The sequence below is a fragment of the Thermobia domestica genome, chromosome 4 (assembly GCF_964235325.1).
Source record: "Thermobia domestica chromosome 4, izTheDome1.hap1.1, whole genome shotgun sequence".
NCBI classification, from domain to species: domain Eukaryota; kingdom Metazoa; phylum Arthropoda; class Insecta; order Zygentoma; family Lepismatidae; genus Thermobia; species Thermobia domestica.
Genome location: NC_137457.1, coordinates 66,330,696 through 66,402,784, shown reverse-complemented (window position 1 = coordinate 66,402,784; position 72,089 = coordinate 66,330,696).

Sequence of the window (72,089 nt, the reverse complement as noted above, 5' to 3'; positions counted from 1 at the left end):
CTCTTCTCTATCACACACGCAAACACATTCCGTGTTTATGTTCTTGAATAATACGTAGCAGAAGCAGATCAACCTGGTTTGAAAAATTTAACTGACTGAAAATTCCGCGAAATTAAACAATTTTTCGTGCTTTGGTCATAAAATCTGTAGTCCTAGTCTACTCTGAAAGAAATATTGTTTAATCGCAAGGAAATGAATTGGTTTTACCCTCTTGCTTACTGAGTCTCAATACAATAACGTGCTCACTACGGATTAGAATCCTTAAGGAAGTAGTGATTAAAAAGCTAATCAGTATCACAAGAAGTACGCGATTACGGTGTTTCAGCTTTAACGTTTATTACGGTGTTTCAGCTTTAACGTTTATTACATTTACGGTGCTGATTTAACGTTTTGTGGGGGACGGAGTCGATTCCAGGCGGGATTACATGAGGTTCCGATTCATTAATCAGTAAGTTCCCGTCTCTTACAGTCTTGCTCCTCAAAGAGACGCTAAATTAAAAAAAAATCAACTCATCTTCAATCTATGGGTTCTTTGTGTGCGTAACACAACGGTATATCCTGAAAAAACGAAAACGAGAATAGTATTCGGGACAGATAAATCTTCGGAGATGACTTGAAAATGCCTTTTGTTTCTTTTCGTGTTTCCAAGAAAGCAATTTATGTACATTTCTTACTGCCTGAATTTGTTTAGGCTGTATGACTGACAGTTGGACAACCAACAAGATATCATATACAAGCCCGAAAACATAACATATCAAGATATTCCTCCATTTGAAGCATAAAAGTTGTTAGTATCTGAGAGCATCACTTAGAGAAACAATCACGACATAAATATGTAGAAATTTTATTCACGTAGTTTCTTTGAGTTATGAATGAAGTCAAAGAAAAGGAAAATAATTCTAAGTATCATGCAAAACCTATTAAATAGAAAATATGGAAAGGGAAACAAAGTGAGAAACAAAGGAAAGAGGAAAAGCAAGAAGCGAAAGACTTAGAAATAAATAGAATTTTATCGTTTAAGCATAACCAACCTTCGACTCAATCCTCCTTCTGTCTGTGTTTTTATTTTCACTTGCTTTGATGGATAATCAATCTCTTTCATTATCAATGTTGAACGTCATTTACAATGTTTAATTATTTGGAAAATTTAACCCAGGTTGGGATTAGAACACAAAACGTTTATAACGACACTCACCCGCGCTGCCAACTTAGCTACTCAACCTAAAACAAGTGTGTTCTCAAATCAGCCATTACATCCGCTGTTATCAAAAAATTTGTGAAGTCAGCTATTGTCGGCGACTAACTAAAGTTCCTTGTATAGTTTGAATTGTATTTACTGCCTTTAACGATAAGATTGAAGAAGATTCGGAAAAAATATTTTTCCTCAGATTGAAATCAAGAATGAAGTGATATATATTTTCAGGAAAATTACTGCTGCACCAATACACATGTATACCCAAGAACTGTTTTGTAGATTTATGATATCACTCTTTTAATCTTCGATCAATCTACAAACCGGGTCTTCAAGAAGGTGGGCGCACAAATAATAACATCTCGTAGCGTTGAAACGTAACGCATACAGTATAAGTAAAGTTTCGAAACTAAATTGGAAATTCTGCCCTGGATAAGCTTTTAAGGCGTCTGCTTGTTGAGTTGGCAACCTAGGTTCATACCACGTCTATTACGTCAATTTCAAAATAATGTTCTATTTGTTTATATTTCTTCTTAGTAATAGCTTTCTTGCATTTTTGTAGATTAACTTAACATAGTGGAGGCTAAGTAAAATCAGGAATGTTAAAATACATGTATGAGTACTTCATTTGTCATATGTGTATCTTTACTCCTTTGGTTCCTTCTTTCGACCATATATACGACCATTTACAACATATGGATTACTGCCCCGACCTAGGATATGTTCTAGAATGGTAGAGTGGATTTGTTATGCGTAACACACAGGTTTATTAGAACTAATTGACCGACTACGATGCCATAATGTATTCCCATGCGCAAAAAAATTGCGCATATACTGTAACTCAAGATTTTTCGCATTTATTCCATTTTCCGTACGTTTATGGGTAAAATTCAGTTATTAGTATGTGGAGATAATAGAAAGCAATCCATCTAAGGAGATATTTCCAAAAAATATAATAAAATAATAAAAATATAAGCAAAAAACAAAATTATGCTTGGTTTTCTGTATACTGGCAACGATGATTTCTAGGGATTTTTTCGGTAGCAGATCACAATTGCGGAGGGAATTCAGTAGGGGAGTCGAGAAGTTGGACCAAGGAACTGGATAGTGGAATAAAATGTTGCATTTATTGGTTAAAACCCAGTGTGTAGATTGCCTGCCAAATATAAAATAGCTTCTGTAACTAAGATCTCGTACGAAAATATAAAATTAAACAGAAAAAACTCTTATCTTAAGGTTCGAAGCGATACGGACCATGGTTATGAAGATTATTTCTTTAAAAAAAAGCCAACTTAACGTACCCTCCGTGGCTAGGTGGATAGAGTGGCGGAGTCGTAATTTTTTTATTATTTTGACACCACATCGAATCCCATCCCATCCTTTTTTTACAAAACATTATAGTAAGTGTATAATTTTGATGTTAATAAGAACCGAAACAATATAATAAGGAAATAATTTATTGGTAGTATCCTTTAATCGACGTATTTATTCACTATTTGAATACGTGTACTATTGGAAACAGTTATTGTTTTCAGTTTATAGTCTTGTATGTTGCTTCCCGTTCTTGAACAGCAGACAACTCACTTCGGGTTTGTGTGTCAGGAAGAACATACGCGACCTTGAAGTCTGTCCAGTCTTACCCCTTGTTACATCGACCTGATGTTAAATGATCATTTATTTGTGTGTGTGTGGTTGTTTTTTGCTTTTTAGAGTATTGACTTTCTCTGTCTTTTTTTCATATCCACAAGTTCAAGAATGCTTTCGTTGAACGTAACTAAATTATACAGATCTATGTATGCGAAACACGAATATTTCCAAATATTGAATGAATATGAGCGATAATCATACCATATTTCTACATTAAATAGTAGCGTGAAAAACTGATATTAAAATGATATAACAAACAGACATAAGCTTTTTTTCTAACATGGCAACACATTATACGTAACTCATTAAATTTTGGGAATTACAAATTATCACCTTACGTGTCGTTGTATTCCTATTCTTTTTCACATTCAAGCGACGAAAGAACAAATTGTAGTAACAGTGATAAAAATCGAATTCGAGATTTCAATGAATTCAAGTTTCACGCCCCCACATATCGAAAAAGTGATTTTGATGTCTGTCCATCTGTTCGTTTGTGGGTTCGTCACGCTTTTACATGCATTCAAATAGAGGCCATACTGTTCGACGTATCTGGACCTAAGTCTAGACATGAAGTTTTTATAACTTTATCGTTTCGAATTCTATATTCTCCGACACCAAAAAATAAGGGTAGTTTACTGAAGGATGAAAATTTAAAATAACTAAATTGTTTCAAAAATAGCTGTAAAGATTTTGCTTTTTTTTCACAAACATAGTTTGAATCATTGCTCTGAAAAAAATACGTAAGGTGTAATTTACTGTATGGGATGCGTTTTTTCGAGCAATTTTCTCAATCACATTTCATAAATAATTGTATCATTAATAACCTAACAATATGACACAACTCGTTCGTCCTGTAAACATTCAGAAGAGGTAGTTTACTCTTCTCCGACGATTTTCCAATTAACGCGTGACGCAATTTTGTTCATATTTCATAAATGATTGTCACATAAATAACCTAACTATATGGTATAATTCCATCATCCTAAAAAGCTAGATGTAACATATTACTTTTCGGGGCAATTTTTACGATTTTGTCGAGAATGACTCTGGCAGTTTTGTTCGTATTTCATAAATAACATAACTCGTTTGTCCTGAAAAGATACACAAGGGATATTTTATTCTTGGGGATGACTTTTTGACGATTTCTCAGAAACTACTCAAACGCTTTTGCTCATAGTTCACATACAATTATTTCCTTAATAATTCTAATATATGGCATAAGTTATTTCTAACAGAAATATGACCAATGGGTACTTTACTTTTGGACATAAGTTGCTTCGAACAAAATTTTCCAAAAACACATTATTTTATTTGCATTTCCCAAATAAATGTTTCAATAATAGCTGCAACCTAACACGAGTCAGTTTAAGAAATTCGAGCGAGAAAATTCAGTGCGTTTCATCCGTACCCATTCTTAAAAATATTTTTAAATGTTTCACCTAATCACAATTTTCCTAACAAAATCGAAACTTCTATTTAAATGTGCCTTGTTGTTGCAAGTTCCGATGCTTCAAGTCCATTGGTTCTGGATTTGATTCCCGGTGAGAGCTAGTGTATTTTTATCCAACATTAAGGTATAGGTAATAAGTAGGTGCAAAGAGAAAAGTGTTGAAACAAGCCTAACCAACCTAATAAACAATACAAAGAAATAATACAATATTACGAAATTATAGAAGGAACGTTGTTAATATTACAACGAGATAATTTGTATAAATTGATAATTACTTGTATTTTTGGGCAGAAAGTGCTTCTACATAAGCACTATACCAGATATAATGTTAATTTAAAAATAACAAAAGAAGAATGTTTTTAATATATGTAAGAAACATTATATTATTATATAATTCGTTGCTATGTAGTTGTTGATAGTTACCTAACAAACATGTACGATTGGAAGACAGTCTATGTGCATATTCGTTCATAGAGAATCAACGAATAAAAGTGTTTAATACGTATCACCGTTTTGTAATTTCAGTATAAAAGGTGAGAATACAAGTAAATATACTCACAGAAGATATTTTGAGGTGTGAATAATTACTACCACAAAAACTTGACTTATATTATTAGCCGAACCAGGGTTAACGATTACCTTGAGTGAATCGTTGTAATATTAGATATTTGCGTGTGATATTGTCCAACCGATGACTGTCAACTCCAAAGGTAAGAAAGTGAAACATCCAATACCAGGTTAATCAGTGGTCTCTAGGTAAAGCTATTCTACTAGGAAGTGATTGAGATACCAAAAAATGTTGTAATCGCTGGGAGACATGTTAGGAGAATACATTGGGTGAGAGACTTTAATTCATGAATAGTCTGCACCTTCATTGGTGTATTGAAGTGCGTAGGTAGTGTGTGTTTAGCACATCGGGTTACTTTGTTGTTAGTCCCAGCTTTCTAGACCGGATGCAGGTATTCCCGGTAGAAAATACAAGAAAATATACATTTCTATTACTATTAAAGTAAATAATTACACTCATTCCCTCAATGTGATACTTGTTTGTTTAACTGTATACAGAGAGCTGATCCGTGGAAAAATCGTTCATAATAATAAATAAAATAAACTCGACAAATATTCTTGTAAATAATAGGTAAAAGTTAGCGTCACACTGTTCATTTTGCTGGGCACGTCAGTGTGCCACGTTATCCGGTTGTGGCACACTGGAATATAGGGTATGGCTTTCTAATTTTTCCCAACTATTTTAACTGCTTCAATTGAAATGAATTTATAATGATAAGAGAGTGAATTTAGTCTTCTTATCCTTTGATTTAGAAATAAGGTGCAATAGAATTGTATATATAAAAAATAATAATACTCAGAATTTTATAGAGTAGTTTGTTTTATTCGAAATGACATACTTCCTGCAACTGTTTGGGTTGGAATTATTTGAAATCAAATCTTTAAGTTTTACGACCCACGGTTATACCGGCTAGGCTAAAGGACACGGTGATGATGAGAAATGAATGCAATAGTGGAATGAAAAATGTTGGGGAAACGGGAGAACCCCAAGAAAACCCATGCGTATGGTGTTTCTCCACCAAAAAATTCACTTGGTGCGAGCTGGGGTCGAACCAAGGATCCCATGCACCAAAGGTGAACGCTTTATCACTGAGCCACCGCGGCCCCTCTGAAATTATTTATAGGAGAGAGTGACTACTTTTATGAAAACTTGATATCGAACACATTTGTTTAAAAATACCAGCTTTTTGTGAAATATTGCTTAATATTCAGGAAAACCTAAGTCAATAATAAAATAATAATAATAAAATAATAATCATAATAACTATTATTATTATTATTATTATTATTATTATTATTATTATTATTATTATTATTATTATTATTATTATTATTAATTAGCATAAATTGAAAACTCTCTGGACCTAGTGCATTGGCACAATTCCACGAATTAAAAAGAATGTGTTTACTTCTCATATAATTGCAGAAGAACTTAATCCCTGTTGCTTTCAATATAAAAAGAAGGTGTCCAACTGTCAAATAATATGCTACATAAAATGCCATATGCAACATAATGTAGTATAGAGTCATCATTCCAGGTTGTCTAAAGAACACTTTCGTTTTAGCAAGAAAGGAAGAAAATAGAAAATACTCAGTTTTAACCTAGTAGAAAGTTTGCAGATTTAAGGGAAAATGCACTGAGTTCTTGGATATAAATGTAGTTGGGATAAATGGAGTATGACACAGTAAATATTTTATTGTTTGAAATATACTGGGAGTGACCAAGCCATTACATATGGAAATATCGAAAGAGATACGTTAATGGTGTTAGTTGCAAACTTTTTTAGAAATGAAAAAATTAAGGAAATCTCTAAAACTCTGATATCACAGATCCAAATTGACTGACTGTTAAGTAAAACTGCTAAATCTGAGTAAAGTAAAAAGGATTAATGACCTGTGTTACAGTTTCAGACATATCATTCTCATATCAAAACTACGATAGAAGTAAATTATTAATAAAGGTGAATTCACAGTTCTGGAATACCAACAAATGATTTTGTTAGATGTAACTTTTCGGAAAACTTTTTTATAAGGCTTTAGATTTTTTTGTTTGTTTGTTTATTAGCTTCCCCGTGCCGTAAACGTTGCCAACTCCTAGTGGCCCACTTGCCGGTAAATGGCGATCGTCGATATAGCGACACGTCGAAGGATTGCCGCTAGCGTGCCACTAGTGGCAGGGATTCGTCGAGTCGAAGCAGATATTTAGAATCGGGGGTGTTGAAGTTACCACAACGTAAGAACGAGGACTTCATTTTGGTCCGCGCTCGTTTGATTTGTCACGGAGAATCGTAAAGGGACCAACATGAACTATCGCCAGTCATTTGCATGCGGTTATTATTATATATTATTTTTTCCTGACGAATTGTTATTATAAGGACAATACTTGAGCTCCGGGGGTCAAGAGTAACTCCTGCCTTTTCATCATGAAGTGAAAAATCTTGAGGTGGGTGCGTATAATTGTATGAATTTAGTTGGCAACTGTTGCCGATCACTAGCAAGTGAATATGGGAGAACTATGAAAAAAGTAAATAGACGCTTGCCATTTTGTTATAAAATTACATGACGAGTGCATTTGATTTGACTCCGAACAGTTGTCTTCAAATATACACGGTTAAAGAAGCACTCTGATTAGAAATATTAAAAAGACTTCAACGATTTATCACTCTACAAGCTGTGTCTTCATAATCGCCTCCGTGACGAATTCAGAAGAACACGCAATTAGTAACCCTAAGGTTGATGGTTTACGCCCAGCTCAGGGCACTTTCGTTTTATTTTTTAAAAAATGTTTTTAGACTCATCCTGATGCAAAGAAATTACGTATATAGGTGATTTAACGTATTTTAGGGGAATAATTTTGTGGTTCGTTGGCGTTCCGTCGCTTCTCTGCCGGTGGTGATATAATTTTCAAAACGGAAGTGGGACCAATTTTTGGCTGCGGGGCCGCCAATTTTTGGGGACATGTCACTAGTTGGCTATCGGTGGTCCACCGACGCTTACGGCATGTGATAGTCCCTTCACGAGTGAGGCAGATTGTAATCGACCAAGAGTGTTTTGGAAAAATGGGAAACATCTTCCGACTTCGACTTCTGAATAATCCGTTTAGGATCAGGTCGAATCAAAGCTGCGCCACGGGAAAGTAGAACAAGTGAGGCAATCGTTCCAAGCACTACGCTCGACAGCTTCCGTAACATTCAAGACTTAGACTCTTCAGGAAAAGTAACAAGTTTATCACTTGTAATTTATTCTTTCAGTCAAAGTATTTTGCAATAAACCATCGTTTTGTAAGATATTTTTACGATTGTATACTATTAATTTCGAAAATTGTACTCATAATATAATTTTCCATCATGGATTTGAAAAAATTAAAGTTGGAACAAAGAAAGATCTCCGATCCACATGTCTCTTCATGTTTGATATGGAAGTCTCATCTTCATTATTTACCCTTAATTTATTTTACTCCTAGGCAACGCGAATCGAAAGGATGGCTCTAAGTGAAAACATTCATTTAGATGGTTAAGTAATCAGGAAATTCCTGCTGTTATTTCACGAAACACAACAGATCTTGAGGAGAAAAAAAAATTTGCTTACCAGGGGGAGGGAGTAAATCATCTGCTTACGTTTGCTTAACTAGGAAGAAGGCAGGGGCGCCGAACCTGGGGGGCCGGGCCCGCTCAAAGCTCATGTAGGCCTCCTTTGTATTTATGAATATACAATATTAAGCATTTCAAAGATTCTCGTAATTTAGTAGCCTTCCGGATTTGCATTTTTGAAGTACGGAAACTTCATCTATACCTTAACGTGGGAATCGGTTTCGGACCATGCACTTAAGCCGCTTTGCCATAAGAGGCACATAGGAGCTTTTCTTTCGATTTCCTTAGGAATATTGCGAATGGTATAACTTTTAAAACTATGTATAAAAAAGAATATACATCGACATAATAAGATGATAATTTGATACTTAGGAAATATATTGAATTGTTTTTAATTTGTTCTCACGTTTCCAAAACAGTACTTATGCTTTTTTATTCCAGCCTTTTAATATAAACATTTCAGACTATTGTCTGTTCTAGGACGATACAATTCTAGCTCATGTATATGCTAGCTTTGGAAATACAGAAGAGTTTCGCTTATCCGACATAAACAGGCAGGCAGAACGCTGGATAATATGGATGTGTTAAGAAAAGACCTATTAAAAGTACAACTTATGATATAATTTTACATATTACGCATCTAATAATAATGTATTATAACTAATATCTGCACTGCACTGAATCAGGGACGTATCCAGCGTGAGGGCCTGAGAGCTGTCTCTCTCCGAAACTCAAGCACTTTTTAATAAACTCGCCTTTACCCTTTTGAGGTTCTTTTATATCAGTTTACTAGTATTTAGTGTCCAAACTTTGGGCAATGTGCTTTTGTCTTGTTATAATTTTAAGAACATGCCATAATGACATTATACCAGGTGCAGTGGCGTATTTAGGGGTGTGGCTTCCAGGCTTAAGGCCCCCACGAAATCTTACTTAGTATAGTAAAGTAAATGAAATATCTAGCAGAATTTTCACATTTCCAGGCAAAGCCCCCCCCGAAAGTTAGCAAAGCCCCTCCTGAAACAAAATCGTAAATACGCCACTGACCAGGTGGAATTAAAAAACTGTTTTAAATAGGATTAACATTTCGTTTCCGATCTGTTTTAACTTTAATATATTAGAACGATACACTCCATGTCTTCTTGGTATTGTTGTTATGTGATATACGTAGCAGACAGTTTTCTTTAGTTACATTTCTCTCGAAAATATGTTTCATTTTGTTTGTGCTATAATGCAGTTTCCAAAATAAACCGGTTTATAAATGAAAAGTAGGAAAAAGTTTAAGACAAGTACAGGACTGTTGCATTATTATTATTATTATTATTATTATTATTATTATTATTATTATTATTATTAATAATAATAATAATAATAATAATAATAATAATAATAATAATAATAATAATAATATTTAAAAACATTAGAAGTAGGGGACACATGTATGTTCTGCCCCACTTACCCCCTTCCTCCCCTGACTACCAAAAATTTATGAAGCCACCCCTGACTATTGTACTTTAACACAGAAGGATACCCCAAAAGTGAGATTGGATATGCTTTTATGACATTTATATCATAAAAACTTACATCTAAAAACTTATAACTAACTTATATCTACTTCTTTTCTATCTTATAATGACCACAAGCTAATGTATTTACCCCATCTCGTAATATATATCTCTTATCATCTGAAAAATCTAATGCCAGCTTACGAACGGTTATACTATATATATCGTGCTTATAACTTCCAATGAGGTTTATGTCTTTATACGTTTTAACATTTTTAACCCGAGATTACTAACCCTATTTTTTACCTCTTATTACTAACTATGCGTAAAACTGACGCATATATCCAAAATGTGTTAAATATAAGGCAAAATGGAATAATAAAAAGATATTAATATTGAATGTATTTTCTTGCATTACAATACTAACGTAAACAACTTACTGTGAGATATGCATAAGCATTTTCTTTGATTTATGGTTTACACTATGTTGCCATACAAAATTGGGTGTTGAGTTTAGAAGCGAATTTAATTTTATGCTGATATCACGTACACAAAATTTTCTACGAAAACAGAAATATTTGTCTTACATTAAAATGAAGATTTTCAGAGTGCCCATACATTGTTATGAGTTTCACTCACTCTTCACGGTCATTCTAACAGCTTGGACATTTCCTTTGTTGCTCACCACATATTGGCTTCTTGCATTTTGTGTATGTTGTAGTGAATCGCCGTTTCGAGTAATGACACAGAAAGCAGTATTTAAGGTTTCCTTTTCCAGTGACTGGCTCGGCTTGTTGTTCTTCTGTTATCTCCAAGAGCTTAGTTATTGTAACTTTAAGTTCTCTGCTTATAGACGGTGTAGCAAATCTTTGCTCTTGCCAAGGTGCAACCAATTGCTTGTGTAATTCTATCATGAAATGCAGTCTTGAAAGAGGACTTGTAATTTCTTCTTTGGGTCTTCGAAAGAACTGATGACAATGTATAACATAAGTATTAATTCCTGCAATATTTGGCATACCATAAAACATTCAAAGTGGTCAACGTCTTGTTTTCCTGCTGCTATTCATGTCTCCACACATATGGTCAAATGTGTCTACTGACCATTTTGTTTGGTTATATATCAGTATTATTTCAGGTTTGTTTGATGTCTTATCTACGGACGGTCAGTTGTGCATAGTTGACAGTTACCTATTGATTCCTCTTCCTGAAGGCACAGAACCGTTGAAGGACTAACTCTATCCAATTGTGTTGAACTAGAAGACTCGTCTTTAGAAATTTTCTTATTCTTTACATTGCCACGAGTTTCTAAACTTTGCTTCATGGATCGCTCTGCCTCACGAATATTCTCCACAGTTATGTTTTCAGTTTCTTATTCACTCGGTACATAAGTCGGATCCACATCACTATCGTCAGACCAAAATTGTTCTTCAAGACAATCTTCCTCGCTTCCATCACCGTCATCTATTTCATCAAGCATACGACTTATTCGTTCTTCCTCACTCATAGTCATTCGGTAATCTAAAAATTGAAAAATGGAAAGGCCTCATAATTATAGCATTCTTTTCAACTCATGTGAGAATGCTGTGCCTTTTATTACGCAGAAAAAATCACTGTTAATCATATACTTGCATAAACATTACATATTATTTATAACCCCTTAATACTAACCATGAGTAAACCATACGTACAACATTTTTCTATAAATACTAACCATGCGTAAAATCGAGGCACTAACTTATAAATAAGCACCTGTTGCTAGCTGTCCCGCTGCAAAAATGAACAATCACTGCACGAACAGACAGCCAAATGAACGGAGGTAGCACTGCTAAGAGGTTAGTAAATTGAGACATCAGGGTGGGAAACAACACTAAAATTTTAGTGACTATGCGTAAAATTTACGCAGTGTTAGTAATCTCGGGTTAAATAAACTTTCTTTATAATCATCAAACTGCAACTCCTTGGCAACTACACATTTAGTTACTCCTTTAGCCTTTTTTTCTTCTTTATTTTCTACTCTATAAGCATACATCTTTGATCTCAATTCAATAAACTCGGTCATTATTTTACCCTTATTCTCATCTTTCGTCTTACCTATTACTTTTTTGTTTATTAGTGGCAGTCCATATATGTTATTTTCCCCGTATTCACTCGTATCAAACTGGTCAACTATTTCTGCTATATCTTTATAAAAGTCATCAGTTTCAAATACGTAAGAAACTTAGGTTGCGTTGCTTCGGCTACCCCAGTTTCGGCTACCTTTTTACAAACACACTTACACATACCAGTTTTTACATTTGCACATAGTTACATAAAGTTTACAGTTACACAAGTCTTACATTTTACATTTGCACATAGTTACATACTGTTTACAGTTACACAAGTCTTACATTTTTACATTTGGACATTGTTACATACAGTTTATAGTTGTACAAAGTTATACACAGTTTACAGTTACAGATTTTTTACGATCATGTCTTACATTCTACAGGTGGCTTGTAAACGAAATTATTTGTTCTATTTTTGCTTCCCACTTTGTCTTTACATTTGTACCTATATTTAGACTTGTTATTGCTCCGAAAATGATTATTTTTTTCCTTCTTGTAATAAATATGGAGGTGAATAATATGGTTTCGACTACCAATTATACTATTACAGAGCTACCAGGGAACGTTTCTAAGCCTACAAACGAGCGTTTTAGTTTATGGCTTTTAACAGAGAATTTACATAAAAACAATTTACTAACAAATATTGGAGATTTAAACTACACAGAAGGACAAGACACATTCGATCACTTAAGAGAGATAACAGAACCATTTTGCGATAACATTATGGTTGTTAAGATTACAGATTTCCAACATTGTGAAGGAAAGTTAAATGGCAAGTTTTTATTAAAGAAAGAGGCATTTGGTTCCTTTAATTACTTTCTCCGTTCTATAATTTCGAATTGGGTTGTAGCAAAGCATGGTGTTAAGGCCGAATTACCTTTCCTTTTGAATTCTAACACAAAGAGTGCTAAAGGTGTACAGCAGATAATACAGAAGCACAAGAAAGATATTGCTAGGAGATACAAAACACCTGTAGTTGTCCCATACAAGATAGAGCTTGCTGATCTTCCCATTACTACCCTACTTGAGCATTTACCAGACATTTTAACAGAACTAGAGAAAGAACATTACTTTTTGTTAGATTTTGATATCACACAAGACTTCGCAGGAATTTTTAATAAACAAGAAGTAATCCAACACTTATTAGACAATTTTAACTTTTGTATGGAAGGCAACGTGAGAGAATATTTAAGAGATTTAGAAGAAGAAGACAGAAACAAACATTTGTCTAGTTTAAAGGTAATATGTGAGAACGATAACACAGTTGGTAAGGACTGCCTACGTTACAATTCTAAAAACTCCTCTGTAAAGGTCTACAACAAATTTATTTGCCAAATTACAAGTCCTGGAGTTACTAAGCAGTTAGGTAATCACGTAATAGACTACTTGTTATGTCCCGATAAGAGACTTAGAGAAACATTTTCTTCTACATTAGCCAAGGAGTATGGTATAACGAGATTAGAAGCTACAATTTATAATTATTACGACGAACAGTACTCTTGTGATAAAACCTTTGATCCTGTAGCAGATTGTTTAAAGTTTTTAAAGAGAAGTAAGAAGTATTTCCAAGATGCACCCTTCTATAAACTACCTATTCGAGACATGTGGACCAGACTATGTAATTCTTTGCTAAATAGTTGTTGCGTTGTTAATAGAGAAGAAAGACTTTTGCATTTTGCGTTTTGGGGGAATATACATACAACCAAGCTAACAGGGTTACGTGTAAAGTTACCAGAAGACAAACAGAAGCAGGACAAATTGATTTCTTACGCTCTTTCTGCATTTTCTTTTAATCTCTTACCCGTTAACTATATAGAAGTAATTCCAGATCCAGAAAATACAACAGAAGTTTCTACAGTACAAAAAAGTTACTTAAAGCAAGGGAAGACATACTTTTCCAACACTAACACACCTTTCTCTATTATTCCTGCCGACATCGATATCGAAGAAGCAGGTTTAGTAGCAACAGAAAATTTAATTCCAGAAGTAAGCCGAAAGAGAATTAATATTACCAACGCTCTTAATCAATATCCTCTTCGTCCGATTGAACCGATTAGTAATGTTTACTTAAAGTCCCGTTCCAAGAGAGAATTAAAGTTATTAATATTACAAGATAGAAGAAATGCACTGGATTATGCCGCTAAGTTACATCATGTAAGACAAGAATACCTCGATACATTGGAGAAGAATACCTTACGAGAAGAGAGAGAACAAGAATTAATATCTTTATTTAGTTCTCGTTGGCAGAATTTGAATTTAGAAGCTACTTACAACCTACATGCATTTCTAGTTAACGATAGGAGTAAATTTACTTTTGTTGATGTTCTTGTGGAGTTGGATGGCTTTAAGTCCGTTCGATACATTAAGGGATTGTTTAAAATGCATCTAGTCAATCTTTACAAGTACAATAAGAACGAATTGCGAGGCGATGGTTTTTGCTTGTTGCCTTATAACGGGATGGAGATTGTGTATTTCCCAAGTGAGAATCCTTTTGCGGTTCTTAAGACAGATGGTGTAGAAAGTTATAATGGCCATACGTTTCCAAAAGTTGTTAGCTTACGTGTAGACGAGAATGTTTTAAAGAATAAGGAAAATTACATTGATTACACGCAAGAGATTTTAGAACAAGCGGAGGCAGTTAGAATGGAAGATATTCTAGGATCTGTAAAAGTTTTGGAGTGCAAGAGATTAGAAGAGTTGGCTCCTGGAACAGAACTGCTTATAACTGCTCTAAAGATTGTACAATATAGAAATACGGAAATATACATTCTAAGATTCGAGAACATCCAGGATTTTGTTTGTTTCTAATTATTGGTTGAAGAAGGAAATTAAGGACAGGAGTTTAGACTTATCCATTAAATTTAGAATTAAGTTAGATAGAATTAAGCACACTCCAACCAAGAAGAAAGAGAGATTAGTGTTTTGTATGTAATTCTTAGCTTGCATATTCTTAGTTTGTTAGTTAGACTTGTTGTATTTGTTTAGTGTTAATGCTTTTATGGATAATGTTTATAAAAACCCCCTGTGTGTGGGGGGGTGTAAGTGTGTACCTATCGAAAAGAACTTCTGTTAAGCGCATTGGTTTGTGATAGAATGGGTAACAAACAAAGAACAAAAATGAACAAACAAACAAAAATAATATAGTATACAACAAATATGGATGATCTTGTTAACGAATTAAATTCTTGTTCCGTGTCTACCTATAACTTTATTCCTTTAAAACAGGTTGAGTTAGGCGTTAGACATCGAGTTAAGTCTTTCGATCTAGTTAAAACAAAGTACGGAGACAAGGCTGTGTTGCATACGTCTAGGTTTTCTGTTTTCCTTCCTGATCGTTACTCCAAACTACTCCAACCACAAACTTTAGAACGATTTAAGAACTCTACTGGCAAACTATATTTTTCTTATAATGGCAAGGAATCAATATATGGTGGTAAGTCTAGGCACAAGTTGCTTCTCCATTCTAGTTTACCAGAAGAATAAGAAAAAGAAGACTTAAGCAATTGCGATGCGTATAGTGTGGAGGACTTGTTAGTAGAAGAAACCCAGAACAAAGCTTTAAGGAAGAGACACTCTAGGAAGTAATTTTAGTTTTTCTTAGTTCTTTATGGAAAAGTGTATAAAGGACATTTGGGAACTATTTCTATACAATAAATGAGCTCCAATGCAAAGCTAAGAACAAAACGTGTAGTACCCTTCTCCTATTTAACTCCAAACAAACCACTCTTAATACACGACGATGAAGATTGTATGTTGTTGCGGATTAACGCGGGTCCCCGTTTCCAGGAGTCGTATTTGTCGAAGATGTGGTATTAGAGATTTTACACGATGAACGATACAGATGTTATTTAACTTCTTCTGCTTCTTCCCAATCTCTATCTCTCTCCGTGGAGGTCTCGCAAGTTAGCCCAAAATAAGTTTTGTTTAAGGCTTTATGTGTTTTTCACCTAAAGCCAATTTTAATAACAACCAGAGCACAAGAGTAAAAGATCATTAGGGTGTGCGAGATGCTAAACCTTCGTATGGATTCGTCTATAAAGGAGAAGTAATGCAATATATTTTCGTTTTTGTTTGTATGTGTGTGTGTTCTTAAGTTGTTGTAAAAAGGAAAAACATAATTCGTACTTTCTTTATGGATGATTCTATAAAGGAAAAAAACACAAGTAAAAAGAAGTAACATTGGAAGTATATCTAATGCACAACCCAACGCAAGAAGTTGCAACCAAAACGAACTTTAACATTGGAAGTATAGCTATTGCGCAACCTAACGTAAGAGAAACTATTCTTGTATTTGCAGGGGGAAACCTAACATGGTGCAATCTTGTGTAACTTAACTGCAATAGCTGTCGTTTTTAAAGAGCTAATCGGAAAAAGAGAAAATTACGTTATGTTCTAAAAATAGTTGTGGTTGTAATTACTAGCCAATAGCAGAGCAGAAGTTAAGGTGGTACAGCAAGCAAGAATTCTTTTTAAACAGTTACAGAGAAGCGAAATCCTCACTCGCCTTCCCAGCACGCTAGACAGAACAAACAGCAGAAGAAATAAGGCGAAAGTATTTTGTTATTGTGTTTGTCCCTCTGGCCTTAAGCAACTAGGGTTGGAGAGGGACTTTGCAGAAAGAACTTATAAGCGAGAAGACTTAGAAGAAACTTAAAACACCACAACAAACCAAAGTTTGAACTGGTAAATCGACGCCAATAAATTTCGGTAGTTGTGGTGTAGTTGTTTAGTTGTGTTGCTACGAGAAACTGTGTTTTGTGTTTGTGTGTGTGTGTTACCTAATAACTAATGGAGTGCTACGATTTCGAACATCCAGAGCTAATACAACCTAGCGAAATTATTTCAACAAACTGGGAATTGGACTACAAACTTAAACGTATTGGGCAGCATTTATTTGGAGAAGTGTTTAGAATTAATAACCCAGAAGAAGCTTACCGCACATTTTTAACTATACTACAACGAGAAAAGCTTATTAGAAGACCTGCACCAAAATTACGAGTTTCACATTTAAAGCCATGGATCACCAAAGGTATTCGAACATCTATCCAGATACGTAATAAGCTAAGAAGAAAGGGAAATTTAGAACTAGCACGAAAATACGCTTCCAAAATTCGACACTACATAAATATCCTAAGAGAGAAGTACTATCGAGAAGAAATTCTAAAGTCGAACACAAATAGAATGTGGAAGCTAGTCAACGAATATCTAAAGCGTGATCAATCTGTCTTAGCTTCTAACGAACTTTGCTTAAGGAAAACACCAATTAGAAACAACAGTAAACCATTTAAAGGAGACGTGGAATCGCTAAACACCTTCTTTACCTCAGTTGGACAGCAAATACAGGAGACAATACCTACAGGAAAACAGACCAAAGAAAACCATCTACAAGGCAGCTTAACATGGAATCCCATAACGGACGAAGAAATAGAAGATTGCATAAAGAAGATGGAGTGGGGGAAGACAACAGCAGAAGACGGTGTTAGTGTGTCTTTCTTAAAAAATTATAAATGTTTAGTGTCCAGTGTTTTGGCTTATATTTTTAATTTGTGTTTGCAAGAAGGTTACTTCCCCAAAGTGCTAAAGAAAGCTACGATTACCCCAATCTACAAAGGACAAGGCGACACCACAGAACCAGGAAACTTTAGACCAATAAGCATACTATCTAATGTGGCCAAATTATTCGAAAAGTGCATCTATGTTAGGCTAGTGGAGTATTTAAACAAGGAAAACTTCTTCTACAAGTACCAATTTGGATTTAGAGAGAACATATGTACCGAAGACGCTGTTTTACAATTGGTTAAAGAGATACAAAAAACAATAACCCAAAATTAGCTATCTATTTAGACATTAAAAAAGCATTCGATACAGTGTCCCATAAACTATTAATTAGTAAGCTAAGAAACCTAGGTATCAAAGGTAACGTCTTAAAACTATTTGGGGGCCGCGGTGGCTCAGTGGTAGAGCGTTCACCTCTGGTGCTAGGGGTCTCGGGTTCAAACCCTGCTCCCGCCAAGTGAACTTTGTGGTGGACAAACACCGTGTGCGTGGGTTTTCTCGGGGTTCTCCCGTTTCCTCCCACTTTCTTCATTCCACCATTTCATTCATTACTCATTATCACCGTCTCCTTTAGCCTAACCGGCATAACCGTGGGACGTAAAACTCAAAATTTCATTTCTTTTTTTTAAACTATTTGGATCGTTTTTGGCTAACAGAATTTACAAAACAAGAGTAGGAAACAAACTTTCTGATTATTCTAAGGTAACGTGCGGAGTCCCACAAGGTTCTTGCTTGTCTCCACTATTATTCCTTATCTATGTAAACAGTATTGGCTCTCTAAAATTGCACGGTAAGCTTTTATTATTTGCAGGCGACATGGCTCTTGTTGTAGAATGTAATCAAGTAGGTGGTTTGTATACAAAAGCAATGGACGATTTAGACAAAATTAGAAACTGGTTAATCTCTAACAAACTATGTGTAAATGTTAGCAAGACAGAGTATATGTGTTTCTATATTGGCAAGGAAGCAGCAACAAACAAGAGATTATATATACACGATTACAATTGTCCTGGTAAAAATTGTGCATGCTCGCCACTTAAACATGTTAGAAAATTTAAGTACCTCGGAATTTTTATAGACCCAAACCTTAGTTGGAACAGGCACATCGAACACCTTAAAAAGCAAATTAGAAAGCACAAAAAAGCGTTTAATGTTGTAAGAAAGAAATCACACAGATCTGCAGTATACCATGCTTTTGTTAATTCCTACATACAATACTGTTTGCCTATATATTACATGGGAAATTCTTCTGGTTTATTCGCACTACAAAAACACTTGGTTAAGAAGCACAAAATAATCGCGGCAATGCCAATTGGAACACAGATACTGCTTAGAAAATTGTTACTTGCAAATCGAACCCAGGACACTAGCATACTAACAGAGGCACAGAACAGCTTGTTTCGAGATTTAACAGAACCACGAGAAGAAAGCATAAAAGTTAGGTTGGACAAACGGTATTTGGAAAAGGTAGAGAAGGGAAAGGAAGCATCCATAGAGAACGCAAAAATTAACTTCCAAATAAAAGCTCAAAAGGTATCTCCAGGGTTAAATAAATATGGCAAGAAAAATCCATCAACTTAGAACAAAATTATCGTCCTTCTTTTAATATTTAAAGGCAAGCAAAGCCAACTCGTTCTTACTTTCCCCGTTACTAAAAGCATGCATAAATTTTCCTTTTCTTTCTTTCTGTATACGTATTGCATAACAGTACTGTAAGAGTGAACTCGCTCAAGGTTAACAGCTGCTATAGAAGACGAACGAACTCTAGTTGGCAGTTCTCCAAAGTCGCTCTAAAAACAGGTTCTTGCTCGTCTTCTTGGTATGCATTAGGAATAGAGCACAGCAGACAAGGCAATCGAAGCAGGAAGTTGCAAAGCAGTTTTGTGTTATTCTTCTAAACTTATTTTCTCTCTTTATTCCCTGCTAATTGACATTATCTAACATATATACAAACATACCTACAGAAAGCTTTAAGTAACAGGTTATCTGCAAATTAGAACGTAAACACAGAGTGTCCGAGAATTAACGTAATACAGGGTGTTTGGAAGTAAACGTTACTTACAGGGTGTTCGCAAATTAACTGGTAAGAACTTAAAAAACGTGGAAACGTGGGAAAACGTACTAAAATATTACGCTCTTGCACGTTTTGGGAACGTTTTATGTTCGTGTTATGCTTTGTTTACGTTCTACTTTTATGTTCTGCGTTTTACCATCTACGTTTACGTTTACGTTTTGTGTGTAGGTTATATATTTACGTACGTGTTATGTTTTGTTTACGTTCTACGTTTATGTTCTGTTTTACGATCTACGTTTACGTTCTGTGTATAGGTTATATGTTTACGTTTTATGTTTCTTTATAGTTTCTGCGTTAGTATTTAGCTGGGGCCAGAGGGACAAACACAACAACAAAACATTTTCGCCTTGTTCTTCTGCTGTTTGTTCTGTCTAGCGTGCTGGGAAGGCGAGTGAGGATTTCGCTTCTCTGTAACTGTTTAAAAAGAATTCTTGCTTGCTGTACTACCTTAACTTCTGCTCTGCTATTGGCTAGTAATTACAACCACAACTATTTTTAGAACATAACGTAATTTTCTCTTTTTCCGATTAGCTCTTTAAAAACGACAGCTATTGCAGTTAAGTTACACAAGATTGCACCATGTTAGGTTTCCCCCTGCAAATACAAGAATCGTTTCTCTTACGTTAGGTTGCGCAATAGCTATACTTCCAATGTTAAAGTTCGTTTTGGTTGCAACTTCTTGCGTTGGGTTGTGCATTAGATATACTTCCAATGTTACTTCTTTTTACTTGTGTTTTTTTCCTTTATAGAATCATCCATAAAGAAACGACGAATTATGTTTTTCCTTTTTACAACAACTTAAGAACACACACACATACAAACAAAAACGAAAATATATTGCATTACTTCTCCTTTATAGACAAATCCATACGAAAGTTTAGCATCTCGCACACCCTAATGATCTTTTACTCTTGTGCTCTGGTTGTTATTAAAATTGGCTTTAGGTGAAAAACACATAAAGCCTTAAACAAAACTTATTTTGGGCTAACTTGCAAGACCTCCACGGAGAGAGATAGGGATTGGGAAGAAGAAGAAGAAGTTAAATAACATCTGTATCGTTCATCGTGTAAAATCTCTAATACCACATCTTCGACAAATACGACTCCTGGAAACGGGGACCCGCGTTAATCCGCAACAACATACAATCTTCATCGTCGTGTATTAAGAGTGGTTTGCTCGGAGTTAAATAGGAGAAGGGTACTACACGTTTTGTTCTTAGCTTTGCATTGGAGCTCATTTATTGTATAGAAATAGTTCGCAAATATCCTTTATAGACTTTTCCATGAAGAACTAAGAAAAACTAAAATTACTTCCTAGAGTGTCTCTTCCTTAAAGCTTTGTTCTGGGTTTCTTCTACTAACAAGTCCTCCACACTATACGCATCGCAATTGCTTAAGTCTTCTTTTTCTTATTCTTCTGCTAAACTAGAATGGAAAAGCAACTTGTGCCTAGACTTAAAACCATATATTGATTCCTTGCCATTATAAGAATAATACAGTTTGCCAGTAGAGTTCTTAAATCGTTCTAAAGTTTGTGGTTGGAGTAGTTTGGAGTAACGATCAGGAAGGAAAACAGAAAACCTAGACGTATGCAACACAGCCTTGTCTCCGTACTTTGTTTTAACTAGATCGAAAGACTTAACTCGATGTCTAACGCCTAACTCAACCTGTTTTAAAGGAATAAAGTTATAGGTAGACACGGAACAAGAATTTAATTCGTTAACAAGATCATCCATATTTGTTGTATACTATATTATTTTTGTTTGTTTGTTCATTTTTGTTCTTTGTTTGTTACCCATTCTATCACAAACCAATGCGCTTAACAGAAGTTCTTTTCGATAGGTACACACTTACACCCCCCCATACACAGGGGGTTTTTATAAACATTATCCATAAAAGCATTAACACTAAACAAATACAACAAGTCTAACTAACAAACTAAGAATATGCAAGCTAAGAATTACATACAAAACACTAATCTCTCTTTCTTCTTGGTTGGAGTGTGCTTAATTCTATCTAACTTAATTCTAAATTTAATGGATAAGTCTAAACTCCTGTCCTTAATTTCCTTCTTCAACCAATAATTAGAAACAAACAAATCCTGGATGTTCTCGAATCTTAGAATGTATCTTTCCGTATTTCTATATTGTACAATCTTTAAAGCAGTTATAAGCAGTTCTGTTCCAGGAGCCAACTCTTCTAATCTCTTGCACTCCAAAACTTTTACAGATCCTAGAATATCTTCCATTCTAACTGCCTCCGCATGTTCTAAAATCTCTTGCGTGTAATCAATGTAATTTTCTTTATTCTTTAAAACATTCTCGTCTACACGTAAGCTAACAACTTTTGGAAACGTATGGCCATTATAACTTTCTACACCATCTGTCTTAAGAACCGCAAAAGGATTCTCACTTGGGAAATACACAATCTCCATCCCGTTATAAGGCAACAAGCAAAAACCATCGCCTCGCAATTCGTTCTTATTGTACTTGTAAAGATTGACTAGATGCATTTTAAACAATCCCTTAATGTATCGAACGGACTTAAAGCCATCCAACTCCACAAGAACACCAACAAAAGTAAATTTACTCCTATCGTTAACTAGAAATGCATGTAGGTTGTAAGTAGTTTCTAAATTCAAATCCTGCCAACGAGAACTAAACAAAGATATTAATTCTTGTTCTCTCTCTTCTCGTAAGGTATTCTTCTCCAATGTATCGGGGTATTCTTGTCTTACATGATGTAACTTAGCGGCATAATCCAGTGCATTTCTTCTACCTTGTAATTTTAATAACTCTGCTTCTCTCTTGGAACGGGACTTTAAGTAAACAGTACTAATCGGTTCAATCGGACGAAGAGGATATGGATTAAGAGCGTTAGTAATATTAATTCTTTTTCGGCTTACTTCTGGAATTAAATTCTCTGTTGCTACTAAACCTGCTTCTTCGATATCGATGTCGGCAGGAATAATAGAGAAAGGTGTGTTAGTGTTGGAAAAGTATGTCTTCCCTTGCTTTAAGTAACTTTTTTGTACTATAGAAACTTCTGTTGTATTTTCTGGATCTGGAATTACTTCTATATAGTTAACGGGTAAGAGATTAAAAGAAAATGCAGAAAGAGCGTAGGAAATCAATTTGTCCTGCTTCTGTTTGTCTTCTGGTAACTTTACACGTATCCCTGTTAGCTTGGTTGTATGTATATTCCCCCAAAACGCAAAATGCAAAAGTCTTCCTTCTCTATTAACAACGCAACATCTTGGAAATACTTCTTACTTCTCTTTAACAACTTTAAACAATCTGCTACAGGATCAAAGGTTTTATCACAAGAGCACTGTTCGTCGTAATAATTATAAATTGTAGCTTCTAATCTCGTTATACCATACTCCTTGGCTAATGTAGATAAAATGTTTCTCTAAGTCTCTTATCGGGACATAACAAGTAGTCTATTACGTGATTACCTAACTGCTTAGTAACTCCAGGACTTGTAATTTGGCAAATAAATTTGTTGTAGACCTTTACAGAGGAGTTTTTAGAATTGTAACGTAGGCAGTCCTTACCAACTGTGTTATCGTTCTCACATATTACCTTTAAACTAGACAAATGTTTGTTTCTGTCTTCTTCTTCTAAATCTCTTAAATATTCTCTCACGTTGCCTTCCATACAAAAGTTAAAATTGTCTAATAAGTGTTGGATTACTTCTTGTTTATTAAAAATTCCTGCGAAGTCTTGTGTGATATCAAAATCTAACAAAAAGTAATGTTCTTTCTCTAGTTCTGTTAAAATGTCTGGTAAATGCTCAAGTAGGGTAGTAATGGGAAGATCAGCAAGCTCTATCTTGTATGGGACAACTACAGGTGTTTTGTATCTCCTAGCAATATCTTTCTTGTGCTTCTGTATTATCTGCTGTACACCTTTAGCACTCTTTGTGTTAGAATTCAAAAGGAAAGGTAATTCGGCCTTAACACCATGCTTTGCTACAACCCAATTCGAAAATATAGAACGGAGAAAGTAATTAAAGGAACCAAATGCCTCTTTCTTTAATAAGAACTTGCCATTTAACTTTCCTTCACAATGTTGGAAATCTGTAATCTTAACAACCATAATGTTATCGCAAAATGGTTCTGTTATCTCTCTTAAGTGATCTAATATGTCTTGTCCTTCTGTGTAGTTTAAATCTCCAATATTTGTTAGTAAATTGTTTTTATGTAAATTCTCTGTTAAAAGCCATGAACTAAAACGCTCGTTTGTAGGCTTAGAAACATTCCCTAGTAGCTCTGTAATAGTATAATTGGTAGTCGAAACCATATTATTCACCTCCATATTTATTACAAGAAGGAAAAAAATAATCATTTTCGGAGCAATAACAAGTCTAAATATAGGTACAAATGTAAAGACAAAGTGGGAAGCAAAAATAGAACAAATAATTTCGTTTACAAGACACCTGTAGAATGTAAGACATGATCGTAAAAAATCTGTAACTGTAAACTGTGTATAACTTTGTACAACTATAAACTGTATGTAACAATGTGCAAATGTAAAATGTAAGACTTGTGTAACTGTAAACTTTATGTAACTATGTGCAAATGTAAAAACTGGTATGTGTAAGTGTGTTTGTAAAAAGGTAGCCGAAACTGGGGTAGCCGAAGCAACGCAACCTAAGTTTCTTACCTATTTGAAACTGATGACTTTTATAAAGATATAGCAGAAATAGTTGACCAGTTTGATACGAGTGAATACGGGGAAAATAACATATATGGACTGCCACTAATAAACAAAAAAGTAATAGGTAAGACGAAAGATGAGAATAAGGGTAAAATAATGACCGAGTTTATTGAATTGAGATCAAAGATGTATGCTTATAGAGTAGAAAATAAAGAAGAAAAAAAGGCTAAAGGAGTAACTAAATGTGTAGTTGCCAAGGAGTTGCAGTTTGATGATTATAAAGAAAGTTTATTTAAAAATGTTAAAACGTATAAAGACATAAACCTCATTAGAAGTTATAAGCACGATATATATAATATAACCGTTCAAAAGCTAGCATTAGATTCTTCAGATGATAAGAGATATATATTACGAGATGGGGTAAATACATTAGCTTGGGATCATTATAAGATAGAAATGAAGTAGATGTAAGTTAGTTATAAGTTTTTAGATGTAACTTTTTATGATATAAATGTCATAAAAGCATATCCAATCTCACTTTGGGGTATCCTTCTGTGTTAAAGGACAATAGTCAGGGGTGGCTTCATAAATTTTTGGTAGTCATGGGTGGAAGGGGGAAAGTGGGGCAGAACATACATGTGTCCCCTACTATTAGAATTACGTGCTTAAGAGGATTCGTGTTGGGCCCCGAATAGAAAACCTGGATACGTGTCTGCACTGAATGATAGACGTATGAGTCAAGGTGTAGACGGGCGCGCTAGGCGATAGACTCCACAGCATGCAAAATAGATTAAGACCACAACTTGCAGATCTTCTTGCTGATTGGTGCTATTCGCAATGATATATCGGATCATACGGTATGTGGAACAAATAATGGTCGGATAAGCGAGACCATGGTGTATTGGTGTTTCACGCACCTAAACCTGTAAAATGTTTGTATAAACAATTATCTTTCACTCCCTAGCTAAAGTTTTGGGTATGATCACACACCTTGCCTCATAAAGTATAGTCTTATAAACAAAAATATATTTTTTTAGCTAAAACCTAAAGAAAAGCCAACTTCATTCTTTTTAAATAATGGGAAACTAGTCCACTTCATCACGATAAAACAGATTTGGTATTAAGATGTCTTTTTCTGTCCGTATATATCCTTCACACTTCGTTGGAGACAAAATTGTTTTTTCCCCAAGAAAACAGGATGACAGAAACTATACAACAGGATGAACAGAAAACAATAACTATTAACATAGTTCTCTAATCCTGGATAAATACGTCATTACAGCAAAATATCAGTAAGATGTTCTTATTATATTGCTTCGGTTCTTATTAACATGAAAATTATAATGTTTTGTAAAAAAAAGAAAAGAAAAAGAAAAAAGGATGGGATGGGATTCGATGTGGTGTCAAAATAATAAAATAACTACGACTCCGCCACTCTATCCACCTAGCCACGGAGGCTACGTTAAGTTGGCTTTTTTTTTAAGAAATAATCTTCATAACCATGGTCCGTATCGCTTCGAACCTTAAGATAAGAGTTTTTCTGTTTAATTTTATATTTTCGTACGACATCTTAGTTACAGAAGCTAATTTATATTTGGCAGGCAATCTACACACTAGGTTTTAACCAATAAATGCAACATTTTATTCCACTATCCAGTTCCTTGGTCCAATCCTCGACTCCCCTACTGAATTACCTCCGCAATTGTGATCTGCTACTGAAAAAATCCCTAGAAATCATCGTTGCCAGTATACACAAAACCAAGCATAATTTTGTTTTTTGCTTATATTTTTATTATTTTATTATATCTTTTGGAGATATCTCCTTAGATGGATTGCTTTCTATTATCTCCACATACTAATAACTGAATTTTACCCATAAACGTAAGGAAAATGGAATAAATGCGAAAAATCTTGAGTTACAGTATACGCGCATTTTTTTTTTGCGCATTGGAGTACCAAATTCGGCTGTTGGCAATGTAAGTACTATGAACAATCCAACAGTTATAAGGTTACGTAAAAGCGGTCGCGTTGTCGTTTCTCGGTTCGGGCATATGGCCGAGAAACTGTAAAACGCTTTTTTCAGGTCCGCCGTTGTGAAAGAGATTTTCCTGGGTTTCACACATTCACCAGGCAAATGACAGGTTCACCACATTCACTTTCGTCTCAGGCCGCTTCCTCCCATCCCCAATCCTTTCTTCCTTCCCGTTCCCCGAATAGTCTGCTCGAGTGGAAATGTCATCCCTTTAATATGACATTCTAAATGGCCTTAGATGACGAAACCCCAGAAACCTAAATCGTAAATCCTAAATGCATAAGTTTACCTTGGGGAAACTTTTTTCTTTCAAAATATATCTTCCTATATGTTCTTATTTGTTATTATTTATTGATTTATATATTTTTCCTACATTTCCATTCATTATTTAAAGCTCGATATGGTTATGTACATTTACAATTTCGTTACTTTCTTTCAAAATGCATTCCTATCTGTTCAAAATGCACTTCCACATATTACTAATAATTTACAGACATGTTCAATGTTATTATTAATTTCGGAGTTCTAGAACATGTAAATTAAAGGTTTAAACCACCAATGTAGGATCTTTCATTTCTTCACTGTACAGTGCAGTGGTGATATCACCGTTGAGCAGCAGATGGCATTAATAGAGGCAGGGAGTTCTGAAAGTGGTATTTCAGTTTTAGTCAACTATTGTGGTTTCTAACAAATTACAGCCTGTATTGTAGTTGCAGTCATAAGCAGTTACGACATTAAAACCGTTCAACAATTCAAATGGGCCAATTTAAAGTCATCTTGAAGTGTTTTGTTTATTAATATTTTGTTCATTGAAGTTCTGTAATCGCGATATAATTTGAAAAGCTACAGACAAAGGAAGATATATAAAACGACTAATTGCTATTATAGTTGGGCTAGGGCAAAAATCTGAAAGTAAAATCTCCTTTGCGATGAGTAAGAATAAGATGTATCAGCTAAATAGGCTTGGGAAGTGTGGACGAAATCCAAAGCTATCTCTAAGAGGTTTAAAAAAAACTAAAAGGATTGGCTCTTGGAAACAGAAACGCAATTTCTAGAGACTTAATCATAAAAATGGCTTAGTATGGTATAGACATTACGCCTGAAAATGTTCGAATTCTTTGTGCTGAGGGAATAAAAACACTCAGACCAAGAAAGAAAGTAAAAACTGCTATAATCATGACAAAGGAGCGCCTCGAATGGAGAATAGGTGTTTCATTGGTGAATCATGTGTGTTCGTGTCTGAAGAATGTTCAAAATATTTTTGACGTCGGCCTGGGGAGGACTTTAAGTTGGAATGCCATCAACAAACCGTGAAGCATCCTACGTCAGACATGGCCTGGGTGTGATGTTTGTCTTCGGACCTTGGAAACTGCATATAATAGAGGAGCAATGAAGCACGACCAATACGTAGAAGTTATTTAAGTAGAACTGCTTCCCCAGACAGCAATCTGGTTTGATGACGCACACTTAATCTTTATGCATGATGGAGCACCATGCCACCAGGGCAAAACTGAGAAAATTCTTCGAGAACAACGAAATTAGTGTTCGTCCGAATTGGGCAATAGTCCTGATATGGATCTGATTCAAAAACCCTTGGAGCTTCTTGAACGAAATGCTAAAGAAGAAGCATATTACAACCAAACATCAATTGATCGAGGAGATCAACGGTTTGTGGTATTATGATGCTGAATTTAAGTCAAAATTTGAGAAACTTGTACATATCATGACATATAGCTTAGAAGACTTAATAATGAATAAAGGACATCATACAAAATAGTAATATTTGTGTAAGAAATCATTTTGTTGCAAATATTCCATTTCATTTTTTGTTTCCAACTTAGATGCACACACTATATAGTATTTATATTTAAATGACACGTACGCATTTGTTTAATTGACATTAAAACGCATTTGCTATTACCACAAGAAATTATAACAGAATTACAGAACAGTAATTTGGACTAAGTTCAAACGCGTCTTCTGAGGTTATATTGTATGAACAGTAAAATATTCAGAAACTGAATGTTGCGTCTAATACCTTCAACACGTCTGTGTTTCATGCATTTATTAATAACTACATGACATACCCATTCTTTTCATGGGGGCTGTTTTATAAGTCAACGCCTGTGGGAAGATGACAGACAACGAAGACTATGTATTTGACACTAATGTTAATCACTTAAGATTATTTTTACATTTTTCTGTAACTCGCCTCTACACAGGTGACTCATTTCCCGCATACAATGGTAGCTGAATTTGAAAGTGGTCGCTAACGGAAGAGTCACCATTGACATCAGCGACCGCGAAAACTATGGACTTGACACAAATATCAGTCATCTTGGATTATTTTTACATGTTTATGTATCCGCCCGATGAGCCCGGGCCAGCAGGAAAAAAAGTCAATTTGGAAATTGATACAATCAGAGATTCACAATTGATTTCTGCAACTGCGAAAACTATGAATTCGACATTAATGTCGGTCATTTTCTCCTATTTTTAAATGTCCCTTCAAACGTCCTCCTTAAATCCCTCTGGTTCGGATTTTGAGTGGACGAAAATTTAGTACCTTTTGGTCTTGTCATTTGGTCTCCCGGGCGCAGAAAGACGCACAGATAGACAGACATACAGTCAAAACACATTATTTATATTGGTTGCCTTTGCATATTGCTTGGATGCCTTTGCCAAAAACACTTGAATAAAACAATTATGTGTTAGAGGTTACATACCATCCATCACAATGATTTGTTTACTTTTTGAAAATGCCAAGTGAGAAATATTTATTTTATTTTGTTTCTATCAAACTAAAAATCTTCTGTGTGCGCCCTACCCACAGGATTGTCTGTATGATTACTGTAGCCCCAGAGCGCTCACCTAGACAGCGCTCATGAATGGAACAACCCTTAGCATTCGTTACACAGCACAGTGTTCTTTGGCATAAGAGAGAGTTCCTGCTCGTTAAGCTTTTTAATAATAAAGCATTAGACTAAGGCAGCATTCTGCTCTATCATACTATTGAGCTCTAGTATTAAATTTTTCATTTTGTGTTGAGCTAGAAAGACCAACAATGGCCTTTCGTAGAGTCACAAGCTATTCGTGAAAATGATATGGAAAAGACTTTCCAATCTATGTTTAGCCTAAGTGTTAGAAAGTCTTATAGTACTGTTTTATCGGTGTGTCTGTAGAGAGGTATCAGGATATCAGAACAAAAGAAGTAGGTGATATCGAGAACACATTTTCTGTCCAACAGCCAAATAATATGCTCCCTCTTCTCTTCTAACTTTATTGAAGCCTAAAGTGGTTCAAATTAATTATTTCCGCTTCTAAAATTTAAGCCATAGATGAAAATGCAACGTACAGGGATGATCTTTCTTCTGCAAACAATTTCTTATGTAAAGACATCAAGATTTGCAAACTATTTTACCGAAATTTTAACTGGTTGAAATGTACTATTACTTCCAGTTTCGATTTCGATTTCTGTAAAATATAAACGCTCATGCTGCATGATGCGGCCTTTTGTAATTAATTCGTCATCTAAAGAATAGATTTGATTTCCTCTGTTAAACTTCTACTAAAACTGGAATTAGTTCGATTTAGCCATTATGGTTTCAACGTTTGTCGCCATAGAAAAAAAAACTATAATATTTAGTGAGAAGCGGTTTCTGCAAACGATTCAGAGTCTAAAGATAACATATCATAAATATCTATATCTTGCAAAACTGGATATGGTTAAAATTACTGTAATATCTGCTTTCAATAAGGGTTTTAACGTATATCGCTATAAAGCGGAAACAGCATCAGATAGCAAGAAGTGGTTTTGGCCAACGATTCAGTTTCTCAACAAACATATTGTTATTATTCACATAATTCTTACAAAACCAAGAAATTGTTCAAATTAACTAGTACATCCGGTTCCAATATTGATTTCCGTAAATCAACAGTGGTAAGAGAAATTAATAAATGACTTTTTTACATTCGATTCATCGTCTCAAAGTAGTTTGCTCCTTCTCAGTTGACACTTTGTTCAAAACGGATTTTTTTAAAATTCGTCATATTCTGTTTGAACGTTCATCGCCATATAAGGTAAACACTAGCAGATAGCGAGAAGTTTTTCTTTTAGAAACGATTATTTTGTCCGCACTTTCTCCCCATACTCACAATGCCCCTATGGGCCCGTCGATCACTTGAGATATGCGTCCTCACAAGTAAGCAATCCGTGCTTCTGAGATTCTATTTACTTCTTGTGAGGAGCCTGTTGGATAACAAGACTGGTTTCATGGGTAATATGAGACATAGAAAAGTACGCAGCAGAATCAGGAGATGAGGACAAACCCAAACATTTCCACAGAAATCTTCTCCAGTGGCCCGCGGTGATCCGAGAAGTCTTCCAGTACCGTCGATCAGTTTGTCAACTTCGTTCGAATACTGATTAAAACTTTGTGACATCCAGGGTTGATATGTTTAAAACAAAATATTTAAAACAAGTGTTTAAAACATGTTTTAAACTAGGGCTGTTGTTTTATTCAGTTTGTCTTAAAGGTTTTAAAATAATTGTTTTAAACGTGTTTTTTCGGTGGTGTTTGGACATGTTTAAAACAACTAAAATATCATTTTGAAGAAGCTAATTAAATTTTCTAACAAACATCCCATCCTCCGCAGGATTTGTGCATGAAGTAAATTAGAAGCAGAGTTATATTCTTATTATAACAGCAATTAGTGAACGAAATTCTGTACATCAATGTGCGTAGAACTAAACCAACAGAAATTCAAGTGAAGTATTTGAACGTTTCTTAATTTCCAAGAATGCCTGAGATTAAACACACTATTCACTACTCTAAGATCCGAATTCAAAAATTTCAAAAAATTCATATTTTTTGGGCACTATCATTTCCATAACAATGAAGAGTTCTCACATCGTAAGCCAGTAGAACTACTCTGACAAATACAATACAACTCATAGAAAAGAGCAGTCACTAGCTTACAAGGAGCAAATGACATTTTTAGCTAAACAGTTTTCAAGATACATCTCTATCTGCAACATGGAGAGCTAGCAATGATTAGTGTCTACGGCATAACAACACAATTGACTTTAGACGCCCGCCAGGGATTTTAACAAAATGGTAGACTCTCACGTTCGGAGCTCTGGTGACCCTCCTAATTATCAGAGAGTCATGATTTATATACAGTTGGAAAGTTTATAGACCACAGATTCCAACGAGGTAACATTCGTAAAATTCCCGCCGTATTCGTAGAAACGAACAGACATAAAAATCACTAAAAATATGAAAATATTGACTTGCGGGGCCCAGGCAACTCTTGCAGTCACCTGCGTTGACAAATTGATGGTAATGTGTAGGCCACTTACTTGTGACAGGAATATAAGAAATGGTAGTCATTGCTGCCATTGCGTAATGAATTCGTTTTATGTAGGAAGTATTTTAAAACTGGGCAGAAACACATTCATGAAATTAGACATTCCCTTCCCTCCCCACGACAGAACCACGTCCATATGCAAATCATTTTTACTGCACACATCATGTATACGAACAAGAATTATGCTTCTAGACCATTTCAGTAAAATATATATGTTGTCTAATATGGAACCGTTCTGAAACTAAATGTAAACTAGCCAAATTTGATCTCTCCTTCCTCTATAATAACAGTACATATACAGGTTACTATCATGTAGGGTACTACTTCATTGCCTCATATACTAATTTTTGTGGATGTACCGCAAAGGGGGAGGAAAGGCCTCCAAAATCTGATGAATAAATTGATGAAAAATTTTGAAAAACGAACTTCATCCTCCCTATCAAAGGGCGTACATAACTACCCTCTACATACATAAAATGTAGGAATGGGCACGAGCGAGTTCGGGCGAGTTTTCATTGAAACTCGACTCGATTCTAAACCGACATCATTGAGCTCGACTCGAGAACTCGGCTCGAAAAATTTCCTTCAGCTCGACTCGAGTCGAGCCAAATCGTGTGTGTAGTTTCAGGTATTTTCTTCAAGTATCGTACATAGACAATACAATTATTATCAATGATACTTACTATTACTACAACTACTGCTACTACTACTTATTATTATTATTATTATTATTATTATTATTATTATAACGACACTAACATGTATAAACATGGATGATAGGCGGTTTGTATCTGAATACTAAAATCTAGTTGACTGCTGACCTCGAAAAAGGTGAAACCAAGGATGTACGGACACCGTTCATGAGGTTCTGGGTTTCAGTTCCGGAGGAGCAAGTATCCAGGCTCGATCCAACAATCGTTAAAATTTAGACTGATTCGTCCAAACATGTTCAAAACTGCTCGGCTCGGGCTCTCAACAACTCTAGCGGCTCGGCTTACAGCTCGCTCACTATCGAACTGAGCCGAGTCGGTGCCTCATCTCAACCGAGCCGGCTCGAGTTGCTCCTCAGTTGAACTGAGCCAGTTAACATCACTACCTGGGCTGGGCTTCTGCTGCAGCTCAAAAGTTAGATCGTGCAGGTCTCAGGCTTGGTGTAAGGACTACAGTATATACCGGTGTTTACATTGGTGCTCACATTTGAGGCTGTCTCGTTATAAAAATTCATAGTCGTCTTGTTAATCGAGATGAGACGAGTTGCGAGCAGTGTCCCATCTTCTGAGCAACATTAAAAATGTTTAATATTATTGCTTACATTTCTTATGACTTTCGCTTTCCAGTCTAATCAGTCCATGATTTCAAAACCTGTTAAAACGAGCTAAACGGGCGAGCCGTTTATCAAACTCGACTCCACTTGAAACTCGACCTCAAAGCAGTAATTTTGTTCGAAACCCTCGTCGAGAAAATTACCTTTGATTCTACTCCAATTTGCTTTTAGCGAATGATTTTTAGCTTGACTCGTGCCCATCCCTAATAAAATGCATACTAGCTGAAGACTTCATTCCTCAGGAATACATTGGTACCAAATCATCTCTCTAGCTTAATTAGGGGCTGATCTATTGATGTTTGTTGCAAAAATAAATGTAATTTACGTCAAAAAGTGAAACTCCAAAAATTGGCTAATTTTGCCCTCTCCCTGCTCCCACATATAAGCAAGAAGTACAAATACACGATATTACAATGTAGTGGCCTACTTCATTGCTTCACGTACTAATTTTTATGAATCTATCCTCCAAGAAGGGAGAATGGCTCCCAATAAACCGTTTGAAAAGAAACAAAAGAACACGATATTTACCCTTCTCCCACTGCCACGTGGTACCCTTACATAGATAAAATGCACACCAGCGGAAAGCTGCATCCGTCAGGAATAAATTTATTCCACAACCCTCTTCCAGCCTTATTTAGGTACTTAGCAATTGAGGTTTAAATCCCTTATACAGCAGTTGCTTCAATGGGCGTTTAAAGATTCCTAATGCAGACCACCAGTAGAACGTAACACAAAGAAACTACATATTCAGTGAACAGAAATCGGGAAAATCCTGATTTCTTTCTCCGGAGTTGAACATTTGGACGGATCGAGATTATGGAAGTTCCCAAAATTTTATCTAACGGTTGAATATAGATGGCAAGCAATGCCTGTGAGCGTGTAAAAATGGAATATATATGCCTATTTAGATTACTGTTTTAAACAAAATAAACATTTAACCTTTTTTTGTTTAAAACAAAGTACCTTGTTTTAAACGTTCAAAACGTTTTAAACAAAAATGTTTTGAACATTAAAAAAACTTTCTTTTTGTTATTTAAAAAAACAGTTTTTTCAACCTTGGTGGCATCTACACCAACACAAACGTGACCTACTGTGAACACTGTTTCTCTACATACTCATATCGAAGCTGGTAAGCACCGGTAAAGAATGTAGGGAAGCATTTAAAATGCGCTTTAGAATTCCCATGTAACAAGCTTATTTTATAAATTTTATGTCACTTTTAGTCACAACTTCATGACCTCATTGCCTTATGCTCTGAACGCTTCATATAATAAATGCAAGCTCTATTAATTAGTATATAAGAAACCATTAAATATAAAGTGCGAAGCACTGCAGTTTTTGTTTTTCAATTTCTTTCTCCATTAATATATATCTTTAGGGATATTTTACAAATTCACCCCCTACGAATTTCCAATATGTAGAAAATGCCTCCTTTGAAAGAGTTTTAAAAATGTTCTAATGCTAGAACATGTTCTGTTTCTTTCAAATAAAGAATAATTATAGAGACTACTGAATTTCAGTTCTCTAAGTTGAAACGATTGTGAGGTACTCAATTTTGTGAAAAAAAATCGGGCCCGCAGCGCTTAGGATACATATTATAATGGAAGCGATATGAGTATGTTAGCTTCCCTGTTGGGATCGGTGTCGAAATATATATCTGAAAAATCTTTGCAATTTGGCTGTGATGATCACTCACATATAGTTACAATCCTATTTTATATAATACTTCATATATTACAGTTTCTTCAAAAAAATTTCCAGTTGTTAGCTCCTCTACAATCTCTCAGGCTGTGTCTCAAAATCCTAGCAACAAGTCCTATTTTTATTGTTAAATTTGCAAATATCAATATCCAAAGTGCACTTAACTTCTTTATTCACCAGCAACAAATGGAAAAACAGTAGAAAAAGAGACCTTGATAGTAAAACGTAGACAAATTCATCAGTGTTCCGAAGAAGCTGTCTAAAATGCACTGAGCAGAATGCCGTCCGTGTGTCGTAATGCGTCGGTGAGTAAGAGTGGATCAGTGCGTCAGTGTGGTTCAGAATGTGTCGGTGGTTCACAGTGAGTCACGGTTTATTCCTATGTATTACGCTCTTTCCTTTCCCTCGTTTCTTATTTTCTCATTTTGTTTCACTTGCAATACTATCCATAAAGAGTTCTGCCTGGAAGTATAGATATATAACTTGGAAACTGCGTAATGGATTAAGAAATACTTTCTTGTGTATTTACAGCAAGGTTCAAAGCTTTGTTTCAGCTAGTTAACTTTCATCGCCAAATCTCCAATTATGGACCATTCACGTCCAAACTCTCTTGCAGTATTTTTGGAAACAAAGAATTGTGTGTTGACGGTGCTCGTTCGCAATGTTCAAAATCACATCAGTTATTTTGCTCTTGATATCGTGCAGGTTAGCTGGCTTCTGCGAATACACCTTGGTCTTCACGTGTCCCTACAGCCAGTAATCACAAGTGCAAATTGGTGATCTTGCAGGCCAAAGTGTGGATCCTCTTCGTCAAATCCATCTATCCTTAAATTTTTCGTTAAGAAACTTTCGAACTTGAAGGGCATTGTGTGGCCTAGCCTCATCCTGTTGCATGTGGATCTCATTAAGGATGCCTAACTTAGTAAGTTATGTCAATAGGAATGTCTGTAGCATGTTCAGCATGTTACCATTTACCTTCTCTTCCTCGAAGAAAAAGAGTCGACAATACGGTCCATTGAAACAGCACACCACACATTGGCTTTGGGACTACCCCTTGAGCTTCTCGCATTCACGTGGATTTTCCATCCCCCAAATTCAGAAGTTGTGCGTATTCACTTTTCCCTACCCATGAAATGTGGCTTCATCTGAAAATAGAAATGAAGACAGAAGGTCAGCATCTTCTTGTAACGGGTAAGCATTGACTCACAAAATTCCATTCACATGTCACAGTCTTCTTCTACCAGCTCATGCACAAATTCTAACTTATAGGGCCGGACCTTCAAATTATTGCGTACGATATTGTGTATTGTGTAAATTATTGTGTAAGGTTGTCTTCAGTATTCCAAGTTCCAATGACCTACGTTTAAGCGACTTCATTGGACTCGTGTTTACGCTTTCCTGCAACGTGTGAATCACATCGTCACTCTTTCGTGGCCTTCCACTCCGTGGTAAATCGGACACACTTCCCGTTTCTTTGAACTTCTCGTACCACCTCTTGATACTTGTTTTTGCTGGAGGTGTTTGGAAATTTTTTAGCACTGGAACGCAAGATTTTAATTCCGCAAACCACAAAACGCATTATGTATTTTCTTTATTGGACAACAACTTCAGTCACGTCATCGAGCATTGTGACCAGCATCGACCATTATGGCCACAACAAAATTTTAAATTTCTCTTCTTTCAACCCCAATAATTTATACACTTAAACGTAACGGTTTCGATGTTTTGGAGTTTTGGTTTCCTGCAGGACTTCATGGATAAAATGTACTTTCACCGTCTTTGCATTAAGCTTATTACTATTTTCCTTTTCTTTGCATTCATTCATATCTTATATAATTTAACGTGAATGGAATTTCTGCATATTTCTCTCGTGATTGTTTCTCTACGTCATGATTTCAGATACTAATAACTTTTTTGCTTCAAATAGAGAAATATCCTGATATTTTGCATGTTTTGGGGCTTGTATTTGGTGTCTTGCCGCTTGGATAAATATGAAGCATACAGTGAAAGTATTCTGTTCTTGGAATAAGTTATAATTTTTTATATTTCCAACCTCCATTTCCTAATGTTTCTGACTGTACATAATATAGTAAAAAACTAGTTGCGGAAAGAAATAACTGAATCTGTGAGAGTGTTTTTATATAGCTTGATATTATGGTCACAATAGTGAACGAAATCTCAAAACTTGTGATTGTGTTCACAATACATTTTATAGAGGGGCGTAGTTAGGTGAATCACAACGTTTGGCATTCGGGATAGGAGTGGAAAGTGGTTGGGATCTTGTGACAAATTAGGGGACCAAGTGGTTTAGTATTATACTTGCACTAACCAGTTTGATGATTTATAGTAGTTTGTATTAGATATTCTTATTATTTAATCGTCTATTTATCATCTCGTTGATTTGAAGCGACGTCTCTTACTCTGCGTTCGGGGAGTATGTCTCTTTCTCTCTCTTTTTCTCCCTCTCTCTTTATCTGTCTGTATTGATATTCTCTTAAGATAGAGAAACTTTCGAACTGAGGGTGGTTCCCGTCTTAGCCGATAATGATTGGTAAAAGTGTACAGAAATTTTCAGACATTTCTGACATATTCGTTTCTGTAATAGGCACTATTCGAAGGGAATTTGCATTTTTTAGATTGTCACGTATGCGAAATTCGAAAAAAAATCATTTTTACAATTACTGACCTATGACACATACCTCAGATTAGATATATATGCTAGCTTATTTTCATTCTTTCACCTCTCCAATCACTTCACTAAAATCTTTAGCTTATTTTCACTTAACACATTAAACGGGTAATACACTCTATTTTTACAACCTCTCTTGTGGGGAATGCATTATAGGGTGGCTCGAAAAAATCGAAGTCTCTTTGGTCGTTTTGCGGTACTGCGGAAAACTTGTAAACTCCCACCATTAAGAACTGTGCAAAAACTTAAGCTCTGAATTGATATATTCTGTCCACTCTGAAGGCTGAAATTGCGAAAGTAGGAATAAAAATTCTTAAAATAAATAAAATAGTTATCAGAGATTTCGCTTATCGATTTTCGGTATTGCTTAAAAGTTATTTTTAAACAAGAACAACTGTACAATATCTTATAATTATAGGTCAGTAGCTTATGTCTCCTCAAAGACACCCAATTGAATTTGAAACCAAATTTCTGAATAAATACACGTTGCACTTATCTCAGTTTAAGGAGAGTAGAAACTATACTCAATCTATCAAGTGCAAAAACTGTTTTTGTAATATTTTTGGACTAAAATTTTACATTCGTTTTCTGTATTCTGGTTTTGTACTAATACGTTCATATCTGTTCTGTGCTTCAACTGTTTTTCCACAGACTTCGTTGATTAGTTTCACAATCCTCTCAACTGCTTTCGTGTGTGACCGAAATTTAATAAAGTCCCAGACGTCGATTGGTACACCGTCGTTTGTCATCTTCAGAAGTTCATGTTTTTTATATATCTGAGAACTGGAGGCGATGTCACATGACAAGTTTGCCAGTTGTAACCATACGTATATTACGCTAATTTCGGTATCTTAGTATTTTCAATTAAATCATATATAACCTCAGATTCGAAAATTAGCATATATGTATGGGTGGGAGAGGAGAACACATCGATCGGTTCCCCCGATATTAATTTTAGTGGTTTCGTAATTCCACACTGAAATATAGAAAGGATACGTAATCAATTACCACTACTACCAAGCAATACTATAAAAAATAAATCTCTGAATAGTAGTAGTAGCAGGATTTGAGTCCATAAAATAATACTCGTACAACCGATCTCCTTTAGAAATTCAAAGAGTATATTTAAACTTTGAAGAACCTAATAATCAAGATATATTTAATAATCCAACAATCAGTATGCGTTATGGTCTTCGTGATAATGGAAAGAGAATTTAAATAGATTCAATATTAGACTATTATCCAATTAGCAGCGTAAACTATTTGCCTCAGTACCAGCTAACTTGTTCTAATTAGTCAGGCCGATTGGTAATAATGCAGGAATCTAATTCAATTGAGAGAAAGGTAGAAAAGTTATAGGCAAAGTGCCTAAAACTAACAAAATGACAAACGGCGCTTTAAATGTAAGAATAATATAATGCAGAAAGGAAAAGCATGAAGCTTACATACCTCGTTGCCTTATTAAACCAATCCGTGCTATTGGATAGAACAACTAGCCGATATGAGGTTACAGCACTCCACATTAAACTTCATGATTACATTCGAATTTTGAACTTTAACAGAATTATACTTTGAATATCACTCGTAGATTATATATATATATATATATATATATATATATATATATATATATATATATATATATATATATATATATATTGAAGAACCTTTTTTGATATAATAACTCGATCACAAATTATGATAATAGTAGCGAAACAACCTATTTATTTCCTCCCTCGAACGTTCCAGCACAACTATGGCTAGTATAGAGAAAGCCCATCCGTCGTGCTAGTACGTCCCACCAGGGAGCACAACCAACAAAAACAAAGGAATATGCAAAAATCAAAAAGCTTTTTCGGTACAAAATAATATAATAATATAAATTATTCCTAGAGACACTTTTTCTATAAATATTTAATAACCAGTGACAAAATCCATAAAAACCATGGATTATATGTTACACAGTCAATAAGATCTACATTATCTGTAGCTTCAAAGTTAACAGCATGAATATCGAATCTGCGAGCAAAGTTGCAATCTTTGAGCGTTTCGCTTTCTTTGATAATCCGCCGAAATGCCGAGCTATGGCATCTTTCATCAGTTAAAAAGCCCAAAAGCTGCAAAGTAAGCGTTGCGAGAAATTGCTGGGTCGATTATGTCACGATACTTCTTAGGCAAGCACCAAGATGAGGTGATAAAATTCCAAAATTGTCTAGCACCGTCCTTTATGGACTATTGGATCTTAATACGGAACCATGAGGTTGAATATACTCTTACAATGATGACAACCAAAGTCAGCAACTCACTTGGTGGGTCTGTTTTAGATACATACAAAATCAGTATGCGATTGGCAGTTTTAGCCAACATTGGTAGTTGTTACCCACAACGGGACAAATTCAACACTCCCGGTTCACGGTTAGGTACATCTGAGGAACAAACGAATGAATTAATGGCGGCGCCAATGTCTAATAAGTATCTCTGATCAGAGCTTAGGATGGCAGGATCAATGTCTATCAAACTGCATTCAATATTATTAAAGGGAACAATGCGAAGCTTTTCACACCCTTTCAAATTGAGTCCAATGTCTCCTTTGTAAGACGTGGCTTGCCGTTTATTAATTGGCATAGGTCTTGTAATGGCAACTCATTGATATGTAATAAGAAGATAATCCTCAGGATTGTTCTCTGAAGTTTCAATTCAAGCATCCGAAATACACAATTAAATGCACCTGTGTTCACTAGCACGCAGCCACATCCGATAGCAATAAAGTTAATGAAATGATCCAATAAAACATTTGTCAAGTATTCGTATATAATGCGGTAAATGTCAAGACTAAATCCAATTTAAGGTGTAGCATATCCCATTTTAGAACGTATACGATTTGAGGTGCAACATTTCCACAGGCTCCGATACAATACTGTAATGCTCTTCTAATTTTTTTTCTGATTAAATATAAACTAATTATTTGCTGAGCAAAGCTATATATTTTCATTAAAATTCAACACGTGCTACAGTTTCGCCAACTAACTCTTTAGCTTCATAAGACAATATATTTAACCTGTTCCACTAAACACTGCCTTTGAAACCACACTTGCTGCTTCTTCGATATTTCGGCTCTCCTCCTGTCTTTCCATTTGTCTATGCTCTTTTTCAGCATCGGAGCCACACCAACTGTGATATTTTCAATAAGTTGAAGCTTTACTTTGTTATAATTAAACATAAACTAATTATTTGCTGAGCAAAACTATATATTTTCATTACAATTCAACACGTGCTACAGTTTCGCCAACTAACTCTTTGGCTTTATCAGACAATACCTTTTTTCTGGAACTGCTTTCCTCCGAGTGGTTCAGTTGTTAAAGTTTTCTCATGTACTATATCAAAACATAGGCCCGATAGAATGCGAAGATTTTCATTTGATTTAGAAACTATCTCTTTCTTAATTCTCGATTTTCCTTCTGTATTTTATATCTTTCTGTGACGTGGTTTGTGTATTAATATGATATTAAACCCAAAACTTGCATAACATGAAAATGTAACAGCAGCCGTGGCTCTATAGGACACACCGCATCTTCGACTCATAAGAGCTCTATCATCGAGTTTTAAACGTATTTGTGAACTTAATAAAGAATGCTGAACAGATTTGCTTGCAAATATGTAAGGCGCGTCCTCGTTGGTGTCCTGCTTGTGTTCCTCCGTCTCCACTTCTAACACATCTTCTATTTCAGCTTCGTCTTAATGTTGTACTAAATAGCTTGAACAAGAAGCAGCAGTCGCCTGTTTTGCCAAACGTATAGTCTCCTCTTTTGCCAAACATATAATTGTTTGTTCAGTGAGGAACTCCAGTTCGTTTACTGGTACATTGCTTTTTTCGGACAGACACATTCTGAAAAAAAGACAGACACACTCGGATATGACAAACAGTCTTTTTGCTTCCATTATAACAATCTTTTTGCTTCTCGATACTTTCCCGAGTAGTCCTGCTTCTTCGAATACGTTTTATATTCTTCATAAGTGACGGTATTATTCATAGTTTTCTATTATATGTGGATATCATATCACAAACACGCTTATGTGAAACTGAAGGAATGGATCCATCGATGTGTTAACTTTTGATCTTCAAAGCAGCACTTTCTGCAATAACTTAAAAAATGGTTCTTAGTTTAAATCAGTTTCGGAATTAATACACCATCTCTCATGAGAGCAAAATTTTACAACGTTCTTATACTTTGGCAGCATGCGTGCAAAATCCTTTGGTGCACGAATAATAGGACGTTCCAACATTTTCCGACGTGAAAACATTGACTGTGATGAATCTACTATTTCTAATATCGTAAATGTTTTTCTATATATAAAAGAAACGATGAGATAGGCAAAACTAAAACACATTTTCCTTGGAAAACAACACGACAAAACATATGCAACATACACGGCCGGCGTTGCACGTGCAAAGATGCGCGGTTCTGAAAGGACACAAAATTATCAATTAAACGTGTTAGAACAGTATACGATTTGCAGAAAGGAATTCTAATGGCACAATCAAGCCAAGTATACACAAGTGGGCACCGACCAGGCGGCAGATACAAAAACAAAATTGCTTTTCTGATTTGTTTGTTTGAAATTCGGAAAGAAGTTTCTGTGACCATGCGCCACATACAAAAGCAATAATTCCTTTGTGATGAATGTTTGAAAGGTGGAATAAACAGTTTATGTTCGCATTAAAATGTTGTATGTATAACGAGAATTTTTTTACGTAAAAATGTGCCTTCAATTTCCGAAATTCGGGGCCGTTGAGGCGGCAGAAAATATAAACTTCTTGTGAAAAATAGTAACTCTTAGGCACTACTGCAAACTGATCAACTAAAGTCCTGATTATTTATTGATTTTTGTATTATAAGATATTTAGCTCTATTTGGCCACTTTTGATCGTATGGAGGCGACAGAAGATATCAATTCAGAGCTATAAGATTTGTACAGCTTTTAATGATGGAAGTTTATAACTTTTCCACACTACCGCAAATAGATCTAAGAGACTTCGATTTTCCGAGCCGACCTAATGCATGATTATCAAATAAATATTCTTTGCAATGAATTGGCACTGAATTTCTTTAGATTTATGATTTAAATTCTTAAGCACTACACCAATATCGTAGTGGCAACAGTTTTGTTGTTGTCATACATATTCACGTTTGTATTTTATGTTCCCTTTTCTACAATATTTACTCCTTTTCTTCGTTTGAAGCTGTCTCTGAATGTTTCTTTCCGTGTCGTTCTTTATTTACACAATACACTAGCGGTATTCACAGCAGTGCTCCCTTTATTCTCTTGTTCAAATTAAACTTTTCTCCTTACATTTCAATACCATTCGATTGATTTGTCATATTCTTCGCGGTTAGAGCGCAAGAATGCCACACATGCCATACATTCGCTTTCGTGACCGTCAATAATTTAAACTGTTGTAAAAACAGAGGTAACGTAAGAACCTTATTTTCTCTAACCTTCTTACGTCCCTCGGGTCCATTTTGACCCATAGCGATTTTTCAACTTGATTATCTCGGACACTATGTGAGCTGTGATCATCATACTTCGTGACTTTTAGTTATTTTACCAAATATGTGTTTCGTAAAAATTTCGATTCAAATCTCCATCCTGTTACGTCACAGTGGAAAAACTAACACATAAGTTCCTCGGGTCCATATAGACCCATTAGTTCAATGAATATTTAAGTGACTGAAAAATCATTATTGAATGGATTTCTGATGATAATACCTCCACAAAACAATGCAAAAATTATTATTATTACTATTATTATTATTATTATTATTATTATTATTGTTATTATTATTATTATTATTATTAGTTATTGCACAGTCCGAAAATAATTTAGTTTCTTCCAGTATACTGTACTGGCAAAATTGTTTGTTTTTTTCAGATACCTTGTATTGGCAACATTGTTTAGGTTCAATTTGGATAAGTGTTTATTCGTAGTATTGATTGTTTCCTCGTTGTACAGTAATTAGAGTCCATTTTGGTGTCCAAAATGACTGCTTTGACACCAGAAGAATTCAAAACTTTCTCACTTTTTCTTACGATGAAGTGACATCTGAAACGGAGGATCAATTATCAGTACAGGACTCTTTGTCATCGTTTTCCCTGTCTGATGAAAATTCTTCGGAAAGCTGTGATTGAAAACTGCATCAAGACCTCTCTCGTGGCTAAGGGGTTGCGCCTTTGGCGTGGAACACCCGGGTTCGATTCCTGGCGGGAGCTTATGTGGCTGGGATTCCATGCTAATCAGTAGGTCCACGTCTCATACAGTCTCGCTGCAGAAAGGGACGCTAAACTAAAATCAACTCAACTGAAAACTACATCAAGCAAACAGAAATGTGCTAAGAAAAAATACAGCCCAAGAAATCGTACGATCGCTCCGTGGCGAGACATAGGAGGAGTGTGTTCATCAAACGACGAGTAGCCCTGATGTTCTGAGGAAAAGAGGTATTGCCAAATGTGAAAGGGAACAGACGACAAAAATAGTTCAAATACAGTTTGTGAAACAAATTTATCTGTAAAAGACATCCCAATCAGATTTGTGAGCAATGTCAAAAACAGTAAAATGGGTGTTCACATGTTTCAAGTAGCATAAAAGAAAACAACCCCTTACGTGGATTTTGTTCACAGAGGTTTTCAATAAAAGTTAACAGGAATGCATGACCTACCTAACCAAAAGTAAGCTAAAAAAAACCTGCTTGCAGCAGAAGTCAAAAGTATTATATATATATATATATATATATATATATATATATATATATATATATATATATATATATATATGTGTGTGTGTGTGTGTGTGTGCGTGCGTGAATGTCTGTGTGATATTTTAATGTTTTAGATGCAAGAGCATCTCTGGCATGTTAAATTTCGGTGAATAATAAAACAATTGTACAATTATTTCTAAATATTTGAGGACGACAGGAAAATATATCATGTATTTAAAAAATATAGGGGGCCGAGGACATCCCCCCCAAACAGTGACGCTTGTTTAGATTTGACCCATTTTTTGTTATATTTCACACAAACCAGTCACAACGCCATTGCATGTACAAATGTAGTGTAAACTACAAATTGAAACATAAAAAAATGAATGGGTCCATTTTGACCCAGAGGAACTTATGTGTATGCAAAAATCGAGGGACGTACAAGTGCTAATGCAAACTTTCCAGTTTTTTCCGTATTTAATAGAAAAATACTCAAAGCCAAACCAATAGTTAATGAAATGAAATGAAATCTTTGAGTTTTACGTCCCACGTATATGCCGGTTAGGCTAAAGGAGACGGTGATGATGAGTAATGAATGAAATGGTGGAATCAAGAAAGTGGGAGGAAACGGGAGAACACCGAGAAAACACACGCACAAGGTGTTTGTCCACCACAAAGTTCACTTGGCGGGGGCTGGGGTCCAATAATTAATGTTGATATGATATCAGTATATGCTGTACAGTAGTTTCCTTTAGTAATATGCTATTTCAATGAAGTACTATATTGTAAAGCAATAAATTATTTGAAATAAGAAAATTAGCAATGCCGCTGTTGAGCATCTTCCTGGGAGTTTGTTTACAGTAGAAAAGAAATCTATTCACTCTTGTATCATATTCCTGCTTTTACAGCACATGTGTCGATTGTTAATTTCCTTCAGGAAACCTGGTAAAATGAAACGCTATCGCGAGCGAGACTAAGGCACATCTACCTATGGTACTCTGTATTAACTCGCATGATAACTTGTAAAAACGGATGCGTATAAACCAGCAGTATAGGCCAGTAACACAGTACCACTGAGTAACACAGGCATTTCAGCCTATACGGCTAACAATAAAACTGCAAGTGGGGCACAGTGAGCAATAAGTGGCTGACACTTGACTCTTTTCGTACTTATCTGAGGCCCTAATAAAAGGAATATTTTTTATTTTTTTATTTTTCAATACTATGTTTTGGGTCAAGTTTGTGGTTATATTGTCTATCCTTGCTTCTCCAATTATAAATCCATATCCACGAAAAAGTAAACTTGCCGAAAAAGCGAAAATGCAACTTGTTTAGGATATTATTCAGTTGTGCTACTTTGCATTTGAGAATCTAGCATATTCAAATAACACTTACCTAGATACTTTAATATTCAATATTCCAAGTTTTTTTTGAATCAGATATCTTCAAAGGAACAAATTTACAACTACACCCTGTAAGATGTATATGGCTTACATCTTACCCTCCAAGAGATATGATTCAAAAAAACTTGGAATATTCAATATTGATATTCCTAAGAACAGATTATTTGAATATCGTTTCGTGGTTTTGAAATGAGAATGAAATCATTGAGTTCTATGTAACACTGTTATGCCGGCTACTCTAAAGGAGATGGTGATGATAAATGAATTAAATAAAGTTGGAGGAAACGGAAGAATCGCGACGAAAGCCATTCACAAAGTGTTTGTACACCACAATGTTACTTCGAACAAGCTGGACCGAACAGGGACCCCTTGTACCAGAGGTGAGTGTCCTACCACTGAGCCACCATGCGTCCGCTTCGTTGTCTTGTGGTGACCATAAGGCAAACATTATTTGGACCATGGTCAATTCTCAAAAATGAAGATGAGCAGTCAGTGTTTAATAACAGGACAAGAGAATACTTTTATTATGCCTCGGTAAAATAATGTAATTATTCTTAAGTATTTCAATGCAAAATCTGTTTCCAGGGCCAAAATCTTTTTTTGTTTCTGGAGTGTTTGTTAGCCATATTAACGTAATGTGGAAAAAATATACTGAAAATTGTATATTTTGCGTAAGAAACCATACCCTCCTATTTGTGAGGGTAGCCACTTACGGTACACAAATGGCTATTATTTCTAAGAAAATACTCATTGCAACTTTTTGTTGATACTTAGATTCTTTTGAGTTGTTTATATCTAAATAAACGAACGTATTTCTCTGGTTTTGGCTTACATTAGTACACTTAATTCAAAAAAATTGTTTCATCATATCGATGTTTCATAATATAACATATGTGTTTTGCCATACAGAATGTGCACATATTTTGAAGAGAATCGATTTCTTCTCTTAGCGTGGCTCTTGAGTGGAAAATTATTTATAGACAATTAGAATGTACTCACATATTGAAAAGTTGCATCTATAGTTGTTATATATGGTAGTAACTCCAGATCACTCCAGAGGCTCCAATTCACCACTTGTAATGTTATCTCGAACCTGTTTGTTATAAAATGGTTGGAAACAGTTGATGCCTTTTGTCAAACATAAAAATACATTGCAATTACTGCATACAATGTAGTAACGGTGGATGCTCTTCAAACGGTGATACGTTATAGATATGGTGTTCCTGAGAAAAATTCTCAAGAGGCAGAACCACAAATCACTCACCGTTTGGCCACTACAGGGCAACTTTTTTGAGACCAGCCGAGTAAATACTGTGGTCCTGAGAAAAAAGTATTAATTGGCATAACCGCCAATCACTGATCGTTTGGCCCCTATAGTGCCACATTTCTGAAAACAGCAAAGGTAACCTCGTTATTCTATATTTCGCTGGAAATGTTTGAAATCTTGATATGTTGTAGATATTGTGACCCTGAGAAAAAGTCTTAATGGGCAAACTACTACTCACCAACTTTTTTTAACTAGGAGGCTACTTTTTTGAAAGCAACCGAAGATAGTGATGTTCCGGTCAAAATGACAAAAGCCGTAATAGGTATGTTGTAGATATTGTCATTTGAGACAAAGTCTCAATGACAAATCACTAATCGCTGTGTCATTGCAGGGCCACTTTCTTAAAAAAAGACGATTATAACGATGTTTTGGATTTCGGTAAGATTGAGTAAAACTAAGATATGTTGAATATGTTCCCAGGAAATGTCTTAATGAAAAGAAGCATCGAATTATGACTGTTTGGCCACTGCAGGTCCAGATATTTTAAAAGCAGGTGAGTATAGCGATATTTTTGATTTTAATGTAAATGAATGGAACTGTTATATGTTTTAGATGTCTTGATCCTGAGAAAACATGTCTAGGGCTTTCCTTTGTCCCGCAAGATGAACATCTGAGTGTTGTGTATGCAGTGATGTTGGCCGCTACTCTATCTTTTCCGTGTTGTGGGATAGGAATTTTCAGGGTTTCACACAATTCTACAAAAATTGCAGAATATCCTTACAGTCTGCTGTATTAAAAGTATGGCCCGCATCCAGAACTGTTCACCAGTATAGTGTTAGTTTAGTAGAATATATGTACAGAGTTACCTTGAAGTCTTAAAACACTTAAGAGTCATAAATATCGGTATGACCACCATCCCTGTTATAACACAGCTGAATTCTGCCAGAAGCTCCGGCAGGTTTTTTGCAGATAAACTCCGAAGTCACGAGTCTGAAGGCATGTTTCACAGATGCTCGTCATTCCTTAGTTGTGTGATTTCGAGTGTTCCATACTTTTTCCTTTATGACACCCCAGAGAGCATTGTCTGGTGTCGTCAGATCGGGACTTCTTTAAGACCAGGCAAAGGGAGCAAGTGAAGATGGACAACCTCTTCCAATCCAGTGGCTAAAAATGTCTGATTCAGGTAATTGGGCACGTGAATAACAAAGTGCGCTGGTGCTCCCTCCAGGTGATCCATGCCAAGCAATGCTACCAAGCAAATGTAGATGATACCTAGAACCGTAAAAAAAAACACCAAATAGGGGTACGCACACTTCCGGTACACGCTGTACAACATATCACAATTTCAAGCTATTACAACGAAATCCAGAATATCGTTACCTACAGGTCATTTAAAAAAGTGGTCAGACGGTCAGTGATGGCTGGGGGTGCCTCTTTTTACTTTTTTTCATAATTACAATATCTACCACATATCTAGGAATTTCATCGAAATACAGAGTACCATTATCTTTAGCTGTTTTAAAAAAAATATTATATAATGGCCAAACTGTCACTGATGGATAGTTTTGCAAATTCCGACTTTTTCTCAGGATCTCATTATATGCAACATATCACGGTTTCAAGCAATTCTACCGAAATCAAGAGTAACATTACCTAATGTTGTTTTCAAAATGTGACCCTGTAGTTCGCAAACGGCCAATGATTGGCAGTTGTGCTGATTACGACTGTTTCTCATGATCTCAGCATTTACAATATGTCACAGTTCTAATTTTTAATCCAATTCTAGAAGATCACTATTTTCGGGTTCTTTCACAAAAGTGGCCTTGTAGCGGTCGAACGATCAGTGATTGGCGGTTATGCCCAATAAGACTTTTTCTCATCACCACAATATCTACAATATATCACGGCTTCAAGCAATTCCACCGAAATCCAAGGTCCGTAAGGATTGTGTGGGGTGCTTTGTCATTTCGAATAAAGAATTGACCATGTAACCAATTTCTATAAAAACGACAAAACTCATATTCCTACCTTGAAGTCATATTTTTTTCGCAGAGTTTCGTTCCTTTAATGTGGCCCTTTTATTTAAGAAGACCTTTCTTGAAAAAAGGGCCCTTTCCCCGCATAACCTGTTTTTCGTATGAAAGAAAAACACATGTCGATTTGGTTTCGGTCTAGTATACAGGTTTCAAGTTTGAAGGAAACACAATGAGGAAAAACATCTTGAAACTATTTTCTTTACACTTTTTCTTTTCGGATTTGACGGGTTTTTGCCTCGAAGTCTTCAATTTGTACAGGATATTACAACTACTTCCAAAATTCAAGATCAACATATTTCGTAGTGTAGAGCACAATACTATAGTTATAACATTTTTCCAATAGTTTTTACGCATATTTTTTGTCAATTATTTTAATTTCAATATTTTCAGAGGATTCAGTTATAGTATATTTTTCCGACTAATTTTCTAAGGAAGCAATTAAAATGAATTTTCCCCATTATTTTAAACATTTGCAGTTATTCATTTATTCTTTTTTTTCTTTTTCCATTGTCTAATATAACCACATTAATTCCCAAGATCTCCAGCGTAAGTAACAGTTGCATATTTCCAAGACACAACATCTAGTTAGAATTTGTCTTTATACTTATTTTCAAATGTTTTCTTATTGTGTCTTCTCATATATTTTCCAGTTACGATATTTTCTTCTTCCTAAATTCTAAATGTTTTCTTGTCCAAATTATTTTTCTTATAAGAAATGGAAGTGCAGAAGAAACTTTCTTCTACCAAATATACAGCTACAGAGTTGGTAGGAAATTCTGTCAAGAATACAGATAAATGGTATAATTTTGACTGCTTATAGAGAATTAAAACATCAACAATATATTAAGAAATATTAGCGATTTAAATTATGACAGATAACCTGGATTAGGTTATTTCAGAGAAATTACAGAACCATTTTCCGTATTTAATTTAACGGATTTCCAACAGTGTGAGGGAAAGTTAAGTGATGTTTTTTTAAAGAATTATGTTTGTGGATACGGTTTTTATTTTCTTGTTCTGTATGCTCTAACAGGGTAGTCGTAAAACATGGAGTTAAAACAGAATTACCCTTTATTTTAAATTCTAATACTTAGTGGGCGGAAGACATTAATCAAATAATACGCAGACATATTAAGATATACACATAGTTATCAAATTTACAAAAGATTTTGTAGATGTATTTAAAGAGGAAGAAGTGCTAAATCAGGACTGGGTGGATTTCTGTATGAAGGGACAGTTAGAAACTTATTTAGAAAATATATAGGAAGACCAAAGATATATGTTTCCAGAATTTATTGGTTTTAGTTAAAATGATAACACTATTGGAAGAGATTGATTATGCTTTAATTCTTAAAGCTCGTCTGTAAAATTTTATAACAAAACAATGTACTAAATTATGTACTACAACAAATTCTGCACTTACTAAGCAAATTGATAATCAACTTTTGGACATTTCAGATTACCCAGACCTTCGTCTAAGGACACATTTTCTCCCCTTGCCAGAAAGTACGGAATTACTAGATTAGATGGTACACATTATAATTATTTAGATGAGCAATATTCTCGAATTAAGTCTTTTGATCCTGGTAGAGTTCGTTTATGTTTCATAAAGAAGAGCACTAAATATTTTCTGCATGCTCCCTACTATACAATAGCAAGTAGAAATATTTGTACTAGGTCTTGCAGGTGTTTACAAAATAGCTGTTTTGTTTAATAGAAGAGATAATTTTCCATTTTCTATTGGGGAAATTAGGATACAAACAAATTAACTGGGATACGAATAAAATTACCAGACTATAAACAGAAACATGATAAAATGTTTGATATACTCTTTCGCCATTTTCTTTTAATTTATTACCTACTAATTTTATAGAAGTGACCTCCGATTTTCAAGACAGGAAGGAAATTTTTTTGTGCAATTTTTTAATCTTAAAATTGGTAACAATTATTTGAATTGTAGAAATAAGCGTTTTTCTACAATTCAGCCAAGTATTAATATCGTAGAAACTGTGTTAGTAGCAACAGAAAATGTAATTCCAGAAATAAGTAATAAGAGAATTAATACTACATATGTTCTAAATCCATATCCCTTATGGAAAGTAGAAATAATTAATAAAGTTTATTTAAAGCTACGGTAAGAAAGGAAAGATGAACTTATAGAACTAGAGGATGCGGAAATTGACCACTATTATTCCGTGCAGCTGCAACTTTTAATAGAGAAACGAGAACAAAGAGAAGCTGAATTATTTTATTGTATCCTTCCCATTGGGAACATGTAAATGTGAAAGTTTCTCACAATCTATGTGCTCTTTCGGTGAGCGAAAAGAATAAATTTCCATATTTAAGAGCTTTGGCAGAAACTAACGGTTGTAAATGCGTTTGGTTTTTGAAAGATTTAATTCCGATGCACTTTGTTAATCTCTGTGAATACGGGAATGTCCCACAAGTTGTCGCTAAAATCTGATTGTCACATAGCACATCTGATAGAGGATCATGATAAATGAACATGAGCAAAATTTAATGTGCTATGGAACAAAATGATAGGAGCTACGGGGATTCAAAGTTTGAATATCCAAAGAATTATATCATGGAATTACGTACGTTTAAAGTAAATTTCTTGAAAACCGCTAAAGCAATGAAAACGAAGTTGCACAATGTAATGTAACAAAATGCCCTATCGAAAATCATAAACAGGGTTGCCATAGGGGAAGCAGAAGGTGTTAACTCAGCATAAAATATTTTATTATAAATAGCACCATATATAAGTGATCACAGATTTAAAATGCACTATTAGCACTAAGCATAAGAGTGAAGTGTAGTGAAATAGTGTTGCTCACTCTTGAAGCTACATGTGCTGAAAATAAAATGATACTCACGAGGAAAGAAACACGTATTTTCTAATTAGGTAAACTGGTTCTCCAGGTTATCTATCAATATTTGGAAGAGTATTTTCTTGGTTTGTGTCTTTCGTGTTAGGTGCCATATTCTTTTACTTCCTCTCCTACATACCATATGATTATGTTTGTACACTATAATATTACCATATTCACATTAGAAATATAATTATTTTATTCTACCTCATTTCATTCTTAGTCGGACCGGATAGCGATGTGGTCTAGAAGGCTAGATAACAATATATTATTCATCACAGGTTCCAATCCCGCCTCGGACGTTTCTGTTGTACCTTTCACCTTACATTTCATTATTATCTTTCTCTTTCATGGCGATTCGGATCCCTCTTCGCACGCCTGTATTGCTTCGGAGCTGACTCAGGATGTAAACCTGGCACCACTCAAATTCGTTTATCAAATGTATCAGTATGTTTCTATATTATGCTATCTGTGTTGTGCATTTGATCTAAATTCGTAGTAGGATACCCAGACTCCTTTACTACCATCTGTTGGCACATATCAGACCTATTCTATTGTACATTTTCAGCACATGTAATTCCAATAGTGAACCACTACACTTAACTGATATGCTTAGTTATAATAGTGCCTTTTAAATCTCTGCACACTTATATACGCTGCTATTTATAACAAAATAGTTTATGCTGAGTTGGCAACACTGCTTCGCCTATAGTAATAATGTTCTCATTATACTGTGCAACTCTTGTTTTGATTGGTTTAATGATTTTAGGAAAGTTACTTTAAACGATCATAATTCCATGATATAATTCTTTAGATATTCAAATTTTGAATCACCGTAGGTAATAATCCTTCTGCTCCATAGCACCTTATATTTTGCTTACTTCCATTTCTCATGATGCTCTATCAGATGTGCTATGTGGCAATCAGATTTAACAACTTATGGTACCCTCCCGTGTAAATTTTAAGCAATGGCATCTGTTATGTACCTTGTAGAGATATGGGTATTGCTTATTTTCCTGGTGAGAATCTTTTTGAGTTCCTAAGGCGGATAGCACTGAAGCATATAACAAACATTCATTTCCGAAAGATATCAGTATGCAAGTAGATAAAGAGGTTTTAATTATTAAAGGGGCATATTTACATTATACGCAAGATATTTTAGAAGAAGTCTACCTTGTTAAAATGGAAATTATTAGAGGTTCTTCAATATTTTATATTTTTGGAAGATTAGAACAATTGGCCTCGGAGATAGAATTAGTTGTTTCAACTTAAAAAATAGTGCAATACATAAGTACAGGGCGATTTATCCTAAGGATTGAAAACGTACGAGATTTATTTGTGTGGAATTAGTTACAGTAGGAGATTCAGAACCTAAAATTGCACTGAAGTAAAAAATTCCGAAATAAGTTGAATCAAATTAAAAATAGCTACTTCTAATAAAAATAAAAGAGATTAGTAATTTGTGTATAGTTATTTTTCTGTTCTATAAATCTGTATCCTTTTAGTTTCCAAGTTTATTAAAAGTTTAAAGTTATTTCATTATCCGCTTATTATTGTCTTTCAAATGATTGTACCGACTGAGATTTTCTACGCAATATCTCTTTCCATGTCAAATTTGAATATGGCTCTCGAAAGTTCATCTCACACAGCATACTAGTTCCGTGCATAAATTTACTTATATTTATTTTTAGGGTATATGTAAGAAATTTGTAATTTAATGTACGTACTTCAAAGAGAAACGAGAAAAATAAAAATAACTATTTTCATATATAATAAATATTACTGCTTTTTCAAGAGTAAAATTCCCGCAGTGAATGAGTTTATATCTTTATGGAACGTTCCTTTATCCGACATGTTCAAAGTTAAATCTGTATAATTTATTAAGGCTAAATATGGTGATAAGGATGTTTTACGTATGTCTCTTTTCTCCATTTTCTTCCCCATAAATAGGCAAAAATATCTCTCTCACAGACTTTAGATTTAGTTAAGAAGATCAGTGATTATATTTTCTTATGATGACAAAGTTTTTTTAGGAATATAACTACTCAAAAAATAACATTTTGCACTAGCCTAGAAGATATCGAGGAAGACATAGAAAATTTTGACTCATCCTCTGTGGAATATACATCATTTCTAACGTTAGATTAAGATAACTTCTTTTAAAAAATGTTAAGAAATACCACAGTTTCTACTTGCAAAAAAAGTGCTATTTCTCGTTAAATAAATAGCTTTTTTCCCTAGATACTAAATTCTTTACAGATCGACATATACCTTTATCATTTTTAAACGGCGGTATGTTTTATGGGTGTTTATACATATTCTTACGAAGAGTTTTATTTTTGCCCTTTGCGAATAAATTTTGAGAGTTGGATATTGGTATGGAAATGGTTATGGGAATGGACATGGAGCTGGAAATGCGTATGGGCTAGACAAAAGATCATTATTACCGGGTTTTTATTACTGATTTTATAAAAAAAATATTTTTTGTGTAATAATATGTTGTGTTTTCCTCTAACCCGGGATGTCTTGAACCTGAACCCACAAAGTGGAAGTGATGTATATATATATTCTGAAAGCTTGGGTCAAGATAAGATCAAAACCGGTTACCAAAACTGGAAAGGTCTCATGCTTTCCGCTTGGGGGCGAGATCTTTACTCATTTTTATTAAGATCTTTAAGCGGGTCCATAGAGTCCATTGGAACCCCGAAACATTTGAAAGGGTAAGACAGACATGAAAAAAAATAAAAACAATTCATTCATCTTTTAAACCGTTCAACGATTCAAAGTAAAATAAATTTTCCCAGGGTCCCCCGCAGGGGAGTCAACTGGTAAATAACATGAAAGTTTGTGTTAAATGAAAGAAGATATATAAACTCTCAACTCTAAATTAAGCCTGTTCAAAATGGCGGTAGGTCAAAATGTCAACACAAGAGTGTTGAAACATTCTACGAGTAGTCTTTTTAATTTCTTATTTATTTACATCTATCTCACAGTTTCAGAATTATAGTACTGAGCATAAACTTTACAATGACGCCTACGTTGACATTGTCATCATCACCAAGAGTCGGGCTTATCATCAAGGGTCGAAACATGCTTCAATTTTCATTTAACATCAACTTTCATACGATATGCAAGTTGATCCCCCTTTTTTCATTTAAAAAGTTTGAGTTGGACCCCGTCTGGGACCCTGCGGGGGACCCTCGGACAATTTATTTAACCTGATAATCTCGCTGTTTCAGGTTTTTCACGGATCCAATGGACTATGTAGACAGGCTTAAAGATCTTAATAAAAATGAGTAAAGTACATCTCTCAAAGAAAATGCATGACAACTCTCCAATATTGGTAACCGGGGTTGTAGGAACTTGATCTAGGCTTTCAGGAAATATATAAATCACCCCCACTTTCTGGGTTCAGGTGGGTACATCTTGAGTACATCTCTAGTAAAATAAACATTATAAAAAGGTCTTAGTCGCGTTGGTTTTGATAATTACCATTCGTAGTGCATACCCTTCGACTGCTTTTTACTAAATGAGTTGTCTTAGGTTGGGCGATATCAACTAATTTCCTGTTTTCCGAGATATGCATTGCCTTATAGTTGCGCAGTGGTGATTTTTCGTTGTGTTCCAATAAGTTAGGTGGTGCAAGAGAATTTCTAGGAAGTACAAAACAACAAAAAGGATACCAAAAATAGTTCCCGAAGGTTGCGCAATTATTCTCCTTTTAGAAGACAAGTGGCAGACCCAATGACCATTCCACCAAAAACAGGAGAAACACGAGAAACCCTTATCAGAAGGGCCTAGGGGACCAGTGTTAAGCAGAATAGTTTAATAAACGTTTTGTAGACAGATACAGAGAGTAGACCTTGCATAAGTTATTTTAGGGAGAGATCCTCGGAAACAGCTAATAAAATACCTATAGGAAGTTAATCACCCCTAATTTTCCCTATTATGATCCCTTGTGTTCTGCGACAATAGTTAATGTAGTGTCGTCTTTTATTAATTTAACGTGAATACCTGTATTAGTTTAACGTAGTAAGAAAAGAAAAAGGTAAGACGTGTTGCATGTCGGTCCCTTATATAGTCTTGAGCAATGTTATGTGGATGGTGTTTGACTTAGTAACTGTATGTTATTATAAGATGCAAGATGGAATATGTATATATATATATATATTTACATAAGCTAATCATTATCACAACAAACACTATTCGAAGCTTTCTTACACCCACTGGAAAACGTGAAGTATATCAATATTTATTTGCATATATTGTTATTGTAGAATGTTCCCATAATGACCACCGACTTCGATTTTACAAAATTTGAAAAATAAATTTCACTTTTTATTTAGTGGTCAATTTGAAGGCATTTTGTTATACTACCATTAAGAAACCCATATACATCATATTACGAATCAATCATTATGGAACAATCTCATGTGTGACACGCAGCAGTTGTACCAATCTTTGAAAGTTTCATTTACAACTCTTTTCCTTTTTCTTTTTTAACTGATTTTGTGAGTAATGGTGCATTCAGTATAAAGATACAACAAGATATTCTCTCTCTCTCTCTCTCTCTCTGTGTGTGTGTGTGTGTTTTTGTTTCTAGTTTCCGGCGTAAGCATGTGGATACTACCAGGTATACTTTCGTGTGTACATATGCTAGTGTCTGTGTGTGTGGCGCGGGTATATGAAGTATTAATTGGGATCGCGTAGTGCAACTTATCGATATTAGTACGTACATACAAACGGCTGTTACTTCCAACGATAACTTTGAACGAATGCGAATTTTGAAATTCTGCTTTTTGCAATAAATGAGTAGAGTGATTCTTCTCGAGGGAGTTCCCCAAAATGGTAGCGCCTACCATGTCCAATTGAATCACAAATTGCCGCAATCGTTTGTACATTGTTTGTACAGAAATGTGCAAGCCAAATTTTTGTTTGTACACTATTAGGGGCGCCGCCAGAACGAAAAAAAAATTGGGGAGTGTCTAACTGGTAGCCCCCCACCAACATGTCCTATTCAATCACAAATTATCGCAATCGTTTGTACTTCGTTTGAACAGAAATGTGCAGGCGAAATTTTCGTTTGTACACAATTAGGGGCGTCGCCAGAACAGAAAAAATGGTGGCTGTCTAAGTGGTAGCCCCCCCACCCAGGTCCAATTGAATCACAAATTGTCGCAATTCTTTGTGCATCGTTTGTACAGAAATATGCAGGCGAAATGTTTGTTTGAACAAACTTAGGGGCGCCGCCATAACGAAAACAAAGTGGGGGGCTGTCTAAGTGGTAGCCCCCCCCACCATGTCCAATTTAGTCACAAATTATCGCAATCGTTTGTCATTGTTTGTTCAGAAATGTACACGCCAAATTTTCGTTTGTACACAATTAGGGGCGCCGCCAGAACAGATAAAAATGGGGGCTGTCTAAGTGGTAGCCCCCCCATACCATGTCCAATTGAATTACAAATTGTTGCAATTGTTTGTACTTCGTTTGTACATAAATGTGCAGGCAAAATGAATGTTCGCACGCAATTAGGGGCGCCGCCAGAACAGAAAAAAATGGGGGCTGTCTAAGTGGTAGCCCCCCACCATGTTCAATTCAAGCACAAATTTTCGCAATCGTTTGTACTTCGTTTGTACAGAAATTTGCAGGCGTAAAGGTTATTTGTACACAATTAGCGGCGCAGCCAGAACGAAAACAAAGTGGGAGGGCAGTCTACATGGAAGCCTCCTACCATGCCTAATTCAATCACAAGTTTTCGCAATCCTATGTACGTCATTTGTACAGAAATGTGCAGGTAAAATTTTCGTTTGTAGACAATTAGGGGCGCCGCCAGCACGAAAACAAAGTGGGGGCTGTCTAAGTGGCAGTCCCCCACCAGCATGTCCTATTCAGTCACAAATTGTCGCAATCGCATGTACTTCGTTTGTACAGAAATGTAAGGCAATATTTTCGTTTGTACACAATTAAGGGCGCCGCCAGAACAGAAAAAAATTGGGCTATCTAAGTGGTAGGCCCCCACCATGTCCAATTTAATCACAAATTTTCGCAATCGTTTGTGCATCATTTGTACAGAAATGTGCAGGCGAAATGTTTGTTTGAACAAAATTAGGGGCGCCGCCAGAACGAAAACAAAGTGGAGGCTGTCTGATTGGTAGCCCACCCACCATGTCCAATTGAATCACAAATTGTCGTAATTTTCTGTACTTCGTTTGTACAGTAATGTGCAGACGAAATGTTTGTTTGTAGACAATTAGGAACGCCGCCAAAACGAAAGCAAAGTAGGGTGCTTTCTAAGTATAACCCCTCCACCATGTTCAATTGAATCACAAATTGTCGCAAGCGTTTGCACTTCGTTTGTACAGAAATGAGCAGGCGAAATGTTTGTTTGTACACAATTAAAGGCGCCGCCAGAACGAAAACAAAGTGGGGGCTGTCTAAGTGGTAGCCCCCGACCATGTCCAATACAATCACAAATTGTCGCAATCCTATGTACGTCGTTTGTACAGAAATGTGCAGGCAAAATTTTCTTTTGTACACAATTAGAGGCGACGCAAAAAAGAAATTAATGTGGGGTCTGTCTAAATGGTACCCCGTCCATCATGTCCAATTCAATCACAAATTGTCGTAATCGTTTGTACATCGTTAGTACAGAAATATGCAGGCGTAATTTTCGTTTGTACACACTTAATGGTGCCGCCAGAAGGAAAACAAAGTGGGGCTGTCTAAATGGTAGCCCCCACCATATCCAATTCAATCACAAATTATATCAATCGCTTGTACATCGTTTGCGCAGAAATATGCAGTCGAAATTTTCGTTTGTACTCTATTAGAGGCGCCGCCAGACGAAAACAATGTGGGGGACTGTATAAATGGTAGAAACATTAAAAACAATGTGTCACATTTATGGAGTATTTTTCTAACAGGACTTTGTTCACACTTTTGTGTGGTTTGGTATGTTCACACTATCGTGTGATTCACTATATTGATCTTATTCTAACGACGATGGAATTAAATGTTTATTTTTTGTTTTTTGTTTTTTGTTTATATTTATACTTACAATCATTATTGCTGAGTTAGTTTATTACTCCTTGGCTCTTATTATTAAACTTATTCATTATTTCTTACGTGAGCTGAATCCTTATGAGAAGAATTTATTTTTTTCTTTCTATCTTGCGCAGAAACCGTTATTCTCATCTCGTACAGGAAATTGATAAGTGGAAGATATAACAAATTCACAAAGTAGACTGTTAAAGGGAAAATTATAACACAGTATTTTGTTTTATTTGATCATCTTCATTAAACTCATTTTGCAGAAACTATAGAATGCATGGTGAAGTATTTTGGTGCATTCAGCATTCTGATTTACGAGTAGAGTTGCTAACTGGCCGGTATTTGCTGTGATTTTGATTAAGGCCGGTGACCGGTGACCGGTACAAACTTATTAGCCCCCTTCTGACGGGTATTTTGGAATCTGCAATCCAGAATATAAAATTGAACATCGAAATTTTTCAACAGTGCCTTTACAAATACAAATTTTCGTTGTATTATACATTATCGATATTTTTTTAATGTATGGCAGTTTTTTTTATTTATTTAACATAACAAATTTGATAACACTTATATTTTATTGTAAAATGATTTTATACATTTATTGAGAGTAGAAAATGACTTTTTAAAGCAATTTCCTTTGTTTGAAGTGTAAGTTTATAGAGTAAATTTCATTTTATTAATCAGCTATTGTTACATAAAGATTAATATCCAATATTATTATTCTGTTTCGATAATTTTAAACAAATGGCAATTGCTGGTAAATAAAATAACGATCAATACAGTCTTCAGTTTCTCGTTTGTACAGAGAATTTTGAGGGTGTGCCGGTAATTTTGTTTTCCTGAGTTGGCAACATATTTACGAGGTTTTGTTTCAACTCTGCTACATAGTGGCTCCGTACTGACACTCCGCATGCAAATAAGTATGTAAGGCTACCATACGCCCCGGTTTCTTAAAATTTGTTCCGGTGTGCAGAAATTTTCCTTCTTGTTCTGTTTTTTTCTTTATTATTATTATTATTATTATTAATTACATATCAAAATTTCTCAAAAGATAATAAAATCGACTTATTCCTTTTGCTTTCAATTCCGACAATACTATAGAAACAATTTCATTCTAATCTTTATTATTATTCCAATCGCTGCTTCCCCGGATATAACATGCAATGTTTAAATCCTCCTAAGTAGCACTCTTATCACTAAAAGTAAGAATGTATACCCCGAGGTGGCAACAAATTGTTGTGACGTTGCAGACCAGCCCCGAAAACACATTTTTTTCTGCTTCAGAAAAACAATTATGCAAATTGCTTTCTTTTAGTTCGCATTTTAGGTTAACAAAAATAAACCAGTCTATTGAAATTTGGAAACAACTTCTTAAATCTGGATTTTTTTCTTTATAGACATGTAGAGCATGTAAAGGTGGTATGTGTAATAATATTGACAATATAAGTTTTGCCTAAATATTGTATGTTCACTGATTGCGTTTATATTGTATAACAGCTTCCAGATTCTATAATAATTTTAAGCACTGTTGATTAAGAATGGACTATATTAATACATTATTTTAAGTTGTATAACTAGTGCGATTCTGTAGTAAAATTGGAAAGATAAAATTAATACAAAATGCAATATTTACTACTATTTGTAAGATGTCCCGTTTTTCTGTTTTCAAAAAGTATGGTAGCCTTAAAGTATGCTAAACCATACAAAATAAATTGTACTGTAAATTGTACCCCTCTGATAGTGCTCTCAAACGGGTCGGGTTACGGGTCGGGTCGGGTTACGGGTCGGGTCGGGTCGAGTCGGGTTGTCGGGTCGGGTCAGTCGGGTTAGCTCGTGTCGGGTCACTCGGGTCGAGTCGTCACATTCTTCACTTATTTTCTATACGGAATACTATAAGGAGCGTTGTTGTAGAATTCAATTCGAAGTTGGTGAATGAATGATAATTGTGACTAATTGAAGGTGAAATAGTAACAAAATTTTAATTTTACCCTATATTAACTAATTGTCTTTGTAATTGTAATTAATATTACTACTGACTTTTTTCCTTTCTGCGTTTCTATGTCAAGTTGAATGTCACATTAAGTGAAATTGAAAGGAAATATCTAGTTAACGTCCAACGTTATGCAGCAACGCTAAGAGAGACAGCGATGATGAGAAATACTTGAAGTGGTTGAATGCAGAAAGTGGGAGGAAATGGGAGAACACCGAGAAAACCCATGCACATGGTGTTTGTCCACAAGAAAACTTACTTGGTACGAACTGGAATCAATACCCATTGATCTTCGGGTCAAACATCTGCCTTTGGGCAGGACACATTATTATTATTACTATTATTATTATTATTATTATTATTATTATTATTATTATTATTATTATTATTATTATTATTATTATTATTATAACTTTAAGAGTGCCCAAGAAAGTTCCGCCGCCTTTTCACCAACACCTTCGAACATTGGTATGTAACCTAAGACGTACCTGGAATATCAAAAATCGTCTCCATCAGCCTCGACGACCTTCTGCCGACGTTCTGGAAGGCTATGGATTCCATCGCAGTCGAAATTGGTGGGACGTGAAGTGAAGAAGGTATCAAGTGCATATTGAACCTCAACTAGCGATTTGAATTGGCGTTCTCTAAGGTGATTGTCCAAGGAATGGAACATTTGATAATCGGACGGTACAATGTCCGTGGAGTATGGCGGATCCAATAGTGTTTTCCATTCAAGGCGTAGAATGATGTACTGGGTCATTTTAGCCACGTGGTGCTTAGCGTTGCCTTGTAACAAGAGGACCCCTTTGCGATTCAGAACTGCTGGATCCAGACAGTACACAGTGACAGTACACAGTTGCATTGATGGTCTGACCAGCTTGTAGCAGTTCCCGACGGACGATGCCTCGAGCAGTCCACAAAATGCACAGGAGAACCTTATTCTGGTGTAGTGCTGCCTTGGGCTGTTTTCAACCGGTTCATGGGATGCTAACCAACAATGACGGCGCCGGGGAGCTTCGTACAGGACCCACTTCCCATCACATGTCAACACCCTGTCCAGAAATTGCTCCTTCCTCAGACGAGACACCAAAGAAACACAGGTGTCTGCTCGCGTTGCTTTCTGGCTCCAAGTCAAATCATGTAGGACCCATCAACCCAACTTGCAGTGCTTCCGAAGTTGATGGTGGTGGTGCCGAATGGTTTCTCCACTCACGCTGAAATGTAGTACCAGTTCCTCACATATCTGTCTTCGCCTCAATTGCTGCCTGAAGATCTTTATTTTGAACATCTGTTTGTCTTCCGGCACGTGGTGCGTCTTCAAGTGTTTCGTCACCGTCCTTAAACCGTCATACCACTGCACTCTCCGCGTAGTCACGACACCCTCACCAAAGTTCTGTCATATCTTCCGCCCCGCGGAGCAGCAATTTGAACTCGTACAGCAAACAAGCCCTTATGACGCTCTGTGAAGGCCCCATGTTCACTCAGTCCTTACGAACGTTCACGGTGTATTTGAACAGCCACAACCAAGTAGTATGTGGGATATACTTACTAGTGTTGCTCACGAGACCAGGTTTGGGGCACTCTCGTCTCGAAAATGTGTCGTGAAGGTAGTCTCGTCTCGAAAAGTGCATATGTTTCTATTGAAAGAGCTCTGTCTCATCTCGTACCCCTTCATGAAAATTCTGTCTCGTCTCGTCTCGTCCAACAACTGACCTTCACCTTACATCCATTCGCATTCAACTCACGGTATGAGGGCCAATTGAACACAGACCTCCACAAAGAGACAGAACTTTCATGGTCATCTTCAGATTATTATTATTATTATTATTATTATTATTATTATTATTATTATTATTATTATTATTGCTGCGGTAGTGATTTGACTTTCTCCGCAATAAAATACTTGCTAATTTTATATAATGTTGCAAATATCTTCTAGATAAATTAATCAAGAAAAAATAAAAGGTAATTCCCTACAGAATGAAATTTCAGTGGGATTAGTTCCTTATGATTCTATCAGACAGCAACGCTATTTTTAAATAGAAAAATCGGGATGTTAACGTGATGAAATTTTTGTTTGTTACACAGCAAAAAATATTAAAAGAAGTTCTATATACATTCCTTACTAGAAAATAATGTTGTCTTCAGAACTTTTATTCTTTTAGTCTTCAGAACTTGTCTTCAGAACTCAGTCAAATTTTATTTTGATTTTCGAAGTTGATTGCCTAAATTTTAACCTTGGAAATTTGGATGTGGAGTAAAATAAAGAAGGTTAGCAGGGTAGAGAGGAAAACGAATTAGGAAATGCTGAAAAAATGCAAGAGACGAGAGCAATATTAGACGATATAAGGAAGCGAAAAAATGGACGGATCACAAATTTCGATCTTGCTAAGGGATTGCATTCTGAGAGATGTAGTAAAGGGGGTGATATCAGGAGAGCGAGAGTGTGTAAGAAGGTAGCAATTGATAGATTAAAATAAGGAGGGTGATACTTTATGTTGGGTTGCGAGGCAGATATTAGCGGGAAATTGCAAAAATGGAAGCTTGTTACCTAGTTCACGGAAACTGGCCTGTCATTAATGGCAGAACACTGATGAGGAGGAGGAGGATAATTATACTACAAATAAAAAAGCCGAAACAATGGTTTATGAATAAGAATTGGTCAGCATTTTTTTCTGGTGGCAGTTTTGTAAGGTTCTAGCTCTCTCAAACTGATTAGATTGTAAGGTCAGGTCACTCGGGTCGGTTGTCGGGTTAGGTCACTTCGGGTTGGTTCACTCGGGTCACTTTGGGTCGGGCCAATCGGGTCAGCTCTGGTCGGGTTGTCGGGTCGGGTCAGTCAATTCGGGTCACGGGTGGGGTCGGGTCGGTCTTCAACACATATAGTTTCCACGAAAATTACAATATACCACGGTTTATACCTCATTGGACTTCCAATAAAACATTTTCAATGATGCGTACACCATGTCACCATTTTTGTATGAGGAAATTTCTAGAGGGATTTTGTGGGAATTTGATGGAGTGTAGATTCCTGTGTGTGTGTGTGTGTGTTTGTGTGGGAGTGTGTGTGTGTGTGTGTGTGTGTGTGATACGTTACAGGATAGAAGATGTCGATGAAGTGTGTAATAAACCGGACAATTTCTGTTATGTATGTGGGGAGCTGATATTTAAATCACAACGTCGATGTTTTACTCCACTTGTGAGGAAGTGTTATCAGTTATATTTTGGTTGCTGTGTAGGAGACCAGGATAAGAACTGGGTTCCTCACTACATTTGTTGTACTTGCGTGAAACGTCTGACTGGGCGGGCAAATGGTGGACGAAACATGAACTTCGCAGTACCGATGATCTGGAGGGAACGAAAAGATCATTCTTCAGACTGCTACTTTTGTATGACACAGATAAAAGAAATAAGCAGTAAATCTAACCACACAGTACAGTACCCTAATTTGCCATAAGCAATTAGGCCAGTTCCACACAGTGCAGAATTACCCGTACCAGTACCTCTTCCTCATCTTACGGTAAATGAGGATTACGTACTTGAAGCAACCATTGAAGTTCCAAATGAAGATGATGATCCTACTTATGTAGGAAGCGCATCTACATTGGATCCCCATGTGATAACTCCGGGTGAACTAAATGACCTCGTACGGGATTTAAAACTCTCCAAGACACAGACAGAACTTCTTGATACTAAACTTAAGGCTGGAATCTGCTCCATCGTGACACTAAAGTGTGTATTTTTCGAAACCTTCATACAGAGTTTCAAAACTATTATTCTCAAGAAAATGATTTAGTGTATTGTAATAATGTCTGTGCTGTGATGGATACACTTGGACATGCACATAAGTACAGAGTGGAGATTGCTTATTGACTCTTCGAAAACTAGTTTTAAGGCTGTCCTTTTGCACAATGGCAACAAATTTCCTTCAGTGCCTTTGGCTTATGCAACTAATACGAAGGAAACCTATGAAAACATCGAAATAGTGTTAGAAAACATTCAGTATGAGAAATACAAGTGGACCGTTTGCTGTGATTTACGTCATTTCTTTGTTAATGGGTTTGCAGCTTGGTTATACGAAATGTTGTTTCCTCTGCGAATGGGACAGCAGGAACAAAGCGGAACATTACATCAAGAAGGAATGGCCAACGCATGTATTAACTCCTGGACAGAAGAATGCTGTTTATTCTTCACTGGTGAGCCCTGATTAGATAATTCTACCTCCTCTTCACATAAAGTTGGGGCTCTTCAAAAACTTTGTTAGGGCAATGGACAAAAGTAATGCAGGATCTTGTTACCTCAAGGAAAAAATTCCTCGGGTTAGTGACGCTAGGGAGTTTTGCAGACCCCCAAATAAGATGTTTGATTCGTGACCAAAAATTTGAGGATCTCTTAACTCTGGTTGAGAAAGCAGTTTGGTGTCCATTTAAATGTTTAACAGAGAATTTTTAAGGAAATAAGAAAGCCCCAAATTACGGTGAAATTGTGAGTGATTTCCGGCAATCATTCAATGAAATGGGTTGCAACATGTCACTTAAAGTTCACTTTCTAGACTCCCACCTGCATTTCTTTCCTGAAAACCTTGGTGCTGTTAGTGATGAGTATGGGGAACATTTTCATCTGGACAATTCCTCCATGGAGAAGAGATACCAGATACAGTAAAGTTCAAAAATGCTAGCTGATTACTGTTGGACACTTAAAAGAGATGTTCTAGAAACCAAACACATAAGAAAGTCGACAACTAAAACATATTAGTTGAGGTAAGTAAGTGTCCATTTATTAAGAAGATACCACTCACTTCTATTGTATTATTTATTAAGTAGATATAAAATGCTGACACGGTGTATACATCATTGAAAATATGTTTTATTTCAAATCCAATAAGATATAAATCGTGCTTATATTGTAATGGAAGTTATATGTGATTTTATCTGCACTAATGAATATTGTAAAATGAACAGTACACATAGCATATTTTTATATAAATATGTTTATTTCTCTAGATAGAATAATGCTGCTTAGAGGGCTTACTAAGTATAAATCAAGCTAACATACAATATAATTTGTGTGTTTATATACCTAACGTAAACAAGCTACAAATATGAAAATGGTTTTTAAAAAAAGAAAAAAGGAAAAGAAAAGAAATTTGAGGGGAAATTTTCCGAAAACACCTCTGTCACGGAAAAACTGAGGGTGATAGAGAAAAACTGATTGCAGATTCGAATTCTACGTGAAAAGTTCTATTAGAATCAGGTATTTTCTTCCGTGTGCCAGAGAAAAAGAATTTTTTTTTCGACTAGTGTAATAGGTACCATTTTTAAACTTAGCAACCGTTATTCAAACCGGTTAACGTTGATCGCAGATATTAAAAATACTCACATCCGTATATTATTTAATACAAACGAAAATTTTACCTGCACATTTCTGCACAAACGATGTATAAACGATTGCGACAATTTGTGGTTCAATCGAACATGGTGGGGCTAGCACTTAGACAACTCCCCTTTTTTTCGTTCTGTCCACGCACCTGATAGCGTAGAAAAAAACTTTCGCCTGCGTATTACTGCTCAAACGATGTACAAACAATTGAGATAATTTTCTTTTCAATCAGAGTAGGGAGGTGCTACCAATTAGGCAGCCTATACTTTGTTATCGTTTTGGCGCGCTCGCAATCTTGTACAAACGAAACTTTCGCCTGCAAATTTCTGTACAAAACCGTACTAAACAAGTGCGACAGTTTGTGGTTGAATTCGACATGGTGGGAGGGCTATCAATTAGAGAGCCCATAGTTTGTTATCGTTTTGGCGGGACCACATTTATGTGCAAATGAAAATTTCAGCTGCACATTTATGTAAAAAGGCGTACAAACAAGTGCGACAGTTTGTGGTTGAATTGAACATGGTGGGAGGGCTACCATTTAGACAGCCCCCACTTTGTTTTCGTTCTGGCGGTGCCCCTAATTGTGTACAAACCAGGGCCGGCGCGAGGGGGGTCGAGCCGTGCCACCACCCGTGGCGGCAAGTCTGATGGGCGGCAAAATTTGAAAAAAGAAAACAATACAGGGGCGGCAAAATTTGAGAAAGAAAACAATAAAAGGGCGGCATGTGAAAGAACCGCCCAGGGCGGCAAAACTTCTAGCGCCGGCCCTGGTACAAACGAAAATCTCGCCTGCACATTTCTCTATAACTATTTTCAAACGATTGCGACAATTTGTGGTTCAATTGCACATGATGGGGGGCTACCATTTAGAAAGCCCCCCACTTTGTTTTCGTTCTGCCGTCGCCTCCTAATTACGTACAAATGAAAATTTCGCCTGCATATTTCTGTACAAACGATGTACAAACGATTGCGACAATTTGTGATTGAATTGAACATGGTGATTGGGCTATCACTTAGAAAGTGCCCCACATTGTTTTCGCCCTGGCGGCGCCCCTAATTATGTACAAACGAAAATTTCGCATGCACATTTCTGTACAAACGATGTAGAAACGATTGCGACAATTTGTGATTGAATTGGACATGGTGGGGGGTGTCCCTTAGACAGACCCCCACTTTTTTTCGTTCTGGCGGCGCCCTTAATTATGTACAAACGAAAATTTTAGCCTTCACATTTCTGTAGAAACGATGTGGAAACGATTGCGACAATTTGTGATTGAATTGGATATTTGGGGGGGGGCTATCACTTAGACAGCCCCAAATTTGTTTCAGTTTTTACGGCGCTCCCATTTATGTACAAGCAAAAATTTCTCCTGCACATTCTTGTACAAATGATGTAGAAACGATTGCGACAATTTTTGCTTGAATTTGACATGGTGAAGTGCTACCATTTAAACAGCCCCCACTTTGTTTTCGTTCTGGGGGCGCCCCTAATTGTGTAAAACGAAAATTTGGCCTGCACATTTCTGTACAAACGATGTAGAAACGAATGCGACAAATTGTGATTGAATTGGATATGGTGGGCGGGCAACCACTTAGACAGCCCCCACATTATTTTCGTTCTTGCGGAGCCATTAATTTTGTACAAACGAAAATCTCGCCTGCACAGTTCTGCACAAACGATGTAGGAACGATTGCGACAATTTGTGATTAAATTGGACATGGTGGAAGGGAACACCATTTAGATAGACCCCACTTTTAATTTCGTTCTGGCGCCGCCCCTAATTGTGTACAAACAAAAATTTCGCCTGCACATTTCTGTACAAACGATGTAGGAACGATCGCGACAATTTGTGATTGAATTGGACATGGTGGGGGGGGCTACCATTTAGACAGCCTGCACTTTGTTTTCGTTCTGGCGGCGCCCCTAATTGTGTACAAAAAAAACTTTTGCCTGCACATTTTTGTACAAAAGGTGTAGATACGATTGCGATAATTTGTGATTAAATTGGACATTTTGGGGGGGCTAACATTAGACAGTACCCCACTTTTTTTCGTTCTGGCGACGCCCCTAATTGTCTAAAAACGAAAATTTTGCTTGCAGATTTCTGTACAAACGATGTACAAACGATTACGACAATTTCTGATTCAATTGTACATAGTGGGGGACTACCACTTAGAAAGCCCCCACTTGTTTTCGTTCTGGCGGCGCCCCTAATTGTGTACAAACGAAAATTTGGCTTGCACATTTCTGTTCAAGCGATGTAGAAACGATTGCGACAATTTGTGATTGAATTGGACATGGTGGGGGCTACCATTTAGACAGCCTTTACTTTGTTTTCGTTCTGGCGGCGCCCGTAATTGTGTACAAAGGAAAATTTCGAATTCACATTTCTGTACAAACGATGTGGAAACGATTGCGACAATTTGTGATTGAATTGGACATGGTGGGGGCTACCATTTAGACAGCCTTTACTTTGTTTTCGTTCTGGCGGCGCCCGTAATTGTGTACAAAGGAAAATTTGGCTTGCACATTTCTGTTCAAGCGATGTAGAAACGATTGCGACAATTTGTGATTGAATTGGACATGGTGGGAGGCTTCCATTTGGACAGCCCCCCAAGTTGTTTTCGTTCTGCTGGCGCCCCTAATTGTGTGCAAACGATAATTTCGCCTTCACATTTCTGTTCAAACCATGTACAAACGATTGCGACAATTTGTGATTGAATTGGACATGGTAGGGGCTACCACGTAGACAGCCCCCACTTTGTTTTCGTTTTGGTGGCGCCCCTTATTGTGTAAAACGAAAATTTCTCTTGCACATTTCTGTACAAACGGTGTACAAAACGATTGCGACAATTTGTGATTGAATTGGACATGGTGGGTGGGGGGCTACCATTTAGACAGCCCCCACTTTGTTTTCGTTCTGACGGCGCCCCTAATTGTGTACAAACGAAAATTTCGCCTGCACATTTGTGTACAAACGATTGAGACCATTTCCGATTGAGTCTGGTAAGGGGGGGGCTGTCTAAATGGACGTCTCCTTTTCACCTCTACTGTAATTAAATTCTTCCTCGAGAAAATCTGTAATCAACACTGTCAGTAGCTACGTCGTCGACTAATATACCTTAACAAGTACAGCTTTATTTTCGTATATTTTTCAAAAGTTAACTAATTTAAAACTATCGCAAACAAGAATATGTAGTCAACTTCTTAAATACTTCGCTCGCAGGAACCCGTTCATCGCGTGCAACAAGCAAAAACAACATGTTTGGCGTCTCACAAATGAAAAAGGGGAAAAAAGAAAAGCAAAAGCAGCACGGCAGTGCCTTATCGCAGTCAGAGCTGACAACATAGTTTCGGTCGTCACTAACGCCAATAGACCTACTAGCGGTGTACAAGAGTTATACAGTTACAATATACGTTGTGCCACAGTAGCGCTACAGGCGGAATGTGCACGAACTACAAATGAATATGTTCCCTTACAAGCATCAGACACTGTTGCACCCTCTTTACATTCTACACATCATTTTTTGTCCCACTTTTTGACTTTGACAAGCAGAAGTACCAGGCTTTCCGAGTTCACAACCATAAACTGTTTGTGTACAGAGTACGTTTTCAGTTCTTCCAATGACTCTGCGCGCGAAGAACAGGGGTGATGATTGGGCTACCGAATACGGCAGTCAGAGACACCCGGTTGCAACTTTAAATGTAAAATACAAATATAGAGCCTTGACAATGCCGTGAGGATGAATATATATATATATATATCGATAGATAGATAGACACACATATACATATGCAGACAGACAGATAGATAGATAGGGTGACTGCATAGGATGCTGAATTTGATGGATTCCTTACAAGCAGCTATTCTACAATTACTTTGGAACATTTTTCACTTATGTGCACCGGGGTTCGAGAATCAATAGTTTCTGAGAAATTTGCACATTTATGATTTGTTTGAAATTTGCCGGCTATTAAGAGTTGCGCGAGAAAGTTTTACCCTGATGCATTTTCGAATATCGCAGAGCTCAAAAATTTTACATGTGGAATCCTACACTATTATGTAGCTCATGTGATGATATACAGCTCGCAACTCTCCATATTTTCTGTGTCATAGGGAAGAACGTGAAGAAAAGTGTAGTGATTCAAAGTCTTCAACTGCACCTCAGAAACCAGCTTCGCAAATAAGAGAAGTCCTTGTCCTATTGTAATGATTTTATGGTTTCGAAGAGGTGGAATTAAGATGGTGTTCAGTCAAAAGAAAAAGCGAACTTTGACGAAATTCATACCAAGAATCGTGCATGTCTTTGGGCAACATTCGTTTAGTGAACTGGTGTGTTATTTTTCAGGAGGCGGACACCTTTTTTCCAGCATGCCATGCTCTGGGATTACACATAATCCTGCAACACACGCATAGTATATCCTTGTAATTGTAGTATTCTTTGACTGAAAGCAAATAGTAATAGTCCCTGCTCTTAACAAATAAAGATGAGCATCACAGAGGTCGTTCAGATTGGGCACAATCTTTCTCTGGTGATGGTACGTTCTATGCTGTGATTGGTTTGACAAGGTGTTCCTTAGTTTTCTTCATTCTCAACAGGTGAAGGCCGCATGGTGTCTTCTAGAAGGCCACGGCCACTTCCTTTCCAAATCCTAAACTCACTTAAGAGACCGATGTGAGCCCGGAGTTGGAGGTCCGAACCATTTCTTGAGTCATTTCTTTCAATAAATACATAAATGAATAAAGAGGGGAGGAAGAAAAAATAGCACTGGAATACATTGCTTTAAAAATCAAAACCAAATTACGGCTATTATCTAACCAATCGCTACAATAAGAACCTAATGTTATTTAACCTTCTCTGCTTTCCAGGCAAGAGGTACACAGTTACCTGGATATACTATGCCTCACTGCTGCGTGCATTGCGAGATTCTGTGAAATAACAGAGCGAGGCTTGCTGACGAAAGGAATCCGCCTCCTGAAAAACTACGTATCCGCTAGCTGCGAGAATGTTGGCCATACATATGTACAATTCTGGGTATGAAATTCGTCATAGTTCGCGTCTTCTCTTCATTGCACACCATCTTCATTCCACCCCTTCCCAACCATGCAGTCATTTCCTAGGGGCAAGTACTTCTGCGATATTTTCACTCTACTTTCTGAAGAGCTTTAATGGATTTTGGACCTCTGCAGCTTGCTTAATGTTTGGACCCATAATACAACAACGGTGCAGAGTTACGTGCTGTGCATTACCATATGACTTACATAGGTTTGCAGGATTACAAATTCAGGTCGTTCGAAAAAAACAAAAAGTGGGAATTTAATCGCGTTAGCCCGGAATAATTGCAACGTGACCAAACTAATACATCCTCAAAATCTGAGCAAAATTCGTTAGTATTTTTTACCACCGCAATAAGGGCCAAAGTTTCCAAAAATGAGGGAAACGTTGGTATAAAATTATCGTTTGGAAGACAGAAAATGATACATTCAAGTTGAAACAGCATGCAAAAGTTGGTTTATGTAATAAATCTGCAAAATTTGAAAAAAAAATAATTAATGTCTTTTACAGCCGCAAGAGGGCTAAAGTTTCAAAAAATGGGGGAAATGGTTTTAAAATGATATTTCTTAAAATACAAAAAGCGGCATTCAAATACCAACAGCGCTCAAATTTTGTGATTTGTGCATAAAAAATTTCGACAAAAGTGTTTAATACCATTTGCCGTCGAAATGGGGAGAAAATAAAAAATAAAATGTAAAAAATAAGTATAAAATTCCAAATTTTGGGAATGCAATGATCGATTAATCATCTTTTAATGAAATAAAAAGTATCTTTACTACAAAATTTATAATGCGGGTGTTAACCTTTGCAATTAAGTCACA